The sequence below is a fragment of the Rhea americana genome, unplaced genomic scaffold, assembly GCF_003343005.1.
Source record: "Rhea americana isolate MKP2758 unplaced genomic scaffold, rheAme1 scaffold_132, whole genome shotgun sequence".
Lineage (NCBI taxonomy): Eukaryota > Metazoa > Chordata > Aves > Rheiformes > Rheidae > Rhea > Rhea americana.
The window spans coordinates 326,712-398,800 of record NW_028185395.1 but is presented as its reverse complement, the minus strand read 5'-3'; positions in this window follow the sequence as shown (position 1 = coordinate 398,800).

Genomic DNA, 72,089 nt, shown 5'->3' with positions numbered 1-72,089 from the left:
TACAGCAATGCAAAACCCTCTCTGGGGTTACTTACTTGCTCGTGAGACAGCAAGGTAAAGAAGAACAGGGAAGAGAAATACATATCACGATGAAAATCCACGATGACTTGGATTAGATACAGTCTTCATCAATGAAGAATGTGATGCTTGCACATCAATGCTCTCATTAATGCACAGTCAGGTTCTTGTGCATTCTCTCTTCTGCTCAGCACTTCTGGTTTGTGCCTACACACAAACTATTCTCCACCTGTGCTGTCAGAATTAAACCCTGAGAATCAAGATATGCAGATAGTAAAACCATTGTTTTAATGAAGAATGCCTAATGTTTTGTATGTCATATGCTAATTGCTAATAAATTGCTAAACTAAAAAGGGTTGAAATCTGTGAGTTGGATCAATGTCCACTATTAACTCATCAGCGGACAACGCTGACGATCTGAAGCTTCATTAGGCATTAAATTATCACGCTAACTTTTATTTCACATGTGGCTTGAATTACTAAATAATAATAATACAGAACAAAAAAAAACTTCTGAGGCTTTGCCCAAAGCCAAAGGATTTGTGAGGTAAATGAATACAGGAATCAATAAAATACTCAGTTTCCAATAGTAGCTTTCACGACAGTGCATCTTAATTAAATCTCTCTGACAAAAGTGTCTGCAAGGAGAAGCTAATAGATGCCAAAAAAGAGGCTGAAGAACATCTTGGGTGATAAGTCCACAATGTCCCATTTCAAATACTAGTAAGAAGAAAACTCATGGGCTTTTAGACAGATTTAGAGTTAGTGGAAAAAAAGGTAACGCCTCTCTGAGAAGAGCCACTGGACTAGATCTGGGTGGCATTGCATGAATCTGGCGTTAATGAGGCTACACTGACTGGTACCAGCTGAGAATATGGCCCTGAACCTGTAAGCTCATGACAGTAAGAACGTATGAGCAACTTCAATTACAATTTCTCTACAATCACTCTCAAAGTTAGAAACTAATCCTCTGAAGAAGCGCTCTCAGGATTACATTCTTACAAAGAAGAACCAAGTTTATCACTCAGGCGCTCTCTCTCTCTCTCTCCCCTTCTTTTTTTTAAAAAAAAAAAAAAAAAAACAGACTGATAAATGTGCTGTGTGGGCTTTCTATTGTTTTACATTTTTGTTCTTATTTCCATGAAATGCACTATTTCAGTGAGATATGCCCTATATAAGGACGTCCTATATGTCCAAGCCGAGGCTCAAGATATCAGCACAAGTACTAACAATCAAGATTCCTTGTTTAATGGATTGGATGAAATATAGTGACCAGAAACTCCAACAATTTATATCAGGGGCATTAACGGTGTAGGTGCTTTATGTTGGCCAGGTAAACACTGGTATACTTATAGCAGATGCTCTGCTCCTGTAAGTGCATGGGCTGGAGGTTAGTCAGCCTTGTTTGGTGAAGGATGTGAGAGTGTATAGGCAGCAGCAGCCATCACTCAGAAGAAGACAAGCAGAAGGTTGTGCTATAGCACTCATGGAAGGAGCACTTGATTGTCCTCTGGACTGAGGTGTATGCTAAGTAGCAAGAGACATCTACTCAAACTGAGAGTACCAGAGAGTAATATGGGAAACCAAACACTGCCTCCTGGAGAGTTTACTGTTGATTACAGCCCACACTGGGCTGTTTAGGAGCAAGCAGAGAGAAAGTGGCATAAGAACATTAGAAAACCTGCAGATGATTACACTAAAGAGGAACTGAAATATTTGTGTTTGGACCTCACAGACTGGGACTGTTATGCATTAGGACTTGATTCAAGAACTGCATAAAAGTAGCGAGATGTGGGAGATAGAGTGTACTCCTGGGGACCTTTGATTCTGGTTACCCTAGGATGGCATCAAATCAATTCGCACAGAAGGGCTTGGATCCCTGCTGAGAAAAGTCACTGCAAGAAGCTGGCTTTTCTCATAGAGTGTCACACACATGCAAAAAGGTCTGTGGGCCTTTGAAGCCTGTTTTGACCAGGAAAGTACTTATTTCGTGTTACTTTTTTGTTCTGATATTTTAGCTCCCATGAAACAGTTGCAGAGGCCTGTTGTGTGTTATTACTGCCCCCTACACTGGGGAAGGAAAATGAGAGCTCATGCCTCTCTTAAAGAAGCCAGACAAGGACTGCTGTCATCTAGGACCTTGTTACAGATGTCACACAGGTCCAAGGTAGCACCTGTCCAAAGGTGTTAACAAAATTTTCTCAAGGTAAGCTTTTTATGGAATCTTAGAGATACCTGCTTGCTGGTAATTACCTCCCATTTATCTCTCCAGCTAAATAAAGGAAAAAAATGATAAATTCACTTAAATACATAAGCCTATTTTTAACATGGACCAGACAATATCACAATCCCTCTCGTTCCTGTGTCTTATCCTTGCATCTGAAACCTCTACAGAGCTCTTGTGGTTGGTGTATCTTAGGGTTCTCAAACACTAGATTCAACTGAAACAATAAGCACAGATCAGAGGACCAGACGGTCAGAAAAATCGTAACTATTTCTTCACTAGTGGGACATGTTGAGCCTTTTATGTTGCTACAATGATACCATACAGTAGCCATAGAAACAGCGTAACATTGAACACAAAACCGGATGTCTTTTTAACCCTGAATTTCATTATTTCAGACCATTGTCTAAAAATTTCTGTTTAAAGGTTGTAAGCAATACAAAAATGTAAACCTTCAGCAAACTGAAAAACACATACAAATATGTAAAAAGAGACTTAATGATCAGATTTAAAGAATAACAAAAAAAAAAAAAAAAAAAAAAAGGAAAGGAATCTAGATCTAAGTCATTCATTCTTTTGCCATAACATCTGTTTCATGGTGATCTCTCAGGGCTCCCTTTCTCTCCTAATTTGTGTTTCTCCATGAAGTGCAGGACCTAGTACTGAGTTTACGAAAAGAAAAGTAGGAAAAACAGCCATGTTCTTCACTCTGTGTAGTTGCAAATTACTGCAAAGCACCATTTTCAAGGTGAGAAGATAGTCACAGGCCTCTATTAACTGTAGGTAAATGAACTGTTACAAGTATTCAGAGCAAAATTGGAAGAATTGAATCAGGAAACTGTCACTAGTGGAGATGCCCTTAACTTTGATTTGCCCTCACTGAAATCAACAGAAGCATGCATGAGCTGAAAGCACTTCTCTACATTGATCCTGTTAGCCTACTCTTTAATCCTTACCCCTAAGTTCTCAACTCATTCTTTTTCTACCCCAAGCAGAGCTCAATACGTTCCAGTTGCACTCTCACATAAAGAGCAACTCCACCACCTCTCCTTCCTGGCCTGTCTTTCCTAAAAAGCACCTAGCCATTCCTGATGACAACATTCCAGTCACCTGAGCTATTCCACCAGGCCTCTATAACTGTGACGAGATTAACACCCTGCAACCACACACAGATCCCTAACTCCTCCTGTTTATTCCCCATGCTGCATGCATTGGTGTATAAGCATTTCAGAGAGGTAGCTGTGCATGCAGGTTTCCCAGGAGGGATACAAGGGGATCCCCCATAGCCATGTCTCATATGCACGTCCCTGGCTGCATTTACTCGCTGGAGGCCTCCTGACTTGAGCTGTGTTTTATTGTCTATCCTCCCTTTATAACTCCTCCTTTCCCCCCATCCTACCCAGTTTAAAGTCCTCTTTGTCAGGTTGGCCAACTTGTTGGCAAAGACACACATGCCCTACTCAAGTGAGGTGGATCCCATCTCCTCCATCAGCTGTTTACCTTCAAGCAGAGTCCCATGATCACAGAAACCAAAACCCTGTTGCCAACACCAGCAGCACAGCCAGCTGTTAACTTGGATAATTCATTTACTCCTCCTCTCATCCTCCCCCCTCATTGGCAGGGCTGAACAGAAGATCACCTGGGCTCCCAGACACTTGACCACCATGCCTAGAACTCTAAAATCCTGTTTGATTGTTTCCAATTTACTCTTGATATCATTAGTATCCACGAGAAAGAGCAGTAGAGGATAGTAGTCTGATGTGCGAACAAACCTTGGCAGCCTTTCAATGACATCTCGTATCCAAGCCCCTGGCACATAGCAAACCTCTCTAGAAGAGAGGTCGGGTCAGCAGATAGGTGCCTCCATCCCCCGCAGCATGGAGTCATCCACAACAACAACTCATCGCCTCTTCCAAGTGTTCCCGCAAGGCACAGAGTCTGTCAGTGCAGTTGCTTCCCTTGAAGTCAGGTCCAGGTCCTCCTCATCCTAGAGGGCACTAAATCAGATGTTCAACTGTAAGTCCAATCTACAGGAGGACTAGTGGCCTTTCTCTTTCTATAAGAAACAACTAGTTTCCAGCCTTCTTCTACAGTGCTGTGCTGTACTATTTAACTCTGCACAGAGCCTTCCAGCAACTCCCCTGCTGCAGGGGATTGGGTCCCCTGAAGCAGTACAGTCTCCATGAATGTCCTGTCTGTCTTCTGCTCACTTTCTCAGTTGCTTTGCAGTCTGCTGACTTCATCCACAACTCTTTGACCTGATGAGGCAAATTGTCAACAACAACATACCTCTTGCAGGAGGGCTGACTGTCAGTCCAGGCCTTCTGGAGAGGCCTCAAGCACTCCCTGCAGCCTGAGACCTGCAGAGCCACATCTGCTGTCAGAGGGTCTGTCTGGGTTGAAGCTTCTGACACAGCTGATGCAGCAACTCCAAAAGCTACAGGCAAACCTGCTTTGTGGCATATTATAATCATGTTTGTGAAAGTGGGCACTACTAAGACTGGAAACAAAGATGTCCTCTTACACCTTCCTGCATACTTCCTGCAAAAACTACTGCACCTGTTAGCTGCACTCCAGGCCTGGATCTTATATAGACCTCTCCCTAGTACTGACTCACAGGGTACTTGACCCACCCTAATCAAGGGCCACCTGGATCAAAAGCCCCAACTCCCTCTAATCAGGGACAACCTAGGCAGCTCATTAGCAGCAGCTACACTTAGCTAGAGCTGGGTGATAGGTGCTTGAGCTTCTCCCAGGAGAAGCTAAGGCCTCTTACAGTTGCCCTTGCCTAGCTTCCCTTACCTATTAGCAGAGAATCTATGAATAATCATTGTATTCTGTATGATTTTGCTATCTTTGGTTCCCTAATGATACCAAAAGATCTTGGAGTCTGAGAAGCAATATTTTGAAGCCCAATAAAGTCTTTCAGAGAAACCACACTATGCAAGGAGAAATCTAAATGCATAAGACTGACTGCTTAGTTATTTATGTAAGCATACAATTTATAGCCACACTTGTGATTTGCTGTCTAGCTGTGGCTGATTATACGGTGATTACATAAAACAATCCATTTCAATGAGAGTGTCAGTTTGGGTCATTCATGCCTCTCTTTGGCTATTATATCCAATGGTGAAGACACTGAAATAAATTATTATTGTCTATACTAAGCAATAAACTCTCTGAGAATAGTAAAATGAATGAGTTGATACTTGCGGAGGATTTCTAGCACTGGCAAGTGACAGTTTGGTTGTATTAGAGTTACTTTTGTGATCTCTTCTTACTCTTTATGTCTAGGCTAGATTTACCCCTGGGGAAAATAAAGCAATGTAAAATGCTTACAGGTCTCCCTAGTGTCCGGACCATATCTCTCAGGACTTTTGTACTAACACTATTTTTTTTTTTTGCTATTGTACTTCCACGTCGCACTGTCCAAGGCTAGCAACCCTGTCACATTTCCTTTTAGTGCCCAGACTGCCAACAAGCTCCAAGGTGCAGCCACACAGGTACACTAAGAGTTAGAGCTGGAAGGCAAGGTGCCATTGCTCCAGGAAAATTGTGCATATTATAGGAAATAAATGGAACTTGCTCTTTAGATGAAGCTGAAAGAGTTCCTTCACTCCATTTTCATGGAAAGATTAATTTAATGGAAAAAATGCTGTCTGCTCCCCTAGTTGCCCATGATCCTCAGTCCCATGTATCCAGAGGGGTGGATAGGCTGCACAGGCCTCCCTGCAGCTGGACAGCAGCCTTTCTTGTTGCTATAGCCCTGACGTCTGCTGCCAGCCACAGAACAAATTCCTATGCAGTAGAGTAGCTAAAACTCTCGAGTAGGATCCAGCTGCTACGAGGGAAGAGGATAGCCAATGAAAACATCTGGTATTGAATACACTGATTGGTGATCAACAACAGCCCATTAAGGTTAAGCCTCAACAAATGGTACATGTGAAGCCATTTGGAGAAGTTCTTTGTAAAGATATACTGTAAATCCTCTTACACCAAACCCTAGCAGTGGACCAGCTAAGCTCTGATGTGCAACTTATGAGCAGGGGAGGTCCACAGAGACTCCCATCCCTCTGTCTGCTCCAGAGCCCCTCTGCTGATTTCAGCATCCCTGAACCATAAACAGCAGCGAGTGAGTGAGCAGAGACCAGATTCTCTGTCTTTTCTTGGTTTTCAAGAGTGTATATCCTCTGCCAGTTTAAAATGATGTGTATAGGAGCAGACTGGGCACACTAGGGAAATGCACGTTATAAACTGGTAGTTTCAGGACTGCTGATTCAGCCCAGATACTGTGAATACTTAACTGGCCACTAAGAGAGAGGGAAAGAGTTATGGATTGAATTATTGTGAGCAGAGGTTTTTCATGCTACCCATCCTTCTGTCAGTGTTCATTGCTCAGCTTCTGCTTTGCTGGTGCTCTGACAGACAGATGTAAGATGAGTTGAACCAGTTGAGAAAGAGAATAAAGCAGAAGTATATGCACAAATGGGCAGCGCTGTCAGCTCTTTGAATATGTACATCCAATTCATATACAAATAATAACTAACTGGATTTTACGTTTAGTCTAGACTCTCAGATAATGGGCATGATTCACTTTTTTGCAGGCTACTCAGGAAAATATAAATCCTAGTGCAGACTCATCTGTTGTGGTCTCTGAGAGAGCGATAGGATGTATCTAGGCCTGGACAGGTGGCATGTTTGCTTTTGGAGACACTTTAATCTGCAATATTTAAAGTTCTGTCACAGTAGTTTTCATAGCTCCTGTCTCACACTAGTTGAGCTCCTCTTGCTCTTTTAAATGCAAGCAAGCAGAGCAGGGAAGTAGAATGTTACATACTTTTCAGGTGAGAACTTGAGGCCCCAGCTGAGATTGTCAGTGGTGTCTGGGTACCCATCCAGAGTCCCACAAATGGACATTGCCTAAGGCAACACAAGAAAACCTTGGGCAAGGCAGGGACACAATCTGCCGTTGTTACATTTTCCAAATCAAGACACATGATTTGAGCAAGTGTTTAAAATCTCAAATGTATTACAAATTGCTTTCCCTCCTATAGCTTCACTATCAAAGGCAGAATTTTTTATCATCAGAACTACTAAAGATAGCATGCAGTTTGGGTCTGCAGGGCAACTTTTGTAGGGCTTTTGGTGTCCAAAAGCTGTGTGAATATATTCTCCTGGGAAAGCTCGTATGTATACTGCTTTCTTCTGCAAGCTGCCTGGGACAGCCGGTGCCTGTTGAGTGTTAGATTTGAAGAGAGAGCATATTTGTTTAGGTAGAGCTCTAATTAAATGCTATAGCAGACCTTCAACTGGATCGCCTGCACTGCTTGCATCTAACAGAAGATTTCTATTTCTAGTAGCAATTGTTATGACACCCACATATATCATCAGCAGGAAGCGCATACAAATAGACTAGTAAAAATATAAATGAATGAATAAAAAGAAAAGAAAAGAAAAAAGAAACGAAACTTCTGCTAATTCTGCATGAGCTAGCTGCACATCTTGTGTTTGACAAGGTATTTGCCCAGCGCCTGTGGCATAGCCTGGATTTTTGAGGGGGTTGATATTGTGGTTTCTGTTTTTGTTTTCTTTCTCTACTCAAGTTAACCTTGCCTACAGAGCCGAGGGTGCACTCTGCGAAGCATCGCCTGCGAGCCCTGCAGCGGAGTAGCCGCGAGAGGGCAGCATGGGCTCAGGAAAGCCGCTGGCACCAGCATCGCAGCGCACCGCGCCCGGGGGCTGCCTCGGCGGGTGCCACCTCTGCAGCGTCTTCCAGCCTCCAGCAGCCAGCTCTTTCAGCGTGGGTATTCCCGGCTGGCACGGAGAGCTAGTTATTTACAGAAGCCTTTGCATGCAGCTTATGTTGAAGCGCTGTGACTCTTACTGCATTTACAGAGGACACTGAATACACCTCATCTCCATTCAAAAAAAAGGTGTGGGGGGGAAGTGGAGGAATAATTTCAGGGCTGAAGCGTCCATCCTCCTTGCAGCAAACATGGAGGCTCTAAAAGTCACATGCATTTACAGAGAAGAGGTCTATATAGTCCCAAGAGCATAGTGTTAGAGTACAGATTTTTTAGCACATATTATGTGGAAAGCATTCATGCTCCCACGGCAACCCCAGCTCCTTTTTACAGAGAACCACTGGAGGGTGTTTTATTCCACTGCCATGACGTAGAAGGCCCTGTGACATACACTATTTTACACATACTGATTCTTTAGTTTACAGTACGGTGTGCTTAGAACTGGCCACCCCAGCAGGCATGTTATATTAATTTCATCCAGCTATACTATGAGCAAATTCGAACACATAGAATTAGTCATGAAATGTAAGACAGTCAACTGATGTTTGCTTTGTACCTTTTTTGCTTAGAAATCCCCACTGTTGGGCTTCATTTGTTTAACCCTTTTTTTCTGTGACAAGGAAACAGAGAAGGAACCATCTCCATTTCATCGTTCCTCCAGGAAAGAAAATTGGAACCAGTTGCCTTCACACATCCCTTGATGATTCCGTCTTTACAAGGAAAGAGTCACAATCTTAGCTAACTCCAGTTTAAGATCCTTTTAGGAAAAGACAATTCACTTTTTTTTCTTTTTTAACCTGATTTAGAAGGGCAAGCTAAAGACAAAATCCCACAGATGTTTTTCATCCACTCCTGACTGTCCTGTGTAATAGGAATTTTCCTTGGTCTGACTGACTCAGGCTGGGATCATATTACTTGGGGACTGATTTTTAAAAGACAGGAGAATCCCTCCTGCTCTCTCGTATTAAGCTTCTCTATTGATGCAAGATCTCTTGCAACAGGGTTGTCCAACTATATGCTGTGGGCATGACACAGAGGCCCTTTTTTGTTTTTCCCCTCACCATAACTATGCCAGCTCTACTATTCTCATAAGCTTACAGCATTTCCAGAACACCTCTTGGAAAGGTAGTCCATCTGCATCAATTCAGAGTGCTATAACTTAATTTTTGTTACTTTAAATTCTAAATTTCTAAAATGCATATATTCTAAAATTCATACAATATTTCTTTCATTTTTCTTCTAGCCTCACTCCTACCCAAATCAGGTATAAAAAAGCTTGACCTTCTAGTTTAGATACTGAATTGTGTAGGCCTACTGCAAATAATTACTTGGCATTCTGTACTGCCCCTTTGTATGTGGATACACACACAAACATACACATGCATGCGTACAAGCACACACACTCCAGTTCGTTTTAATCATCTACTTTGAATGTTTTCAGTGGCAAATGGTGTGCTTAAGTACTAAGCTTTATAAGTTTCTGTATCTACTGAAAATCAGTGATATGCTGTCAAAACTCTAAATGGGTCAATGCCAGGGACAACTTTGAGTTAGAAACATCTTCCAAAAGGTAGAAAAATACCCATAGGAATAGGTTTTTACTGCAGTTTCTATTTTTGTTCTGAATTATGTGAGATTTACTATAGGTCGTCCGATATTCTCCTGTGAACCCTGTGTCCACAAGGCTAGAGAAAGTTTTCTTTGGCTGGATGCAACACTTAGGCAAGTGGCTTACAGTATTTGCTACACCCAAGTGCATTACATCAAAGGACTACATGACTCTCATCCCAGGACGAAAGAGGAGTCAGCTGTTGCTTTGACTGATCTTTTTCTATGAGAACTTATAAGTCAAGATTAGTGGGCAGCCCTGTCTAGATGACATTGTGGTGGGAGTCTGCTATAGATTGTCTTATTAGGAAGAAGTAGATGAGGCGTTCTTTAGACATTTAGAAGAAGCTTCATATTCACAGGTCTCATCTCACGAGCAACTTCAACTACCCTGATACCTGTTGGAGGGAGAACATATCAGGGCACAAGCAATCCAGGAAGTTTCTTTTATAATATTTTCATAGACAAGCTAATGGAGAATGAGATAGATATGGTCAGCATGATGGATTGAAAACTGGCTGAACTGCAGCATGAAGTCCTGCTGGAGGCCAGTCACTAGTGGAATCCCCCAGGGCTCAATAACGCTTAACATCTTCATTAATAACCTGGATGATGGGTCTAAACACATCCTCAGCAAGTTCATAGATGATACAAAACTGGAAAGAATGGCTGATATACCAGATGGTTGCACTTCTATTCAGAGGGTCCTCAGCAGGCTGGAAAAATGATTGGAGAGGAATCTCAGGAAGCTCAACAAAAGGAAATGGCAAGTCCTGTGCCTGGGGAGTAATAATCCCTTGCACCAGTACAGGCTAGGGGTTGACTGGCTGGAGAGCAGCACTGCAGAGAAGGACCTGGGGGTCCTGGCGGACAGCAAGTTAAACATGGTCCAGCAATATGCCTTTGTGGCAAAGACCAATGGGCCGCATTAAGCAGAACGTTGCCAGCAGGTTGAGGGAAATGATCCTTCCCCTGTACTCAGTACCAGTGTGGCTGTATCTGGAGTGTTGTGTCCAGTGCTGGAGACATATACAAGAGAGACATGGACATACTGGAGCAAGTTCAGTGAAGGGCAGTTAAGGCTCTCCAACATCTTTCATACAGGAGAGGCTGAGAGAACTGGGACTCTCACAGCTCTCCAGCTTAGCCTGGAAGAGAGAAGACTCCAGGATAATCTTATCAATGTTTAGAAATACCTGATTGGGATGTAGAAAGAAGGGACTAGGCCTTTATCAGTGGTGCCCCATGACAGGACAACAGGCAGTGGGCACAAGCAAGAAACACAGAAAATTCCATTTCAGCATAAGAAAACACTTTACTGTTAGGGTTGTTGAATACTGGACAGGTTGCCCAAAGAGTTTGTGGAGTTTCCATCCTTAGCAATGTTTAAAACCCGACTGGACAATGACATGACAACCTTCTCTAGCTGACCCTGCTTGAGCAGGGGGGTTGAACCAAACGATCTCCAGAGGTCCCTTCCAGTCCCAACCATTTTATGATTCTGTAACTCTTTTGAAAAGGCACAAACAGATGGAGAATGAATAGCAAAATGCTCAATTCCCAGTAATTAGAGAAGAAAAATGCACTGCTTTTCCAAATGTTGTAAATAATTCTTTAAAACACTATATTACTTTCTCTTCCAGTTTACAAGAGAATGTTGTAGTATACGGCTCTGTGATCTCAGGTCAATCAGTTCTTTGACAGAGATTTATGGCTTTGGTATGTTTTAGTTTGAAATGTTAATATCTGCTCTCTTGGAATAAATTTCATTTTTCATGGAAAGACACTGTTGTTAGAGTTTCAGACCATAAAAGACTGTGATCGATTTAAAGGATATGTTGCTATTATTATGCTTTGTTATTCTGGACATTCACTGGAAGTGTGTATTTGGTAGCAGCATCTGCCTACCTCATCATGGGCATTCATGAGACTATCAAGGCATTCATGACAAAGAGAATCCAACAAGCAGAGTGAAGCATGTCAGGACTTAGCATGAAAGAATTTCCCATAGGAATACAAAAAGGAGAATTGTTTTTCCATTATTATTACAAATTCCCCATTCCCAGTCATCTTATATTCATAAAAAAACTGAAAACAAGGTAAAAAAGCTAGACCAGTTCTTGGGTAGATCTGTGGAGCAGAGAATTGGTCACCTTCAGTTTTGATATTACGAGGCTGAGAAAAGTAAGTGATTGACTCAGCTGATAAAAATACATAAGCAATGCAAATTTTCTCACAGTTATACTAACCCACCTAAATTATGCCATGCAATACAGAGCAGGAAAGAGGGAACACTCTGACATCTTACACAAGATATTTAAGCTGGATAAATATCTATATAATGAACTTCCTCTGAAATTTCTCCAAATGGAAATGGAAAAAAACAGGGTTCTGAACTTCAGGCCCTGAACTTCATATAAATCCTATGCATTCTGACTCTCAGCTCCTAGACTGACTCCAATATTAAGGCAAACTCTCATTGTAAAATACGTGGATGAAGAAAGGTTCCAATCAAGTTTTGTTAAACAAATAGTTGCTTTAGATGCAGTCCTGCTGCCTATTAAGGGTCTACAGAAATCAGGAAATTTCCCAGGCCTGCAGAGCATGTAAACACATGGTTAATAGCAAATAACCTAATAGTCCCAGGGACTCCAATCAAATTTAGCTATGTGCTTACAAGCTCTGCTGAACTGGAACCAGATTGCATTAGCTTGCTTTAACCTCTCTACAGATCAAAAACACTACCTTGGAAACACCTGCCTTAGAAAACTAATTGTGATAGAGCAACACAGAGGGAAGTGATGCTTCGAATTGCAGCTGCTGGGGTTGTGCTGGCTGATGCAGAGGCCAGTGTGTTACTACAGATTTCAACACCCCCAAGGGTTGGTTCTTGTGCTGTAAGGTGATGCAGGGAAATGAAGTCAAATTGATCAGCGATTTAAGCCAATATAATTCTGTTGACTAATAAGGATGTTTCTGCATATAGAAAGAGTGGATCCAAGAGCTAGGGCATAAAAGGATTTGTTAGCACATTACAGTCTTCTTGTAAGAGTCACGCTAGGGCAAATACAGTCCTATTTGGAGCCTGCAGTCAACAGAGTAGCACCTGCTTCCGATATGGGTGAATTCAGTCCCGTTTTGTCACTTGGGATTATCTTAAATTAGCAAGGAGAGCTGTTTGTACTGCCTAGCCTAGCTTCCCAGATTAAAGTGCCCTGCCATTGTCACCACAGTTCCCCACAAGGACAATATTCTGCTTTACAAGAATTTTACTCCTAAATCTTTTTTTTTTTTTTTTTTTTTTACAGTAGTATTTTTATCTGAAAAATTAACTGATGATGTTGCTGGAACTCTAGTTCCTCAACTGCATGGTAGGATTCATGTGAAGCATGCTGGTTGCGTCCTTTATCAGTGTTAGCTACAAAATAGCATGAGTTATTTGAATGATATATTTTATGTGAGAAAAATTTAAACATACTTAGTACTGGTAACCTGTCACAAATTGTTGATGGCAAGCATTTTGGAGGCCATTACAGTTGTATCTAAAGGCTTCACTTTCTGGCATACTGCAGGTGTCTACAGACTGTGTTAAATCAGACTCAGTTCTTCATACTTAAAGCCCTTGACTGTGTAAGGACCTGATTACTCTTCAGACCATTTTCATCAGAACATATCCTAATTGGTATGTGTGAACTCAAGGTAAAGGGTGATATCGCTATCCTTTTCTTAAAAATGCCATTAATCATGCATTGCCTTTAAATGGACACCGAATATTTGCTAAGGGAACCCCCGGGATGTGAAACAAAATTCTTGTGTGCCCCTCGTTCAAACCAAAGCTCTCCACTTAAAAATAAATATCTTTGAACATTTACTTTTCCATTTTGAAGCACTGTCAGGCTCAACATAAGTTACTGCAATTTCTGTAGTATTACTCACTATTTTATATTTATGAAGACTTGTAAGAAGGGTTCTGGTATGCGACTGGCACAGTCACAGCCTGCAAAGCCCATCTCCATGACTTACAGAGGGACTTTCTAAGAGCGACTAGAGCCAGCCAACTGCTAATACTGTCTCTTTTGTGGTGTCTGAGTGGCAGGGAGGTCGGGCTGTCAGAGCCATGCACAGCCCAGGGAAACTCTCTGCTTAAGAGCTGTCAGGTAGACAATGTCTGGGAGTGCACCAGGCTGTGGCTCTAGATGTTCCACTCGCTTCTCCAGCTTTTCATGATATTCTGTTCTGTAGCAAGACCTCCTGCAGAGTCTATTCCACAGGCACCATGTCACCATGACAAGTCTCCTCTTTCATGCACAGTAGGAGCCCTTGAAATGTAATCTTAGTGCAGTGTAAAGATTTGTGCTTTTGATAATTGAGTCACAAATACTAGCAGCAGTAGAAAGATGCTTGTTTAGTTTACCTTTAACACATTAGTAGACACATCACCAGAACCTGAATATAATATAATATAAGCCTTAGTGGTAGAATAAAGGAATGATCTGTAAAGACAATGTAGTAACCTGTCTCACTTTGCATAGTTCAGTGAATAGCTTCTCAGTCACAGTAAATTAGCTCATCTCTCCAGAAACTGGCAGAACAGCACCAGCTGACAACAGGGAGCAGCACGTCTTAAACCAGAAGAAACCTCACACTTTACAATTGCTACTCAGTCTACATTAAATCACTAATATTTTCTCGTTACATTTTATATATCTCCTTAAAATGTCACCTGAAAGCCACACTGGCCAGGGAAGTATAAAATTCTCAATGTATTTATTGTTTTTGTTTGGAAAGGGAAAAAAGGAGGGATGAAGTTGGTCAGACCTTTTGTATTTGCATAGTTTTGGAATACTGTTTCACTACTTTGCTACTCAGTCTAAAGATGTCTGCTGTGTAACCAGCACAAACAACTGCTTCTTCAATAAAAATAAATATATTTTGAAAGATTAGTGTTGCTTACTACTTGTTGCCTCCTCCTGCTGCTGCTCAGAGTCTACCATTTTTTTACAGTCCACATCATCCAGGTCTGTCTCAGTGCTGGCCCAATTTTATTTCTTTTAGCATATTAGGAGAATAAAATGTAAAATCAAAATGACTTTAAAACTCTGCTTCATATGAACATTTGTTAAAACAAAAGTACCAGATGCCCTGACATGTCAGCAATAAATTTCACATCAACCTTCTTGGTGCAGGATCAGGCCCACAGAGAATCTTGAACGATTTAGTCTAAAAATTTCACCTAGGAACAGCTTCTCACAAACCTCATCTCACAGGTAATAAGGATGAAGTGCTATTTTATCAAAATGTGAATGCTATGAAGGAAAGCCATTATGCAGTGAAAGTACTCATAATGTAAATATTCTGTTCAAATCCTTGTGGCAAAGCTCATAACTTTCTTTTCCTTTTGTCTTCGAAGGTGTATGTCATTTTTGAAAGAGTAACTGTGCAGTCATCATTAACACACAACTGACCTGAACTGTCATTTATGTCTCTCTTACACTGAGGAGCGTTAGAGTCAACCATCAGAAGACCATGGAATTAGTTGTGATTTGACTTGCCTTCCTAAAAGCAGGATTTAACTAAAAGCAAACATATATAATAAAGACATCTTCCAGTGAAAATGCATTGATAAATACCACCCTCTTGATGGTAACATCCCTTATGTAATAATGTGAAGTACCTTCAGTCACTTCATTTTTACTCTATTTTAAGACTATATATAGTATTTCAACTCCATAAGAAAAAAATCTTTTCTTCTTTTCCCATCCATGTGGATATATTTTACTAAAATTACACAGCTGTTAGTCCTGGCACTGCTAGTAATCTTCGAAAGTTAGGTTTAAGAGCCAATATTTCCTGGGTCTTGCAAGTCTTCTACCATTACAAAACTAATGTGTTTCTGTGAAAAAGTCAGCGATGTCAATTAAAGGGTTTTCTAAAATGAAATAGTTATTATTTTTCTTTCTGTCTAAGAAAAGCTGGCTGTAGAAGTGATGAGATAGAAATGCAGTATACATTTCATTTAATTTCTTTTAGAATTACTTTTAAGGTTGAGGTGTGATTTTTAGGACTCACATGAGACAACCTATACAATCCACCTGAACACATTTACTTTTCCAGCCTGTACAGCCATTTTAAACTTGTACTGATAAAACCTTACCTTCTCTAACTGTCTCTGATATGTTTCTTCACTCTCTAATTTTTATGATTTAATCATAAATGACAAGGAACTGGCATAGAATATTGGATGTTTCATGGAAAAGTATTGTAATGAATCAGCTCATGTGGCAGGTTTTTTTTAAAAAAAAGTGCTTTCAATGGCTTGAATTCAGCTTATTGCTTTACACTCTGATGGCCTACCTGGCAACTCATGGCCAGAAGATAGGATGATTGACTAATCTGGCCCAAGTTCTGGCTTGAAGTAACCTAATTTGTCTGCAATAATCTGGAGAAGCAGTTCAGTGCTATTCTTACTGTGCCCTGCTTTTTACTTACTCATGCTATTTTCTGTGACCTGCGCTCCATCTTGTCTCTCTCTTCTTGGTCACCATTTCTTTTCCAACAGCTCATCCTAATTCTGCTTACTTTATTACCTGACTATCCCTCTTCTAGTCATTTGAGTTTCTCCTCAGCAGCTTCTGCTTCCATGTTTGTTGCCTTACTGGCTCTTCGGGTTTTGATAAAGAGCACTGGATCATGTTCTTCAGAGCCTTGAGCCACCCTCAGGTGTTTCATTGTCATCAGCTGCTCCATTTCTGATTTCTTGTTCTGGGATGCTTTGACACCACTAATGCCTTTACCAGCCACACAGCCACGCCACTGTACAGCCTGTAACTTCTCTAACTAGTGCTTTTTGTTAGATATCTAGGTTTCTGCTAGCTCACTCTCCTGTCTACTCTGCACTCTTTCATTGTTTTTCCTTCTTTGAAAGTGTCCATCTCTCCCTCTGATGAGTTCGTCTTCCTCAATATCTTTCTTTTCCCTGAAACATAGGACAAGGAGATCCAAAATCAAGAACTCTCTCCACTGCAGGCCATTTCTTTGTATTTTCTTCCTTAGCTATAAAGAAGAGTAAAAATTACGCTAGGTATTAAACGATCATTTTATTTTTACAGATAGAAACAAAGGCATATGGCCATTGCAGTCCTAATATGACTTCTTCAGGAAGTCTTACTCTGCCTTTCACTGTGGGATGGAGTGGCTTTGGTGGCCTTATGCATACTAACTATTTCCTTGACACACTGCAAGAAGCAGCTCAACACCAAAGCTTTACTTTCCATAGGGAGACTCGGACAGTCAGCTGGATAGCTCCATACACACAACTGCATTTTTAAAATAGACTAGAGCCAGCTGTAACACTTTCAGCAACGGAAATTTTTTCAAAATTGTATTTCTACAAGTTGTATTAGAGAGCACAATTCTGTACCTTGCCGTAGGATAATACTCTGTCTCTTCTGAGTGCTCAAGTTTTGTTTTGCGTGACTTGAAGCACTCAGCAATGAAATGCTTTCCCTTGAATGTTAAAGAGCTTACACTTAAGTGTACACTATCCTCATCATAAGTAGGCACCTTGACCCTACCCTGCACGATTTTTTGGGGTGCAATTCAACTTATACCACGCTTTATCCATGTGTTTCTGCAGGCCACCTACACATGCATATCCCGCATTCTGGTAGGAATGTTGATCCATTTGGCAGGTGCTTAATAAAGGACAATTTATTCTGCAGATAAATATTCAAGTGCATGGTCTCGGAGTTTATCTGAGTGTCTTCAGATCTGAGAGTTTCAAAGGGTGGGTTATAAAGACAAGTAGAAAAATTTTGCTATAAAAATCAAAGGCAGCCCATGTTATTGCTATATGGATACAAGTACACATACATTCCCCATTTCCCTTATTCTTAAACCAAGCACCCCAATGGTTACAGCATCCTCATAGTTATTTGTAAATCAAGGAATGCTAGACTTAGTCTCTAAATTCAGTTATTACTATGAGGTCTTCCTTATAGTTGGGCTGCCCTTAGAAGCCCAACAAGTGAAGAAGACCTCACTTTCCTGCTTTTCACTTGTTCAGGAAAGAAATTACTTTGTTCACAGAGTGCACTTTATTTTCAGTCTCACAGTTGTTCCAGTGATACTCTGTTAAACAAAATGTAGGAAACTTCTGGTGTTCCAGATTCAGACAGTGAAAATTGAGTAGATCTCAGACAGACCATGTTAAAAGTGAGTAAACACTTTACATCTGTATTTACCATCCAATATACTAGCAGCCTGTGCTGTTGTATAGATCTGTATGCACTATCTCTAGTTGTGGCTCCCTTTTCTCCCAGATAAGGCAGTCATAGGTGCCATATCAGCCTTCTCCCATTGATTTCTGCCAACATCTATTTATCTGTAAAAAAACAGAATGAAAATCTGCTTCCTTTTCAGTCCAGCAAGCAGTGCTCTGACTTGCCAGTGTCTGACCTTCTTAAAATGACAGTAACCACATATAAACTCCACTTGCAACTACAGGCCAGACCTTACCTGGAACTGCCCCAGTTCTCCTTTAATTCAGGACAAACACTGAGAAAAGGCACTGCCTTGCATATATTAGACCCCAATTCATTTTGTTTAGTCAGATCATAGTCAGTACAAACTTCCTCACGCAGCTGCCCAGTAGGCTCGGGGCTTATCCATACAGAGCAGTGTTTTGAAAACAAACATTCTTTGCTGAGGCTGCTTTTGGCGTATCTACTACAACTCTCCCATTATTCACAGGATGGGAACTTGGGTAGGGAGGTAAGGCCATTTGTTAGAATGAAGCGCTTTACCCATGGGATTCGTTTTACTTAAATGTAACTACTGCTGAGGATTGTACACGCATATATGTCTTTCCAGCCTTCTACTATCTTCCAGCCTTCTACTGCAGACTGGAATCCTTCCTGAAGAGTCCCTTTACCTCTGGCGATCCAGTTATGTGACTATGCAGTCAGAGTTATTTCTGCAGTGAAAAGGGCTGGAAAACTGTAATAGCTGCTTCAGCTTTGCTCACTTAGGGCAATTATCTTTCTCCCTGAGAAGACCCATTCCTTTCAGCAAGGAGCCACACAGTGTAAATGAAGGGGAAGAAAATTGTCTGCTAATTCCTTTGCAGAAGCGAGCTTCTCCTTTATGATTTAGTTTCTATCCTAATCGGAAAGATGTATAACTATGGGCTCCATGGTGTTCAAAGCTGAGTTTGGGAGGAAAGCAGTTTGTTGATCCTGCCCGTTCAGTCACATTGTTTTTTCAAAGGCTGTTCCATCTTTAGAAAATTACCTCAGTTAGCATATGAACTATGAAGAATCCTCTCCTTGCCTGCTAGAAGCAGTTTTGCTTCTCTAGTCTTCAAAAATCTTTACCTTCCTAATATATAGACAGAGACATGAAGATATGGATAGAAAGGTCAAATGCCAGCATTAACACTGAATGGCAATGATGTCTACAACAGGTACTGCTTTTATTACTTTGGACTTACAAACCTGAGGAGAAAATGTATGCACGTGTGTGTGGACTCTATAACCCATGACATTTACAAGATAATGAAGGAGTGGTAGCTTGTTATTTTGTAAGTTCTTTCCCAATGTTTAGAAGTCTATCATGTCTTTAAGGCTACCAAAGAAATGCAAACAAAAATATGTCTCCCTTTTACAGTTGTCTCCTTTGGGAAAGAAGAAAGATTGGACACACAATCACTTTTAGATTCACCTTTCCTTAGCTATCACAGATGTGAAACAGATGTTAGCATGAAGATGCTCAGTACATTGAGGTTATATGACTACAAATATAAGAACATAAGCACATAAGAAATGCCCAACAGGGCCAAACCAAAGGTCCATCTAGTCTAGTTTCTTGTATCTGACAGTGGCCAAAGGTGGATGCTGAGGGAAAAAGAAAGCAAGCCCAGGGTGATACTTTACCACAGATACTCTCCCAGAATCCAAACTTTGATGATAATCAAAGAGGTATCATACTTGCTCTGCTGTGCGTGTGAATGTGCACATACTCAAGGCATTGTGGGACAAGAGCTGTAGCAGTTCAGGTACTTATTATGTACAATAAGGTATAGTAGCTCTACAAATTATAGTTCACAAACATGCACAAAGAACAAAGTAAAACTTGGTCCATGAACCTTATACTAGCATCTGCACAGAGGCTCTAGTGTAAAATACTCGATTCTCAGCCAATTCCAACTCTGTTCAGTTCCTGAAACATTGAGGAGGAGACTGCTGAGTGCCATTTCATTGTATAAAATTGAATACAAGAAAACTAACTAAATACATATTAATAAAAATGCCATAAGATCAGACAAATTATATAAAATTATAAAATTTCATTGTATAAAAAGCATAATGCTGGAATGAACAATTTATGTTTTTATTCATCTGTGTCCTTGGAAAGAGGAGTAGAAATGCTAGATTAAGAAATCGGGCAACCTAAATACTGTTTGATGCTCTTTCACATCATTTTTACATCGCCACAGCCAAGGCACCTTCTTCCAGAGGGCAAAATGTCCCACTCCTGAGAGAAGTGCCTTAGAGAGATGAGATTAATCATCTAGAAGGTTCTCTCTTTAGGAGGGCTCTGTAAGTAGCCTAGTTAAAAACAAACTTAGACTAGATGCTTAGCTTTTAGGTGACTGAAGTTAAGTGAGATGAACTCCATTTCTGCATTAGTCTGTGTCCGCTTGGAGAGCTGAAGATAATAACACTACTCCCTCAGAGTACTCAACTGAAGATCACTAGTATGCATGTTACAGTAAAACACTGTTGAGAAGTAGAAAGGTTTCTGGAAGAAATGAGTTTCGAATAAATCAGTCCACAGTTTCACAAGGCTTGGGGAATATATTCCAGTTGAAGGAGAAACTGCAGGAATTATCCAAAAGGGTTTTTTTTTGTGTTGCTGAAGTAGCCCAATATTCATCTCACTTAGCAAACATTTTAATTCTCAGCTCTGTGAAAACAAGAAGAGTTGGCTGTAAATGCAACCAGATGCAGATCGCTCATGCCAAGGTATCCAGTGTAATAAAAATATATCAAATATTCCAGGATGATGGAAAGCATAGACTATCATTGGCTTAATGCTTCTACAGAACTTAGCACAGTGGAGCCTAGAAGCAATTCTCACCTGCTTGAAACAATTGGGCATTACAGCAACATACCTGATTAGTAGTGATAGCAGTTAAGGGAATATATTAAAAAGAATACATTGCTAGCCTCATTCACACAAACTGTTTGTTTTACCCATGGCCTGAACCTTCTTCCTACTTCTGGATCTCAGTTTATATATAATCTAATTTTTCTTCTTTTTTCCCTAGCCAAAAAGATGTTATGTGCTTCATGTGAGGTTTAACTTCCAGCAGCCATTTATTAAGCAATTTACCATGTTTATTTGATAAATCAAATAGAAAGAGAGGCTTTGAATCTTGAGGGTCATTTTGAGCTGTGGTATTCTTGAGGTAGTTCTAGTTAGTAATAGTCTTTGAAGCCATTAGCGATTTTGCACTAAACAGAAATATTGTCCTTGGAACATGATTTAGGGCATTTCAGGCACTTCAACAATTTAACTTTGCTTTGAAGCTGTTTTCTTAAAATATATGCCTACTATGACAAGCCCGATTCTTGATTCCAGTGGATCTGGAGCAACTGATGTGAGTACATCAGTTGTGAAAGCCCCCGATCAACATCCAGCATGTCCATGCTGGTATAATCCTGCAGAAAACAAGGGCTACAGGATCTTGCCAATAGAAATACCTTCTGTCACAAATGCCATTGTGATATGTTACTTCAAATCAAACCTTCGGAAAACGAAGGTTCTGAGCCCTTCTCTGAATTCAGCAAATAGTCCTTCATCCTGAAGAGCAAGTATGTGGGCCCCATAGTGTGGAAGGGATAAGGTTCATTCCATACTTTATTGAATATGGGGCATAAGGGAAGAAAAGTATTCCTGACCAAATACAGGCACATGCATATGTTGTGAAAGCTGGCAGAGTTGTCTTCATTCTGCTCAACCCCTCAAACGTCTCTGTGCAGGTCCTTATCTTTCTCTGCTGAGAAATAACATCCCTCCTGCTTAAACCTCAATAAACAGAGTTTAAGCCACTGCACACTGCCTCTCATCTGGACACACTAAGAGCAAGTACCAACCAGTTACTGAGAGCAAAGTGGGTCAGCCAGCCTATGTTTACTGATGCAATTCCTTAAAAACTTACGAGCTATGTGATTTCCTATTAAGCAATTTTTGCAGGGAGGTTAAATGTAAGCTTGAATATGAGGGGCATTTGGCTGTACTCACACTCTGAAAGCAAAGACAAGTAAGGGTACTTGCCCTGTTTTGGAATATTTGTCCTTTTGTCTGGCTTCATCTTTTGTTTTCCATTTCTATATTAGGCTTTACAAAACAATGAATTCTCCAAACAAGCAGTGGCTGCTGCCAGCCTTGGGTCTGCTTCCTCCATCTGCCCTGAGCAAAGGGATGTTGTAAAGGAGAAACAGGACTGGGGACATATACTGTGGGATCGGGCAGACTTCTGGTTGTTTCTCATCTCAGTTAAGGTCTACCACCAAAAGACACCTGAAATGGTGGGAAATGCCAGGTACTTTTCCTATTACGGCAAAAGGGCTCAGAGCTAATGCTGCTGCTCTCAGAGAGGCAGCCCAAGAATTGAAACACAAGATCACAGCTGTTGTAGCAGAGAACTTGACATTGGGAAGAAGAATGGTGAACGTCTTTGGAGATCTGTTGGGGGGGGAAGGGAAAGTATGCATAGCATCTGTGTGTCCCACTATCTTCTCACACCTCAAGATCTAAAGCTCTTCTGTCACCTCTTAGTTCATTCCACTAACAAAGTGGTTTCAAACTACTCAGTGTGGCCTGCCAAATCATATCAAGCCCACAAGAGAGGCAAGATGGACTGTATCTTTCATATTCACACATGGGTTGTCAAATAAGAAGGTAGTTAGGCCAATCAAGAAATATTTTTGGTCTCCTTTTTTTTTTTTTTTTTTTTTTGGTGTGTGAAAAATGGTCTGTCAAACATGTCAGCCTAATTATAGGGGTCTTATTTCTGCCAAGATAATTAACAGTCTCACAGTGAAATTAAGCACTATGAGAGTTCATTTTGAGATGAAACTTGGCCTGAAAGTCCAGGAGTGTTATTTTTGAAAATATACTTTATAATAGGATAATTATAATAGCCTCAAATGAATAGTTTGAATATATTTTAAATGGCTTGTCTATTCATAGCCTAGAAGAATTAGGCATTCCAAGCATGAGTTTCTGCCACTTATAGCATAGTAATTTGGGGCAGCCACTGTTGTTTAGATCCTTATGTAAGGATTATGGAACAGGATCAAGTGACGACATATAACTGCAGAAAATTCAGCTAAATGCCAGGTGGATTGTAAGCAAGAGGCTGGCTGCTCTCTCTCTCGTTGCCCTCAGCTCAATGTTGGCTATATGCAGTTAATTAAAGGCGTATCTGCACAGCCATGTGAGAGTGCTGGGTGGGGACAGCATGGCCTGTGAGTACAGTGCAATACTGGATCTAATGTATTGCTCCATCACATAGGAGCATCCCTCACAAGCACACTAGCTAAGCTTCAACAGCGAGGTTCTGCTGTGCCCATGGGCAGAAGAGCTGGCACCTGGGAGAATGTGTCAGCTCTGTGCAGGTGTAAGTTAGTGTGCTTGTGTTTGTCAAGCATATGACCCGGTGGCTCTGGATCCTGTATGATGCCTTTACTACTAATGATATTGTTATGATGGCATTGTCCTGCTTGTTCAGTGTCTTGCCATGATATGAAAGCACAAAATGACTTGGTTCACCCACACTCTGCTCTGCACCTTTGCAGTGGTGCCCAAAAGGATGGATATTTTCCCAAATGTGTGCTTGAAAAGGGAACAAAACGAAATGCAGCACCTCTGAGGCAGTTTAACCACAGCTCCTCTTCTGCATTTCTAAGTGAACCTTTGTAATACAAAACCCTAGGAAGACCACGTTAGGTTCTCGCACCTCAGCCTGCATGTAACTGCAAGTTGGGAGCAATTTCAGCCTAAAAGTTAAGAGGAGAGCAAAAAAGTTCCTTTGCTGGCCAGAAGGACATTTATTAGTCAGAATTAGTCCATCAGAGTCATTTACCAAAATATAAACTAAGGCATTTCATTCCCAGTTTGGAGAACTGAATAAGAAAAAGAAGCTGAAATTAATCTGTGTTTAACATCTTCTGGTATTAGGTCTGGCAGGGTAACCTGTTCTTTTGTAATTGGATTAATAGCTGTATTTTATTAACATCATTAAATCAATGTTGTCTAGTAAATTTTCCTTTTATCTCACAATGTTATCTTGTCTGCCCTAAAGAAAGAAATTGTCTCCTGGAAGTGCATTCTTCCACATTATACACAAATCAGGTGATAGGTGCTGACACAGGCCCATTCAGGGCTCAACACTGATGATTTTAATGGTTAGGAAAAAGCTCAGATTATTGTTTTAAGATGAGCAGTGTAGCAGTTACTACTGTGCTGCTCCACTTTGGCTAGAAATGGCTGCAAGTGATCCCTGATAGTGCAGATAGTCAAAATCCATGGTAACGCTTGTTAATCTTGAAAAGAAGACATAGTTGTAACTAAGGAAAGAACAGTTTGATCTGCTTTGTCATCGAGCGTCTCAAAGCAAATGAAGATTTTGTATTTATTGGCTTGTTTGAAGGTAAATGATTACAAGAGAAAAGCACTTCCTTGTGTTGTACCTCTGCCACTGCGATGAGGCTGCAGTTTTCGAGGCTGCAATTTACACAGGCTACGTTATTAAAGGAGATGCTACATAAGGAAAGACTGCTATATGCACTGAGAGGCACTGAAAAACAAGCAAAAGGTAAGCAAATAAATAGCAAAGGGAAGAGAAAAGAAAACACAAACCTGGGAAATGTTGTCCTCTTGGTTTGTTACTTGAGGTATGACAGATCTCTTCCCTAACCATTGGTACTTTTTCTGGAGCAATGATGGGTAAAGAGAAATCTTCAGTTCCTGCTGATGCTACCTCTGCTTTACAGCTGCAACTGTCTCTGCTACCAAGGTATATTTTTGCACAGTCCCCGGTCTAAGTCAAGTTCTTTGTTTTTTAAAAAAGGTTCCAAATACTTACATGTACTTCCTTGACAGGGGATGCCATAAAAAAGGGCATGATGTTACAGGCCAAGGTAAAAAAGTAACAGTATGTCAAACCAAGGCAGTGTGAAAATAGTTAATATAGCTACACAAACTATAAATAAAATACACAGGGAAAATAAAAACCTTTCCTGACTTGAAAGCAGTGTATTTTGAAAGCAGGACCCTCAAAGAGCCTAAACACTGGGGTAGAGGTAGAGGAGGAGAGAGGATCTGCACACTGTTTGCATTTATGAATCCCATACCTCTTGACTCTATCTAAGAAATGTGAAGGGATAGCTCTAGCACAACCAGAGCATCCAAACCTTGCAGAAGAGAAGAAAGATCAGAGTGGGCTACTGCTCTGCCACATTCTCCATATTCCATTTTCAGCTCAAAGGTATGAATGCATGAACAAGCTGGGGAGGGGAAGGGAAGTAATACTGACCCCTTACTGCAGCAATATGGTTATCCTGGTTCCAGTATAGATATATTTAACTGTATCCCAAAACACTTACGGTGCCTGCAAGAGCTTTGTGAGACTGAGCAGCTCCCATTCCCTAAGAAATTCACTGCAGCCTACCTATGGCTATTGTAGGGTGCAAGGTAGGCCATACTCCAGGTTTACAGATGTTATTTTTGTGGAGTTTTTAAATCACTTTCTGTGTGTTCATGGCTATTTATGTATTAAAAAGGCTACCAGTCACTAATGAACACAATTGCAGAAAAAGACTCAGAAACTTTCACATCCTAAATATTTATTCTCATATATCAGCCACTGAAATGAAGTAATTATGGTTCGGCAATATTTCCTTGAATCCCCCTTACAAATAGAGCCAGTAGCTGCATATCAGTTTATTTGTTCTGATGCTTTTCTCCATCCTTAACAATGAACTCCATGCATCAGTCAATGTCTTGTTATGTTGATGTGCGTTAGACCTAAAAAGGACAGTTGCATCAATGACATGACTTGATATAAAAATGTTAGTGCACTATGAAGCATTTTGTTCTGATGACTACAATAATGATAAAGAATGAAATTATGGTCATGCCAAACTTAACGCCATTTATATCAGCCTTGACATTTTTTTTCATGTCACTTGCTTTGATTAAAGATTTTTCAATGAAATTGCGGACAGAATATTTATTCTCTGAAATTAGTTAATATTAATATAACCTAAAAATACCTCTCCTGTAAAGCTGATTTCAGCTCAAAAGTCTTAACTTAGAGCAGCCCAATGAAACAAGCTTTTCTATTTCTTGTACTGTTGATCCACAGAAAATTAGCACATATATCTCACATACTTCCAGAATCAACATCTATCTGTCTATATTTAAGCAGCTTTGTCACTGCCAGGACTCAATTTCAATGACTAAAAGGCCAAAAAAACCCAAATGTCCCGAGGCTGGAGACAAAAAGCCCAGTGAGTCTTGGGATTCCTTGTCTGATATTCAGAATGGCTCATCCTCCCTTTGTATTCACTGTCTGGGGTTTCCTATGGGCCTGTAGCTGTGGCCCTTCGAAGTTGCCTTCATTAAGAAATATTTCTTCTTAGAGTTCATGACTTTCACCTTCAGAAGGTGATAAATTCCATAAAAAATTGTTTTCAGCCCCCAATCTAGACCTATCATCAACTATGTTTTTTTTCCCCCCATTGGTGTAGTGATAGAAGAAACATAAACAAACTTATGTATTTGTTTGCAGACTAGGCAGTGTCAAGTATCTAAATATAATATATGTCAAATTAGAAGTGCCTAACTCCTTTATTATACATTTTATTTCCACTAGAGAAGACATTTTCTCCATATGTACTCTTCATTAATTATAATTTTTAGAGATGTCTTTCCTGTAGCAGGAGATTCCTGCTTTAAACTAGTATCTCCTATTGTTTTTCTTCCTTCCTTCCTTCCTTCATTCCTTTCTTCTCTTTTTTCTCTTTCTTGCGGGCCTGTCTCTCAGCCTTCTTTCCTTCTTTCATGGCAAAGCGTGTTTGTGGGCAGGTCTTTAAAGCTGACTGAGGGCTTCAATAGAACTGTCAGATGTGAAGGCTGTGCTGAATCAGTAATCAATTTAGGAAATTATTATTGCCAGCCCTGTGTGCCCATGTGCACAAATCCATTCCATGAGCTCAGTGCTCTCTGTAGGTTGAAGACACCAGTTCACCTCATGGGACTGCTCACAAGGTACACAGTGCAAAAGTGGAAAGAGCTCATAGTACTGAATAACGGTCTTGGTTTTTTGGGTTTTGGTTTGGGGGTTTTCACCTTGAACGTAAACAAGGCTTAGGAGCTGAAAATGGTCTACAAAATCAGATTCAAAATCAGTTTCCCTTTCCTTCTGCATCATCCTTTATGTGATAAGCTGCAGATTCTTTGTTTTGCAATAGACAAAGGTTCGAATTAATTCTGTTTTCCCTGGGTCACATCTCAGAGCAACAACACCAGTTTCAATGCTGTACCCATTTGCATGACTTTGTCCTTTGCCAGCAAGAAAGGGAAGGAAGACTGCTATTCCTATTGCAAGGCACTAGGCAGGTTGGCCCACAGGATAATTTCCACAGAGTAGAGTTCAGAGTGGAAAAACTGGCTGGTAGTGAATAGTAAGATTGTTCATTAAGAAAAAATTCCGGGAAAGAAAAGTTTGTATCTATATTTGATGAAAAGTTAATGAAACTCGCACCACATTCCTTGATCTGCAGCTCATTTTGAACAGAGGCTGAGCTTAGACAGGGGCATCTGAGATTTATGATAAAAGTTTCATAGGTATTTGTGCACAACACCAGAACTGGAAGGAAGCAGGGGAAGACAGGTTGAGATAGGAAACCAGGACAATGGGGAGGAAGAATGGTCCCAGGATGTTTCTGAATGAGAAACAGGACATCAATGAGAATATGAAAACAATTTTTTTTTTATCTACAGTACCTCAGTTATCAGCTATTACCTCTAAGTAAATGAGCTAGTGATTAATTGAAGGAATGTCTAAGTAGTTAAGGTAAAATAACAAACATTCCTGTTTACAATATTGCTACAACAGGACTAGAACAAAGAGTTTGGTTAACATATATTCTGCAATGCATAATTGAAAAGCTTGCTAAAGTATCTACTTTAAATTTAGCTTGCAAATAAGTCAGTGTAATATAGAAAGGAAACAGATAATATGCATCACAGAGTCCACTCCTCATTTTGACAATAAGTACATTAGAACGTCAATTTGCTATAGTAGTTGCTGTTTAAGAAAGGGGAAAATTTTTCTAATGCTATCAAATACTCAGATAGTACAAAACAAAGGAGCATTACAGCTTATTATTTTTCTAAAGCTTATACCATCACGTAACACAACCAAAGCCAAACTGTAATGCTGAATGCTTAAGAGTTTACAATTACTTTTTCAGCTATGTATGCATTATGAATGAGTATTTCTTTTCCAGATTATGTAGTTAATGAGACTCAGTCTGCCTGTAAATAGGCTTGTCTTTTTGGAAAGACAGGGCATGTATGAATCACAAGTGGAAAACCAAAAGGCTCCCAGTCCTGGAAGTAACACCTCCTGACAGCAAAGTGTCACCTGATAGAGCACTGCTTTAACTAGAGAAAATCAGTCAGAATTGCTTATGCAATATAATATGCCTTGACTGCACTATCATACGAGATACTTTTCATTGTTTTATCAGCCCTCAGTGAAAGAGCTCTCCATTAGACAAGTACTTTCCACAGTCTCATTCCCCCCCATGTCTTATGGTTATGTCATATCTCAAGTGTATCAGGTATGTCTCTTCTCAGATATTCAGGCTGAGTAAAACTCAAACATCTATTGATTTTAATTAGTCTGGAAATAACATGAAGCTCTGAGCTAATGGAAAGTCAAGCTATGAACCAAAAAACTCAAGAAAAGCTTCATTTCCAATTTCTACAGCATACTATATATAGCATATATAGCATGAAAGAGCACTGTGAGTTCATGCAGGTCTCTTTTTTAATGTTACAGAAGCTTCCATTAAAAAAATGACTACTGGCCTGGGAAGAAGAGACTTCTAGATATAGAATAAAGACATTACAGTTGCATATTTTACTAGTCTATGTGAGCAAATATTGGCACCTGTTCTTGCAAGGCTGTCTTTCCAGTGCTGATTTAGCTTTGATAAACACGACACTTGAGATTGATGGGTTTATTTTGGATAATGAAAAGTTAAAAAGTAAAACCCAAAAGTAATCAAAAGATAAGATGAAGTGAGAGATGGAAGGAGAGCAGCTAGTTTGTGAATGAGACTTCACCCATTTGGCTGCACTCAATAACATATCCAAGAGCTTTGCTCTGGAGTGTTGCATGAGATTTCTCACTGAATTCTTCCTCCCTGAAGCTCCAATGTATTGTAGAGCTCTGAGCTACTTCTTGGGCAGAACAGGTAGATACCTGGTTATATGTTTTCTCTCCTTTTTTTCCTTTCTCTTAAAATTCTCTATTGCCTGCTGGCAATTATTTGCTGCTTCCAGACAGCTTTGTAAAGCCATGATACCACTGGGGAGTCATTGGTAGAACAGCCTCAGAAGTGCTGCTGATCTGATTGTAAAGTATCACATTAATAAAACAGGACATTTTTCCCCCCTTCCTTAGCCTAACAGCAGAGTTTCTACTCAATCATTCTTTGTGTGAGGGAGAGAAATCCAGATATTGCTGCTTTACTCGCTGGCCTGAATAGAGAAAATGTTTCCGTATGTTTTTCCTAATGTATGTGTATACATTACAGACTAGATTCTTAAATCAATTGCTTTGAATTTCTAGTAGTGAAGAAGGCATTGGAATTAGGCCATCTCCATCACAGAGAAAAAATAGCTTTTAGCTTACTGACGTCTAATTTTCCCCTTGTTTTTCTTACCAATGTTTTTGATGGACACATCAGCCTAGATGGAGGAGATTATTACAGCCAAGTTAACACAAATCACAAATCTACTGAGGCTTGAAAGCATTATTGTGGTCTTTCTTCTTTTTTTTCCATCCTTCATTCAGATTAAATATTATTGTAGAGTGTATTCATGGCCTGTTTTATTTAACTGAGATCTCAGATGCCGGAGATTCATATACAATCAATCCATTCATATATAGTTGTATTAAATACAAAACAAGCATTGCGTACTCTAAATGGATATAAGTTTAATTACTTTTATCCATTTGAATTAAGCATTGCCACATGATAGGCAATGGATTTCTCAGTGATTATTATACGCTTGGAATGATGCTAAGAAGCCCCTACATAGCGGCCCTGAGATCTTTAACGACTAGAAAAGCTCAGCCATCACCCACAAGTGCACTGAATGTCATAGCTCCACGAGACAATTAAATATATCTCAGGCCAACAATGAAGAAGAATGGGCATTGTAGGCCTTGGAAATAATGTCACACTTGCAGTTCGCACCAGATTAGAACTCAAATGCCTCTTCAAAGCACTTTCTGTTATGGTCTAGCAGAAATAGCAGGTTTAGCTCAGTTGGTTAGAGCATGGTGCTGCTAATGCCAAGGTTGTGGGTTCAATCCCCGTATGGGCTACGCTGAGGGCTAGACTAGATGACCTCCAGAGGTCCCTTCCAACCTTACCATTCTATGATTCTATGAAATCTGTACTGGTAAAGAAAGAAAAATATACATATCAGATCAGGCCAGGTCAAACCTCATCTGCAGTGCAGATAATGATCTGACCAGTACTAGACTGACTAGCTAATGATAATCAAGCAGTTTGGAGCATGAACAGCAGCTGTATGTCTCCTGCCTGTGCGACATATCTGTAGTTGAGGGAGAGGTGGAACCCCACAAAAGAAAGTGCAAAACAGGTTCCCAACTGAATGACTGATGGAGTCTGCAGTTGGAAGCAACTTGGCTTCTACTGTTTTTGATGTTGCCATAGCCAAGTTGCCTAAAAACACTTATAATGAGCTACTCAACACCTCCAGGCTGAAAACTGACAGAAGGAGCCACAGGGTGGACTCACAGGTGACTACCAAAGTGGTAGTCAGCTAATGCCATGTAAAGCAACTGGTATTACTGGGGGTATCTTCTGCATCTACCTCCTCTCTGTGAAGAGCCACTCCGGAGCAGCTGCCACACTGAGCACTCTACCCCAGATGCTTGAAGTGCTACCATGGGACCCACTGAGAGAGGCTGGGAATTGGCCTTGCCTGGAGGAAGCCAGGGAAGGGCAGAAATGGATCAGAGAAGACAAATGGGCCTTGCAGTATGGAGACAGTTTGTGGAGGAGATTGGAAAGAGAAGGACAGAAGAGAAAGTAGCTTCTGCTAGGAAGAGGGGAGAAAAATGCAGGTAGGTGTAGAAAGAAACTTAATTAATAAAGATGCATGAAGATGTGAGTTTGGAGGTGACATCCAGAAAAAACATCAAGGGAAAAATAAAGTCTAGTAAAGCCAGAGTGTTGAAAAGAGATGCTGGTTGTAGGGCATCAAGAAATTATGAGGAAGATAATTGCTCAGATAAGACATAGCCTGAGCCTCAAAGGAGAAATTTTTTTACCTAGGGAAATAGACATTAGGAACCGATATTGCTTGAACAGGAAGAATGTATTTGATTTTATTTGAAAAACAAAGGGAAGGGATAATGATGCTGGATATGCAAGAGGTGTTACTCTAGATGGAGAAATGAAGAAATCTAGTTTTTAAACACATGCAAGGCTGGAAACACATGGTAGTCTGGCACTGATCTTGCCAATGAAATGGCTTTAAAAGAACTGATTTTCACTATGCAAGGTATAAAGGGAATGCCATAGGAAAAAGAGACATTAAAAGAAATCATGGCTTCTGAGAGGTAAAATTATTCAGTGGGGAGGAAAAAGGTTGTGGGATATGACAGGAAGTGATTTAGCCAGGCAAGCAATTAGCAGAGCTGACCATGTTGAGGCTTCATGGACAGCAGTCTGTGAATGACGTTACTTCTAATTGGAGTATCACACACATGAAAAACCTTGTGAAACCCTAATTTTAAAAATAGACTTCAAAAGGCGCTTGGTGGCAGTGGCTGCTTGGCTGTAAGTAAGGCAGGAGCAATACCTGATTGTCAATCTAGAACTGTGTGAATGTTACCATAAACAAATAACAATAAAGAGGAGGCAGGCATAGGCCAAACTACAAGCTCTCCAAGTCTTGGAAGACTTCAGTTTTAGGACTCTCATTGTGGTAGCACAAGGATGTTTTGTCATGGAACTGAATTACAAGGTGATATTCTTTGGTTTTAGCTAATCCTTCATTCGTAAGAGCAGCATGTGGCCATGAAAAGGCTGAGGAAAAAAATGAGGATGGCCTTCAGACTTTGGCTCCTTATTATTTGCTACTTACGCTCTGCCCTAGCTGTGCAGAGAGCAGAAACAGAGAAGACTGAGCTATGAGAAACACAGAGCTGACATCTGTACCAAGACCTGACCCAAAGGATGTTGAGCCGGAAGTTCTGGTTGTTACCTGTTTCCACTTACACACGATATTTAATGCCAACCCTTTTAAAATCATTTAGTGCTCCTTTGTTGATCTCCTGTACCTACTTCAGCTGAGGAAATGGTAAGGAGAATAGAGTGTTAGTTTCGTGTACTCTGGGGCCCCTCATGGAGGAAGCACTGGTCTTTGTAATAGCAAAAAGGTAGGATGGACAAGGAGAGGGATTCAAACCTTGCAAACAGTCATCAGAAAATCCTCTAGAAAGTGAATATAGTCAGGAGACTATCCTAGTTCTTCAGCATGGTTTGTCCTTTGCATAGACAAAATGTACTTGGTATGGCCTCTGTGGGCAGAAATGAGAGAGGTACAGAGATGTACATTGGCAGATTGGCCCATGCCCGCCACCTCCACCTCATTCTAAGCCAGGTGGACACAAGCTATTTTTGTTCCTCAAAGCTGTCTATCTGGGCAAGCATAGCTCTGCCTGGGTGAAATTGCCCTTTCTTTCAGCCAAGCTTCTTATTGTCAAAGAGGTCAAGATGTAGGTAGGAAGTTTTCAGACTTACAATAACAGGAGGGTGGTATATAGGCAATTAGGGCTTCTTTAAAAATTTGTTTAAAAAGCACAATAAAACATGGTAAGCTTCAATCACACAGGATAACTAAGAAAAATGTCAAGGTTCTATTCTTCTGAATTAATCTTAGGCAGCAAAAGGAATCTGATGGAAATAAGCATAGATGATTTCCATGCTCAGCAACGTATAAAATAAATGTCTTCACTAGAAACTTGGGGTTAAAATGAATACTTAAAGTTTTAGTGGTGCAAACAAGCTGGGGAGAGAAGACTTATGACATTTTATATTTTCATTTTGTTCCTTTTATTCTGTGTCAGATATCCCAAACTATGTGATGGATTAGGCTATGGGTAGCCAGAAAGCGAGGTATAGCATAGGTAGAAAGCACAAGGGTAGAAATTAAATCAGAGTACTGAAAAAAACCTTAAAATCTTGATATTTCTTTATCCATTTCTTCTGAGATCTCTCTTTCATAATCATGTAGGAAAGAGCTAATTAATCCTAATAATGTGAAACAAAACCCTTTGGTGCGATTATATTAAATTTGCCATATTTTATGATCATGGGCATTGATTTTATTTTTAATAAATTTAAACAATTTTAATTATTTTTTAAAATATTCTGATTACTGGCCCTCTCAGATCACCAGTGAGTCACAGGAAGCCTGGCAGAGGAAAGGCTACACAAAAACATTTTTAGGGGTCTTCTTGACATGAGCACTTGTGGTATTCTGAGCTTTCTGTTTTCAAGCGGAAGCCTGAGGACATGTGCAGTCTTACTTAAGGGAATGTACAAGAGGTAGAAATGAAATGCACCCTATACCCTAAGCTGGAGGATTGTAGAATTTGCCTTATCTTGCAGCTGTACTTTGGTGCTGGTTCTTCAGAGGCAGATCCAAATAAGGACATCTACAGAGCTAAAACCAAACGTCCAATTCAAAGAATATTATTTACCATAGGCTTTGCAACAAATTGAAATAGGTCTCCTGTTTGTTTCCTCTGATAATTCTCAGGGTTGTTATCATTCTTGCAGAGATCACTTCATTTGATATTCCTTTTAAAGTTTCCGAATGACACTAAAAAAAGAACACTTCTTTTGGTCAGTCAGTTCAGCACATTTCTCAGCAGAGACCTGGATGTGGTCTGATCTCAGTAAATTCAATAAGAGACTAACATTATTGGGATCAATGCTGAATCTACACACATGTTGCCAGAAACTTAGTAGAAAAATATGGAACATTTGTAAGTGTTCAATTATCATCTATCACTACCTGATGATAAAGCAGAAAGAATGAAAGAAACATGATTCTGCAGTAATCCTGTTTTGTTGGTAAAATAAAAATAGATGTGTAAATAGTACTACGTAATGCAGATTTAATAGTCTATATATCTTCTTCTAAAAATAGTAGATAAAATTTTTGTTTCATCACAGACCTGTATTGTTGTGAGCCAGTCATTTACCTGTCTGCACTGTGAAATTAATTTTTCTCAATTAACATTAATGCCAGCTTTTTTTGTTCTAATTTTCCAAAAGAGGAATAAGCAATGTGGGATTAGCATTAATCAAAAACAAAACCCAAAAAACCCAAGCATATTATGCCTACTGCATTTTTATCGTTAGAGTTTCACTTCCACCTCCACTATTAATAAGACTCTGGATGAAACTGCTCTTTTTGATGATGGAAGAAGTGATGTTACTTTTAAAAGAGGAGTTTTTTTCCCCACACATAAACTGTAACAAGAGGAACATCTCTGTGCATGCAATGAAGGATAGAATGTTGGAAAGAGTCTGAACCCATCCCTCTTAAATCATTTAACAATGGCAGTGCCAATACAAATAAACATCCAACAAGAATAGGAGTTGCATAATCTTGCCTACATCATGGTAGCTTGGTGGCCTTAACTTTGTAGTATTTATCAGCTACATGGAGACAAAAGAGTCTAGAGGAGCACAAATTATAAAGTATGGTGGCCACCTCACATTTTAACATCCCTTATCCACAGAAGCTAAACAATCTGAGTGCTTTACATCCAATTTCTAGTTATGACTTTGTCTGTCACACAAAGTGTGAATTTAATCCTTTCCAGTTGTCAGAGGTTTGTTTACTCAATACAACTTTGAAGAACAAAGCACTTCATTGTTTTTTATGTTGATGTTTCATGCTTGGGTGAGGAAGAGATGATAAAACTGCCACAAGGTTGGGTTTAACACAGGATAAAAGCACTAGAGAGTGCATAGTGCAGCCTCACTGGATGTGATGCATTCAAGTTATCCGGACAGAAAAGCTGTGGTATTTAACAAAGAGGATAAAGCTATGAACCAGGAAATGAGTAAAAGTGAGAGACTGCTGAGACATCTCTATTTGAGAGGACTCCAATTTAGCCTCATCCAACAATTGCAAGAGAGGGTTGCATGAGAGGGTGCAGTTCATGTACACAGTAGAGTCCTTAAAACTGCACAAAGAACAGGGTGAAGGTCAGGGCTGTGGATAAGGACAGACTGTCTCCAGCCAGAGAGAGTATTCAGACACTCAGAAAAGATATTGTCTCCCCTTTGCTGATCTGCAGTGTATTTCATGGCCTTCCAAGCCAGATGGCCTTCATTACAATGATCAAAGGAGAGGCCAAACTACTACAGTATCTAACACTCCTCCTTTCTGAATCCCCTACCTTTCACTCCACAGAAAGAAGAAAAAAAGAAAAATTAGATGCCAGAAATCTAAGAACCATGTATATTTTCTACAAAGATGAATCAGTGCTTGCAGACAAAGGATTAAGGCCTGGTGTGGGTCTGTGAACAATGCTGTCTGATGGCCACTACCATTACCAATATCTTCAGTGTGCCATGAGGTCCCTCAGTGCAAAAGGACACCTCTCCCATATACCTTAGGGCTGCAGATGGTTGTGGCAGCAAGCTGCCTTGGAAGCACGGATAGAGCAAGCGGGTAGGGACCTCAAGACCAAAGCAGAAACATATCATCTCCCTGTGAACTGACTACCTCCAATAGATTTTGAAAAACCCTTGCTTCTTCCCACGGTCTTTGCTGTCCCTACCTTAACCTTGGACTACTGTAACCTACATATCACTGAATCTCTTCCTGTAGGGTCTGAAACTTTATCTTTCATCATTACTTAAATATTCTGGAAAAAATTAACTCTTCAATGTAGTTGTTACTAACAGTATGATTCTGGAACTGGAGCGCTATAAACAAGGGTTTTAAAAGGGGCATGGCATTCAGTAATGTTATAAAGAAGAACAAATGAAGCATTTAAATATTTTTTTCTCATCTGCCGCAGCAACTGCCTTGCAGAGATCATCTCTGGTCAGTGCCAAGCATATTTCTAGATGAAGCAATATGGACTGTCCTAAACCACTGTGCCTCCTTTTAAAAGCAGATGTGCTTATTTTTATTCACAAGTTTAGAATGGAGAAGACTTTTGGAAACACTGAAAGAACAAACTGGAGCAAATGTAGAATCATGTTTATGCAAATCAGAGCACAGTCAAAGGCAATTTCAGAAGATCATAGATTTGATCAACCAATTTGAGAGCATCCTCATTTGTATTGAACTCCATGCTTGTACAAAGTTACGGCTTATGGCACAATTACAAAACAGCTACCTGTAGTCCAGAGTGCAGTGGTTTACTGCAAGTGAAACAAAATCAAACATATATCTTGTTGGCTGGTGATTCTTGAGACATTTCCTGCCAAGAATCACAGAATCACAGATGAATTATTATTTGTGTCAAACGCATCTTGCAAATACACACCAGGGGAAGAGGGGTATTCCTCTGCTTTGTCAAAGACCTGAATGCCACAAATGTTTGTGTTGCCAGCTGTCAGCTCTGAAGGAAATGTGATATTTGTAAATCCTCTCTGACCTGTATTGCCAAAGTGTATGGCAAACACCACACAGAGAAGCCCTTTGTATAAAACTTTTCCAAATGTATCATCTTATTACTCCAACATCAGATCTAAATCCTTGTTGGTTTATCTACAGGTTAAATCTTCACCTCCTTGACTATTATCAGCACTTTGTAAAGTGCAATTTACTATTGATCTTGTAGGAAGTGGGCATGCATCCTATTCAAGGTAGATTTTTTTCCTGTTGAAAGACTGAGCATAGCAGGAAAACAAGACCTAGAGGGAGCAAAATTACCTCTTTGAGAAAAGCTAGATGGAACATAGAGACATCCAAATACTAGTCATTCGGGCAGGGTCTGCAGGGTCTCATTTGATCATGCCTGAGGTCTAACCCAGTGAGGTGGCCCCAGATGGGCCACCTACATCCTCATCTGTAGCCCCCTCAGGAGCTTCTGGAATTGTATCATCTACCTTGTTTCACACAGTGAGGCAGGCACATCAGCAGCCCAGGCTCTTCTGGGATTTTTTCCAATTGGTGCTCATGTCAATAGTCCCAGGCATGGAAGCAGAGGTGGCTCCATCAGAGACATAGTGTCTTCTTTCTTCTAGCCTTCTGTTCTGTGGTTGACTACAGACAGCATCACTGTCTGCTCAGAAATGTCCCTCTGATCAGGATGGCCAATTGATATAGAAAAGGCAGGAAGGTGGCTTAAGAGGTTCCCAGCAGTGGTCATGAAGCTGCCAAGAAGTGCAGTGTGACCAGGAACTGTTTTGGACTGTTAAGGCATGCCTTGACCTCAAGCTGTTACACATTTGGTTGCTAAGGAGGTCTGGCGACCCCATGCTCGCTGCTTAGCTAATGATCCTGGAGTGCGGCCCTAAGGAAGGGAGTCTGCTTTGCCTCAGATTCCATGATCCTATCAAGAGCTATTGACAGGGAGGTGTTGCTTTTATGGTGCCCACCAAGAGCAAAGCAGGCTTCAGCTCTATCTGTAGCCACCTAAGCAGCCCTTTTGTAACAAGGGTCTGGAAGGGACTCTCTGTGGTGTGGGGAGGAAGAGAGTAGGTGGCCCAAATCTCACCTGGGCAACCTCCTTGGTCCCTGGCATAGCATGAGCTTGGAAAAGTGTGCACTGTGTGTGTGTGGGGGGGGGGGCTGAATAGGGCAAAGATACAGTGTGATGGTGTGATAGCACGAGCTGCACTTCTTTAGTCAATGCTAAGTGTGGATGCTGTGAGGACAGCTATGCCAAAGAATGCACCTGCAGGCCACTCCTAGGGATGAGGACCATATCCTGAGATTCAGCCTCGAGGGTATGATCGATGATGGGAAAGAGGCAGGAGTCTGACATTGGTTTTTCCTGCTTGGCTTTTTTTCAGGGATTCTTCTAATAGTATCCCTATGGCATGTCTCAATTATATCTTGCTGTTACAGTAAGTCTATCATTTTGGACCTAAGATCATCTTATTTCTTGCCGACATAGTGCTGTTACACTCTGAATTCTACAAAAGAATCAACACTTCAAGCATCAAATAATGAAATCATTGTAACAAGCAAATATTATTTGTATTCAAATCACATCACTAAAGATCTAACATTGATTTTTAACTCTTGCAGCTTGATTCTCCCATTTGAGCCTTGACTGGCTGAGAGATGCCAAAACTGCTGCCAGCCCCAGTCAGAGATGCCCTTGGCTACAGCAGGTGCCAACTGCAAAGGGACAGGAGCCTTGTGAATGCTCAGAGAAGACCAGCAAAGGAACAGAAGAGACAGTCCCAGATCTAATCAAATGATTTAATTGTCCAGAAGAAAAGTGCCTTTACTGCACTGACACACTATTTGAATGTGTTTTTTTGACTGTAGCTAAAGACTTCCATAAAATGATCACAGAAACTTTTCTAGCACAACAGTTGTTTGGTAGGTTTATCCATAATACCTCCACTAGTGGAAAGTTGCTTACCTGAATGCTTGCTAGTTTTTTTTTTTTTTTTTTTTTTTTTTTCCAGAATACTTGCAAATAGTAATTTTTTTATTATTATTATTCCTGAGGGAGAAAATGTTTGTGAAATAACAAGCATTATTCACTAACCAGTAACCAGCAGAGTTAAAGCTGTTAACGTTATGTTTCTGGAGACTGACCACTAAAAAGACATTTGGCTGTATCACAAATGATTTGAGTTCTCTTGTTTGAAGAGCAAATCATGGATATTTTTGTAGACACAGCAAATATCTTAAAGAAGAATTTTGGATCAAGGAGACAAAATAGAGGATCCCTGCAGGTAAGATGTTCTTTAGGTTTTTAACACCATTGTACTTAGAAGTCAACTTTTTTCCCCATATATCTTTCTATGTTTTATTTTTCACTGTTTTTCCACTGATTTTAATTCACCAAGCTATTATCAAGAGAGGTGTCACAAACAAGTGTGGAGGAATATAAAGGGATGCACTCCAGGGTCAGGGGGAGGAGGAGGAAGAGAGAAAAGCACTCCACTTGTAAGACGGAAGCACCAATAAGTGATCAGTCCTGCAAAGAGCAGATTTTTCACTAAATTATCATTTTTTCTCTTCTGTCTCTCCTCTCTCTCTTATTGCTGTCCTATATACTACAAGCACAGCGCAGATCACAGCAGAGCACATTTAGCAAGTCCTACTGTAGAGCTGCATTGAGTCCACACCAGGTCCCCTGCAGCTGTCACCGCCAGAGCTCCTCCAGCCCAAAAGCCCCTGTGCAGCTGCACTGGCTGCACACCCAGTAGCCAAGCCATGGCAATGAAGCAGGAAGATTTGCATGCATTTTATTTGTTCCAACGGTGGGTACTACTCTGCTGTTTATCATCTGGGGGCAAAGTGGAGGCAACTCAGATATTCTAGGCTGCACTGATATTCTTGTACTTTGCACATTGTTGCTTCATACGTTCTTTCCAGGAAACTCCACAGTGCAGATGGAGCAGGTCCGCCAGGTGAGTGACAAGGCAGGCTCCTGCAGGCCAAGCAAAATGCAGAGTTTCAGTTAACAGTGGCTTTTATGGGATATGTAGAATGTGACAACTGTTTGCATTGGAAGTTCCTTTGAACACTCAGGACCAAGTTCACCCAGGGGTGTGTGTGCTTCTAAGCACTCCTGGAGAGGAGATAGGAATGTTTTTCACATCTTTGGGAACACATTTGATCACTATATAGCTTACAAAATCTATCTATGGTGCCATGGGCATGCACTTGTTTCCATCTCTTTCTCCTGCCCCTTCTTATTAACATTTCTAAATCTTTAGGTTTTTCCCCTAGGAAATCTTGCAAAAAAATGAGTAAATGCTTGGGTTGCCACTTCTCATCTATTTATTTTGGTTGTTTGCATTTGCTCTTCTTCAGAGAGACTGTAATGAATAAATAAGCTAGGCCTGCCATCCCAGAGGGAGGAAATGGGAGAAACTACATGGAAAATGTTCTCTGCTTTTCCTTCTGTAATTTTGGTAATGACACCATACTAAATGATTGGGCTTTTCCTGGAAAGGAGTTTGGTGTATTTTCTTTTAATTATTTAAAGTGTATGTGCTCAGATCCTTACAGTAAACTTGAAAACAATTCTAAATTTTGAAGTCCTTCAAGATCTGTATCTGTAAAAAGGACTAACACACCAAGTAGTGATTTAAAGCTAGAGAAAGAAGGTGAAAGTAAAAGATTTCCCCCTCTGAAACTAAGCAATTATAACCCTACACTAGCCATTTTTTGCTGTGACAACTGCTGTTAAAAGGGGGCATTTTTGTTGTGTTGTTTTTTTGTTTTTTATTTTTTTATTTATTATTTATTTATTTATTTATTTTTGCTTACTGAGGTTAAGGGAAGAAAAGCAACAGCAAGGGCAACAGATATAAAAGCAGTAGAAGCTTTCCCCCATGCTGCCCTGCTGATTATTTTATCACTGACCTGTGAGCACTCTTTGCTGTAGAGGCGGATGCATTCAAGAAGCCGCATAAAGTCATCGTTGAGCATCTCTGCAGCAGTGGCTCAGCTATCAGGCTTCCAGAACTTATAGTTAAGCAAAGTGTCTGGAGTGTGATGATTTCATGACACAGATCACTATCATTGAGAAGCTAAGCTGAAAATTACTTATTTCATTTCAAACAAGATGACAAATATAGAGAGAGGACTAGCAGTGAAATAAAGCACTACGTAAATTTGGCAAATTCGTGTGGGAGCAATTTCACTGACTTCACCAGAGAGTGGCTTCTAATTACAGAGTTTGAACTACACTTCCCTAACTCCATACTATGACCACTCTCGAGAGTCCTAAGTCAGAATTTTACTAACTAAGTCTAGACAGCTAAGTATGCACCACTGGAATGATGCGATGTACACACCAACATAGTCAAAAGTCGAGTTTGTTCTATTAGATCAACTTTCCCTATTTATACAAAAAAAAAAAAAATAGAAGAGAGGTAGAAGAAAAGGCCACACGTTAGCTGGATAACATGGGATGAACATCTGCAGATAGTCTCATGAAAACTAAAAAATCCAAAGATGAGAAGGTTTGATGGCATAACTGCAAAGGAATGATCACAACTTCAACATTAGCTGGTTTTAGTGCATTAAAAGTTAGTGCAACTGTGTTTCCACAAAAATATCTCAGAAACATGTAAATCTTTAAAAAGATGTAATATTATGCATATCTTTTCTTTCGTGGGAATTGGTTGCAAGGTTATAGCAAAAAGAACAGAAAGTGACTGGCAAACTCACTAGATAGGGGAAGCAATGAAATTGCTTATACAGAATGGGAATAATCTAATAGTCATCCAGTTAGGCCTCCATCTACTTCCACTGACACCATCTGGAGTCAATGGAGTCTGGTCAATATACTCAATAGAGTCCAAAGCGTAATTCATCTCATTCTAAAGTAGATGCTAAAATAGAGCAGATGAACTGCCCCTAAAGGTGCCTATTTCTCTCTGTCTTTTGACTACAGACAGTCTGTAGTGACTACTAGCTCAGCTGTAGACATCTTAAGTGATTTGAGACAAACCCTGCTCGAGGTGTCTGTCAAATGCTTACTGAAAAATAGAGATATATTTTCCATCTTCTTACCCCATTCATTTCTAGTAGACTGTAGGTGTTGTTTGTGACAATAGATAATCAAACATTTTCAGGCATATATGTGACTTAAATTGACAGTGTGTTTTTAATATATGGCCTGAAATAGACTTATTCACAGTCTGTTTTGTTTCATGCAGTGAGTGAAAGGCAGAAGATGGAAAACCCACCATTATTTATGCTATGGCAGATATTTTCTCTGTGGTCTAAGTTAAAAAGATTGTGGAAAGAAAAGAAAAGATAAAACACAATAGCAAAATGACTCAAAGAATCCTGAGGCAAATCTTAGTTATGGAAGCGAAATTCTGCCACTTCACTTCTTTGGCCAGAACACTCATAATGAGACAATTCAAACGAACTTACCTTATTGCTACCTTTTACTTATTTTGAGGACTTGCTTTGGAAGAGAGTGGCTGCATTCAGACAATGGTGGGACTTGCCAGACAAAAGGCAACACCGCCTTACAAAAAATCAAATGCCTGGCTGCCCTCCAGCAGATTCTGCTGAGCAGGTCAGCATAAATCAGCTATGAAAACCAGCTGACTTTAAGCAACATGTCCCTGCTAAGTTCTCTGCTCTGATTTTTCCCCATCACTGCGAGGCCAGCTTGGTCTTTGATCCATGTAGACTCAGAAACATCCTTACCTTTACACAGCACAAGGTGCTTTAAAGCAAAATCTGATGTCAGTTAAGCTTGTGTAAGCCCTTGAAGGGCTTATCTTATTCCAAGAGTGATCGCTGTTTATTTCGTTGAAACTACTCATTCAGGAAGCATTGCTCTGCTTGAGGAGGAGGATAGGTCCCAGGCCAAGGTGAATAAACAATGATGATGGCTTTTGTGCTGGAGCTTGGCTTGTAAAGGAAACAAAGGTAATATGATGAAAGAACTCTAATATCAACAAGCATCAGCTGAACTAGGAAGTCTTTTCCAGAATTTCCTATAATTGGAAAGAGAACCAGGGCCACTAGTGATGCCTGGAACTGCAAAGGTAAGTCACCAGGGTTGCTCCATGAACCCCCCCCACACACACACACACACTCCATCTCACTATGCCGCTGAAGGGCCAGAGCATCTCATGGACATTAATTAGTTTTTGTTAATTCCCCAGCAGACACTGAAGTAAGAACAGGAAATGATCCCCCATTTTGGGGAAGAGAGAGAGTAGGCGCTTAAACTGTCAGCTTGAGATTGTATAAAATGTCTAGAGCAGAATGAAACTGTGTACAGGTCCAAATGGATACCATCAGTATTTTCCTCAGGCTAGGGCCCCCCGCCACTCTGTGTATAGGTATGCGTGCGTGTGTGCGTGCGTGTGTGTGTGTGTTCAGCTTAAATCACAAAATGAAGACACTTTGAACTTCAGAAGTTAGAGTTCTAGTTACACGAACATTAAAAAAATGTACTTTCACGATTTCAAAGCTTCTGTATCGCTGTTCTGAGCAAATGTGATTATTGAAACCTACAATTTAGATTTAAGTGAACAGGATTTTTTTGACAGGAAGTATTTAATCAGATATTTGTAATTAGCTTTAATGTAAATCTTAGCTTTAACTCATTTTTCTCGTATCCATGTATTGGAGATCAGTGTTTGACTAAAAAAATCTGACCTTTGAACTCTGAACCTCAGTAAATAATACCTTCAATCATGCAGTAAAAGAGGTGAATAAGTTTGAGACACTACACTCCATGCCCTCTTCTCCAATTTAAAATTTAACTTGTTTTCTTTTTAAATTATTTTTTTAGACTAAAAGCTAAAGAGTGCATTAAGCCATAAGTGCCTATTAAGATTAATTCAAAGCCAACATGTCATTTAAAAAGTCTAACTTCTCTGTTATGAAAAAAATCTAGGCAACCACTCTGTAAATAAATACAAATTTGCCTAAGTATTATTGACAGAGCCCCTCCCTCCAGCCCAGTTTCTCATCACTGGCAAATGCTTAATAGGTTGTGGCTGGAAAATCCCAGAAAAGCTGGAGATTTTTATGAGATGAGCACTGATTGTGCAGAAGCCTGCAGCTATTGCTGACCTGCCTCTTCCACAGAAAGGGGATTATTACATAAAAGAGTCTAAAATATTGTATGAAAAATACATTTTAATTTCTTTCTCAGCAAGAGAATAAGATAGAAACAAAGGACATAGGAACAGGCAGAGGAACTCCTGCAATTCATTTGAGTAGGATTCCTTTATTTTATTATTAGTATAATTATTACTCAGAAAGTTCTTTAGGTCTCACAAGAATGCACCTGAACATGTATACACAGACTCACAGTGTCCCTTGATCTTTTCCATACACATAGAGACAGGATCTTTTGCATATATAAAAGCAAATATAGTCCTTTGGGTATAGATATTTTGTTCTGGTTTTCCCCATTATTTCCCTTCTACTACTCCCTCCTTACCTATTAGATAGACTAAACTGAAAGAAAGATACTATTTGTCTTTCTAATTACTGTGTACACAGAGGTATGTCAGCCTAGGCTTTTATCTTAATTATTAGTTGTCTAGAGGGCATTTTTTGTTGTTGTTTTTGATGTCAGGGAGTTGCCTGCTTTCCTAGTTTATGCTAAGGATTGTGACTGTAATAACAAAACCTCTTGATGTCATTGTTTGCCTGATGCTCTGTATTTCTTCTCCCCCTCCCACATGCATGCTCACCTGGTGATGGCAGTTATTTCTGCTCACTCATTTGCTGTCTCAGATTTCTCCAAAGGTTCCCCCTTCTGTCTTCCCATCCCCCTCGAGTCTGGCATTGATGTTGCACTTCAAGCAGCTTGTTCACCTGTATCCATGACAACTCAGATGACATCAGCATGAAGATTCAACATCACAGTGAGAACTCCAAATCAATTATATGTTAATAATGCCTTTTTAATTGCAGTTAAGATATGCCTGGCACCAAAAAAGGGGATAGATGAGTGAGTAGATGCAGAAGTCGGAGGGAAAATTCTCTTTTTTTGCTGGCTGCCTATGCTGTGACAATACCACATTTCCCCCAGGCACAGCATCAGTGTTGGCTGCTGTCAGAAACCATTCTTTCATATCATCAAAGCAGTCATCTGCACCCTCAGTTCTGCTACAACCAGCTGCAAATGCAAGGGTGGCCACTAATGTCCAATTTTCAGCTGAAATGACTGGAGGGATGACACCACTACTGGCTTAATTCCCATTTAGTTAGACAAGTAAGCATATGTAGCCTTCCTCAAGCCTCTGCCCTGGCCTCTCATGCATAGGTTGAGCATGGGCCCACAAGGTCCTTGGTAGGTAGCATTGTGTGTATCTTTCCACTGCCACCGTGACATTACATGGCCAAAGAGAAAGGGTATAAATGTGCTGCAGGAATATTGCTTCAGTCTTGCTGCAGAAGAGGTACTCAGCAGCCTTTGTTGACTGTGGTAGAAGAACAAGAAGTCTGTAAGGACCAGGTGGGCAGGACAGTTACTCTGCCTGTCCTAAATTACTAGCTTCACTTTTCTCCTACTTTTCTGCTATCATTTTACAGGGAACTGTGGCCTGTTTCCCAGTATCACCAGTCCCATACACACAGCCACAAACTGACTTGCACTAGCCTCGCTCCCTGCTTCCCCTGCCACGGCAGGGCACAACACCAGGATAGCTGCATGGAGTAGCCCCTGCTCCTGCCAGAGCCCGTACAGACCACGCAATCCTAGGTTTGGGAGCTCAGCCACAGACCTTATGGGACGGCAGCACGAGCATGGCTGAGCAAAGCAGAACCAATGCCTTTTTGGCCACTAATGAACAGTTCTAATATCTTGTTCTCCCCCAAGAAGACAAATTTGATCTAATCAGATTTCTGTATGAGCAGCCTTCTTACTCACATGCTGGCAGTTGGTATTAACAATGTAGGTCAGGTCAAAGCCTCAAAGCCAGATATTGTAGGCGGCAATCTCCCAGCAGCTGACGAATAATCACGTTCTTCCAGCTCTCATCTCCCGCTCCAAAATCTGCTCCCTCCATCAGACAAAGCCAGAGAGCTTCCCCCAGGCTGGCTGCCCCAATGAGCCACCATCACTGTCACCGGGCTGCATTGGTCCCTCAGGTACCCCCGGGTGAATGCATGTGATGCAGCAAGGCCAACATGCTGGTGGGGGGCTGGGGCTGCAGGCATCCAGGATAGCTGCTAAGTGTCTGTACCACAGAGAGATCTACAGGACTGATCTTCACCTAGAAGCACTTCACCTGTCAATACTAAGCAGCAGAAGAGGCTACCTCCTTTATTTAAACCTCACTTCTCCAAAGTCCTTGGGGCTTTTCATAGTTTTTTTGAAAAGAGAAAGGTATCTCACCTCCACTCTTCTGAGATGTTTTAGACCACAGAGAGTGCTTTTGTCAGTTTTTCATCATGTTGAACATGATTTACCTTCAGTACATTGCCTAGCAATTCAGGCAACATTTCTCTTCCTCATAAAGGGGGAAAAAAAAACAAAACCAGTCACTCATGCTCCACGATGACCTGCTATATCATATCAAGTTGAGTTTGAAGTATTTGCCCCAGTTCATGGTTTTCTCAGGAAACAGGTCTTGGATACAACTCTCCCCATACTCCCTGTGAAGCTGTCAGACTCAAGGCTGAGGTGAGGCTGAATGCAGGTAGCAAGTTAGGGCAGACTCATTGCTGAGAAGCTCAAATAGCGTAAATCTTATGGTGCTCTGTTTGAAGGTGAAATCCACTTTTTTGACAGAGCTGCCCTCATGCTGCACTTAACAAGCATCAAATAAGAGAGGGAAGGGAAAGGAAGGGAAGGGAAGGGAGAGAAAGTGGAGCCTAGGAAGAGAAGTAGGAAAGTAGATATAGAGAAGAGGAAAAAATACATTGTCACAAACAAAAAATGTACCTAGTTATCCCTGGTAAGGAAGCAAACAGGGAGGAAAACTGAGCTTTAAATCTGGTCTTTAGAGAAGTGCTCTGACAATGCAGTGTAAATAACGCCAATGTAACACTTCAGATTATATGGGAGGCCTAAACAATTCCATCAATTGGATGAGGTCAACCCCTACTCATCTTTAAGAAATGTACTTGTTTCAGCCACTACTAGAGATGCCACTGGAATGCTATTTCAGGGTTTGACATAATTATCATTTATCTCTCTGAAAGGCTTGGTCATTTATCACTAAGGTCTGTAGTTGCAGCTGAAAGTTAGAATACTGACAACAACTAAGATATTGAATCAGTTACTTATATAACAATGGATACATTTGAGCTAAGAATCATAGAATCACAGAATCATGGAATCAGTAAGGTTGGAAGGGACCTCTGGAGATCATCTAGTCCAACCTCCCTGCTCAGCAGGGTCACCTAGAGCAGGTTAGACAGGGTTGCATCCAGGCAGGCCTTGAAGATCTCCAGAGAAGGAGACTCCACAACCTCTCTGGGCAACCTGGTCCAGTGCTCTGTCACTCTCACAGTGAAGAAACTCTCCCTTACATTCAGACACAACTTCCTGTGCTTCAATTTCTGCCCATTGCCTCTTGTCCTGTCACACAGGACAACTGAAAAGAGTTTGTCCCCGTCCCCTTGACACCCTCCCTTCAGGTACTTGTACACTTGATAAGATCCCCCCTCAGTCTTCTCTTCCCCAGGCTGAAGAGGCCCAGCTCTCACAGCTGTTCCTCCTAGGCCAGGTGCTCCAGCCCTCGGATCATCCTTGTAGGCCTACGCTGGACTCTCTCCAGTAGCTCCATTTCTCTCTTGTCCTGGGGAGCCCAGAACTGGACATAGCACTTGAGATGAGGCCTCCCCAGGGCTGAGTAGAGGGGCAGGATCACCTCCCTCCACCTGCTGGCAACACTCTTCCTAACGCACTCTTCCTTACTAGGAATGTAGCTAATTCATGTAACAATCTTTGATGTTAATCCATGGGGATTTGTGTGCTCTCTCCTAATTTACTTGTAAGAACCTCTTTTCCTTATTACAAGAGTAATACTCTCCACTGCTTGGCTTACAATGGCCTTTTAGCTGAACCATGAGCTCATTTAAATGGACTTTTGGACAAATTCCTTTTTTTTTGCTCTGTAGCCCTATATATAGGGGAAGGTGTAAAGGGAAGGCTACTGTGGACAAATACATGTTTAAAGCTGTAAGTGGTTTGACTCTTTCTCTGTAAATGTTATTCTGACACCCTATTTCCAAATTTCTGTATGTCACTAAAATATAATAGAACAGTATCCACCCATTGTTGTAGATGTCCTTGGCAATCTTAAAGTGTGCTAAGAGAGATGTGACAGTTAAACTGTGTAAGAGAATATATGTTCAGTATGAGGCAAGAAAGTAAATGAGCAGTGAAAAGTTAGAGGAAAATAGAAAAAGGAGGTTTGAGTACTGCTTTTCTTTTTTGAATGTTTTCATATTTCAGGGGAAGAAAGAAAGAAAGAAAAGAAAACAGTGAGCTTTGAATCCTCAGACATGTTTTTCTGGCAGAAGGAGCTGGAAAAAAATGATCCCCAACCCACTTTTTCCATCAGTTGCCCAGGGCCTAACAAAAATGAACTACCCACAGATGACAGACCATAGCAGAGCACAGATTGCTCAGCACCCCCATGCTGTCCCCCAACAGCCTTTATCCCACCACTGTTGCCTTTTCTCCCCATGGCCCAAGGAAGCAGGCAGACAGTGCAAGGCACTCTCATGTTTAATCAAGGTGAGCTTCAGCCTGTGCAGGACTGCATGTTCAGGGAGGCTGAGCTGTATTTCCCCTGAGGGAAAACCCCCTTTCTGGCATACCCAGGCATAATGTCACCTATCTTGGATGTTAACTAAATGAGGGAGTGGAGAGTGGAGAGTGGAGAAAATCTGTCTTGGGAATTTGAGCTCTTCTGGCCCCTTGTCTCCTGGCTTCAGGGCAAGGACAGTGGCTCCTTTCCCTCTCTCAGGCTAAACAAGCACAGGATATCCTCAGATAAGAGGGAAGCCATTTTTCTTGAGGGAAACTCCATTTTGTTAGGGAAATAGTTTTGTTAGGAGGAAGAAGCCTGGTTTGGGAAGAGCTGGGGCCTTCACACTCCTCACCAGAGCAAAGTGGAGGACAGAAAGACAGCCAGCTCCTATAGAGAGAAGCTCCTCCTCACATACAAGAGCAAAGCTACTTGTTCAGTGGTTTTCCCTGCTTTTTCCTGAGGAAATATTCACCCTGGGTACACACAGAAAAGGCTCTTAAAGAGCTTCAGCTGCTTCCAGAGATAGCAAACTGAATGCTGAACCTGACATTCAGCTTTCAGGTCTGATGCTGTCCTTGAATATTGTATTTTTCCAGCTGACTTGGGTTCCAGGAGAATCAGAATGAGCAAGTCTATCCTTGGGTAACTGCACTGCTTGAATAAGAATGTCATTCTTGCAGTGTCAGCTTGCATAATCTCACTGTTTTCCATCTATTGCTGAAGTTCATGGCAAAACTACCACCAACTTCAACAGGGAAAGGAGCAGATCCTATTAGCATTCACCATATCTACTCATGGACAGCACTGTATGTCACATTATCTCATCACTGTAGTCATTTAGCGTGTCATCCTGTAGAATACATTCAGTGCATTTTGAACAGCTGGATCTTGTGTGCTAAGGCACTAGTCTGCCAACTGCCTTTCTCTGGCAGTCTGTCTAACTGCATCTGTTCTGCATTTGCAAGGGGCCTTACCTCTGTAAAAACTGTGAATTTGAATCAGTTCACCAGCAGAAGGGCTAACTGAAGCTTACGATTTGTTCTGTGCAGGCTATAACTAGAAGTGTGAGCTTGAAAAACCACCAGAGCCTTTATGTGGATCCTACATGGCTATGCCAGGATTTGGGGGAAAAAGAAATAAATGTCTAGAATCAGGTCCTAAATACAAAAGTAAGCAACTGAATTAATAACCTGAATATGGGAACTTTTGATTTCTCACACTGTCTGTAATGAAGATCATTTGTTAAGGTGATTCAAGACGGTTTCTCTGGCTTAGCTTTAGGTACCCAGATCTGAAAGTCTTGCTTTAAAGTCTATATAGGTGTCTTTGTACATGTACCAGTCAATTTGAGATGCCTACTAGAACCATTACAAAACAGTGCTGAGGATTAAATCAAAACAGTAAACGACTTTCCTATATTGCCACCACAGCACAGGTTATTCTCAGACCATCAACAAAACAAAGTTGGTAAAATTAAGAGAAGGCAGCTAGAAAGTTTTGAGTTTCTATACATATCCTCTGCAGCAGGTACAGTACTCCAGGGCCATTCTCACTCCTAGAAACTCAGGAGAGCTCCAAATGGCTAATTTAAACCCCTCACCTTCTCCACAGACGCTCTGGGTTGCCTGTCCGGCTGCTTGATTCCAGCTTGGTGCAGGAATGGGAGTGTGCTTCAAGCTTCAAAAGCCACCTTGGATTTGACTGGAAGATTCCCATAGTGGCATCATGTGACCAAAACTCATGATGATTCCTGATGAGTCCTCCCTGCTAAGGGTCAGGTCCCCCTTGTCAGGGGCTTCTGGGCAGCCAGGCAGTCTCCAGGCTCCCTGCTGCTTGCCAAGTGCTCTGGCACCCTGCCAGCCACAGAGCCAGGGAAGCATAGGCAACTGAAAGGCTTTGGGTTTTGTTTTCTCAACATTTTCTGCAAATAGAGACATAGATTGAAGGATTAACTAGCCTCAGTAATGACCATGCCTGTAGCACTCAACTGCTGGGAATTAGCTTGTCATTCTGAGCTTGGTTTACAAATGGAGGAAAAATGGTTCAGCTGTAGCACTTTTCACCTCAGAACTGCATCTACAGATCATGTTTGAGTTACAAGAATATGTTCTCCTCTTTCATCATCACACTTTCAGCTCTCTCAAATATTAAATAGCAGGTGCTTAGAATAAAGCCTATTATTCTGACAAATATTTTCATCATGAGGTAAATTGGCACATACTAACTGCTTTAAAATACTTTCTGAGTAAGTGAATATAGCAGTACAGGTTACCATGCAGATGTCTGTCTCTAGTAGTTTACAGTTACACACATTTCCCTGCTAAAAGGAAATGCTATTCTGCAAGTAGAGCTTGTTGTTTCAAGCAAGACAAAACAAAACAAAAGAGGGGAAAAAAGGTTGGCCTGTGCTATCCCCAGAGGATATTCTTAAAAAGCAGATGGTTGTATTTTATAGAAGCTTTTGAAGAAAACTTTAAAAATCTAAGTAGATTTTACTGTTGATTTTTTTTCCGTCCTAGTCTCTTGCTCTATCTCACATGATTGCAAATCTGTTTCAACCTAAAAACAGATTTCTTCTGGCAAGCAGAGAGCTTTGTAATAGTAAGATATATGTTTCAGAGACAGCAGGTGGGAGTATTTTTCTTATTCTTTTTCTTTTAGGAAGTATTGGGAGGTAAAGTTCAATGTTTTACATTTGGTCAATATGTCAAACTAGAAACAGAATCCCTGCCCTAAGGGGTTTACACACTTAAAGAGACACTATCAAATTGTAAGTTATATTTCTGTCTGAAATGGCTTTACCTGCTGTTTTGACGGGTGGTATTTATTACCAAGAGAAAGAGCATAGGGAAATCATGTTTCTCCCTGTTTGTACCTTTCTTTTTGGCTTTGCCAGCACTCAGTAAATAGTCAGTTTTACCGTTTTGCTCCTGGTTCATTGCCCTTCTTGTTCTATGCATTAAACGTGAAGGCATTACACCTTCATGTACTGCCCTTGCCTGTGCTCATGGACTTGCCCTTCCTTATTAAGGCACTGCGGGCTCTTTGCCCTAACAGGAGCCACACTGCTGAAGCAGCAGGAGCTGATGGCAGGTAGGCTGAGGTGTCTCCTCTGTGCGTACAGAAATCGGAGCCAAGGGAGGGGAAGAGGCATACTCCCGTCAGTCCCTGGGGATGCTACAGTCTCGTGCAACTCTTTGTATAGCACAAGTGCTCCCAACAGGGATTTGCTAACAGCAATGTTCTCTCTCACTTTCCCTCCCAGTTAAGCCTAGTGATGATTTAAATAAATAAATGCAACACACAGTTTCAGATGCATACTGTGAGAGAACTGAATAAAACTTACTGCTGAGTTTTAGTAGTTCCTGTGCTGTGATGTGGACTGGCTGGTGTTTATTGGCTGTGTTAATGCTCGTGGTAGGTGGATGTTACAGGATGCCCTGGATTCCTCATCATCTAGACTGGGCACCTGATGCAGTGTACCGCAGCTTTTTTTCTAGTCTACATACCATTCTCGTAAGGACAAAGCCATGGAGAGGGGTGACACGTCTAGCCTCATCCAAGTATAGAGAAGAGAAATGTCCAATGCCATACCCAGACACAGGGGCTTGAAAGCACTCCTCAGGCCTGCACACTAAACATACCAGCACCAACATTTACAAGCAGTAGGGGACTGGGAATGAGCTGACTCAGCATATAGCAATCCTTGGCAGATAGTTTTGATATTCTGACCTTGGCAGATAGCTTTGATATTCTGAACCCTTTACTTCTTTCCCTCCTGGAGTCCGGAAACATTCTGCTTTTCCCTTCACAATTAATCTGTCTGGGACAACAGCCCACCACTGTGGATCTACCTCCTTCAGTATCTCTGCTGTTTGTGACTATACTTCCCTGAAATGAAAATGGCCACCATAATTTTACTGGAATGATGGGTGCAATAAATACCTCAGCTCTTACTAAGCTTTTGTTTTGCTTTATCTGTTGGATTTGGGTTAGATAAAGCAAATCAGATCTATTAAATCTCTGTTGTAACTTTCTGTACGGACATATGCTATTGACTCTGACATTAGTTTCTAACATACAAACATTTTTACTTTTGGTTTTCTATTTAACAAGATATCAGCCAGAAACAACACATGCTCTAGTGGTGGTGTTCTGTAACTTAGTAGTGCTAAATAGGAATCAGAATTTGATTCTGCAGCCTTTTGCAATAGGTGATTTAGCATTTTAATGCTTTTTTTCCACCAGCTTTTTAGGATAAGGAGTAACAGGAACTGACGCTGACACAGCCAAACCCATATTTCACTGAAAACTGCTTAAATTAAGGCCCAGTGAACTGTGACTAATTGCCAGATATTACTATGCCAGGTCTGTCATGTTGAGATAAAATAAATTAGATATCCATCATTACAGGTTGAGCTATAATCTCTTTAGAAAGTACTGTCTCAGTGCAATGGACAAAATAGTGTAGGACAAGTTTGGCTTGTCTTGTTTTTTTGTTTTTTTTTTTCTCCCAGTAAACAATCTGTATCTCCTTTCTTGCAGAAAGACAGTTATTCTTGTACTAGTAAGGTGGGTTTGGCCCATATTTGTGGCATAAGTAATCAACATTAACAAATGCTTTCCTTGTTGCTACTCAAACCTTGTTAGAGTGTCTTCTGCATTTCAAAATAGTTTCACTTTGGGCTAGGCTGTTCAATCCTGTGCCTCAAGGTTTTTGCAGGGGGTTCTTTCAGTCTTCATTGATCCTGATGCGATATACTGGAGTGTTATCACTCAGACTCAAAATACTGACAGTGTTTGAAATCTAACTGATCAGCAGCTTCTAACCCCTCTGTAAGGCAGCAACTCATTCAAACTTATTCCTACAAGGCTCCTTAGAAGGAGCCATTCCCTCACCTCTTTCTTCACATCTCAGAGCTCTCCAATGTGATGATAAATGAAAAGTGAAGGTGCGTACATTGCAACAGTGCAGTAGTCAAACTCCATTTGAAAGATGGTTGTAACAGAAGATTTGACTCATGGTTCATTGGTTATTCTACAGTTCTGTAGCTCAAGTGGCTGCTCAAGACTGCATCTTACAGTCATATGGTCCGCCTTTTACTGAAGACATTAATCAGACCATTACATCTAACTCTAGATATGAAATTGGACTGATTTTTTGCAGAATAGTCCTAAAAATAACAGAAAGGGGAAGAGATTAGCACTTGGGGAAACCAGGTAGATACCATGCTCAGGTATCTACAGCTGTAGAACAATGCTTGACAAAATAGTGAGACTTCTGGGATCTTCTGACGAGCCTGAGTGCTACACTCAGGTCTGTGAGAGAAAATTCAGATTGCCCCTTGATCTCAATTTTGAAGTATGCAGTTTTCAGAGGCAGTGTTCTGCTCCACCCATAAGGACTTACAGAAATAGTCACAATCAGAACAGAAGACTCTGTTGATCTGTCCTGCCCTGCCACATGCTGAGAAAGAACCTAGAGAGGAAACTAATTTTCATTCAGTGAGGTATGAATTGGCATAGCTCCAAAAAGCCTGAGATGTTTTTTTTCATCCACTGAACAAAACCCTGTGGCAGTTGTTCAGTGATGCCGAATACTCATTCAGTCGAACATAATCAGTAATGCTCACAGGAATGAATGTTTGAGATTCTGTGATTTGATTGTAGACCCTCCTAGAAACCTAGCACACAAAAAGATAACCTTTTGTAGATTTTTGAAGGTGTAAGTTAAATAGGAAGCCTCGTGACATAAGTTTATTCAAAATAGCCTGTTACAATTCAATTGGTATTTGGCACAGAGTATGAAATTGATACTGTGCAAACAGAACAGACCTGTAGGACAGTAGGGCTTCCTGACATCTTTCAGAATAGGCTCAGGTACAGGGCACAAGGACATGACTGAATCTTCACGTTCAGACCTTTATGCTTTTTCTAACGTCCACAGAGGCCATCAACTGGGTTTTACCCATTGACATCAAGTTCATGTTCGGTGTGATGTGTTAAATCTGTCTAAGGAAAGGGTAAGAGGAATGAGTGCTAACATCAAAGAGAGGAAATTCAAATAGGCTTGGAGTGGATCAAGCATCCTTACCAGATCAGATGAGTTAATATCAGTGCAGTTAAAGATACATTGCTAGAATTATATCTGTATCAGAAAAGGAAGGAATTGTCTTGTACCAGGTCTTTTGGAGGACAAGCAGGTTGTCTTAAGCCACTTGAGGAGAATGCTTGTTTCAGATTTAAACTCAGAAGTTTTTCCTCTAAGTTAGTCATTTAGGGTATTAGAATCTGCCTTTCCTGCCAATAGATGAGCCAATAATTAAGAATATTACTGTAATTGTAATATTTAAGGACTAAAATATCAGAAAATTAGCTAACATTTTAAGTGCAAATATAAGTAAATCCATTCTCACCAGCATAACTTGTCACCAACTTAAAGTAAATGACTCTACACTGATTTTGACTTCCAGCAGTTCTCTGGAGTTGATTTATACTACCATTCTCTACTAACAGAGCTTACTAGTTCCAAAGTTCATCCACTTTTTTGAATAAAAGACTCAAGTCTTGATTCAAGAAGCCAACATCTAGTACTATTTGGTGTCTCTTAGGCTATCCACCTGGCTTCCATTCCTTATCTGGAAGTCACAAATTTCCTTCCTGTAGGCGTTGTATGGGGCCTACATATCCACCAGTTCTATGTAGATGTTCTAGATACATGTATTTGGACAACAGAAATGAGTCCTCCGTGTTTTTGTCCTCAAGGCTTTTGACACTGACTCCCATAATATCCTCCTAGGTAAGCTCAGGAAGTGTGGGTTAGACGAGCGGACAGTGAGGTCTCAGAGGGCTGTCATTACTGACACATAGTCTAGTTCGAGTCCCATGAGTTCCCCAGGGCTCAGTACTGGGTCCCATGCTGTTCAACTTCATCAGTGACCTGGATAAAGGGACAGAGTGCGTCCTCAGCAAGTTTGCTGAGGATACCAAGATGGGAGGAGTGACTGATACACCTGAGGGCAATGCTGCTGTTCAGAGAGACCTGGACAGGCTGGAGATCTGGGCAGAGAGAAGCCTCATGAGGTTCAACAAGGCAAATGCAGGGTCCTGCACCTAGGGAGGAATAACTCCATGCACCTCTACAGGCTGGGAGCTACCTGCTAGGGGGCAGCTCTGCAGAGAAGGACCCTGGAGTGCTGGTGGACAACAAGTTGATCATGAGCCAGCAATGTGCCCTTGTGGCCAAAAAGGCCAATGGTCTCCTGGGGTGCATTGGGAAGAGTGTTGCCAGCAGGTCGAGGGAGGTGACCCTGCCCCTCTACTCAGCCCTGGGGAGGCCTCATCTCGAGTACTGCATCCAGTTCTGGGCTCCCCAGGACGAGACATGGAGCTACTGGAGGTAGTCCAGCGTAGGGCTACAAATATGATTAGGGGGCTAAAGCCTCTCTCTTATGTGGAAAGACTATGAGAGCTGGGCTTGTTTAGCCTGGGGAAGAGAAGACTGAGGGGGGATCTTATCAATGTGTATAAGTACCTGAAAGGAGGATATCAAGGCGATGGGGGCGCCGAACTCTTTTCAGTAGTGCCATGTGACAGGACAAGAGGCAGCAGGCACAAAGTAAAACACAGGATGCCTGAATATAAGGAAGAACTTCATTATTGTGAGAGTGACAGAACACTGGACCAGGTTGCCCAGAGAGGTTGTGGAGTCTTCTTCTCTGGAGATCTTCAAGGCCCACCTGGATGCAACCATGTCTAACATGCTCTAGGTGACCCTGCTTGAGCAGGGGGGTTGGGCAAGATGATCTCAGAGGTCCCTTTCCAACCTCAACCATTCCGTGATTCTGTGATTCTGTATTTTATTTGGATATAGCCCATAACCAAGTCCTCTGCTCCAGCCCACAGTTCTTATCTTTGTGTTAACTACTTTTTGCTGTGCCTAGAATTCTTCTGGGCCACATATCTTGTCAACTTGTAGTACTTTTTATTGCCTAATTATCTCTCCCAGTATAATCATGAAGCCTTTTAATATTTTTCTTTCTCCCCTAGGAAAATATATTCCAATTGCTAGAGAATGACCTTCAGCTTCTGTTGAGAACAATAAAACAAAAAGCATTTGGAACGATATCAGCTTCATCTGTAATTTCCCATTGTCATGCCTTGAAGACTCATTACCTCCTTATGACTTCTCCTGTATTTAAAGGATTTCTTTTTGTTTATTCTGATTCTCTTGGCCATACTCATACTGTTTATAAATTTAGCTGCCTTTATCAACCTCACCTTTGCCTTCCTCCTATGACATTTTCAGAATAATCACAGAATTTCTTGTCATAAATTATTTAAAGATCCTTTGTTCATTTACATCAGTCTCTTGATGTCTCAGCAGTACATGCAAGCTCAGCGTGTTTGCATTCTTGGAAGGATTGCTTTATTTTTCTTCCTATGGCAAAGAATAGAGGAGCTTCTTACATGTCAACATAGAAAAGGCTTACAGAGAGTAGCTGAGTTTCCTGCCTATCAAACAGATGTCACAGAGTAAGGTTGTAGGAATACACAGGAAGCTGCACAGTGGGAAGTGCCTGAGGGAAAGGAAGGCCTTCTCCTGTCTTCTACCTGATCACTCCTAGGTGCAGCCAATTTTTTGAGCTGCTCATCACTTACATTTTGGTCTTTTCACATGAAATAAAGGGAAAAAGAAACCCTAAATCTGACCTAAAGAAAGGGCCTAGAACTGCAGACTGAGACATTATTTTATATTCATCTTCTGTAACATCTTTGTTACCAGTCTGAACTTTTTTTCTCCCAGCATCTATCCCCAATGATTTTCAGGAGAATAACAGCTTTCCCAATCTTACCTCTTCTGACCAAGATAAATTTTAACCCCTGTAAGTCTTTATCTCACCAGTCTGAAGAAGAGGTTTGTATACTTTTGATCTCCTTGGCTTTAGCCTGTCCTTTGACTTCCTCCCTTACAAAAATATTGTTCCCTGGAGAGAGTCAGAGTCCAAAGTGAAATATTCCACCATATTATTCCCATTAGTAGAGCTAAAAATGCAATGCAGGCTCCCTCAGTTTTATAGCAGCCTGTGTCTTTGTTGATGAGGACAAAGAGTCTGGAGGTTGTTTGTAAGTCTGGGTGTCTCTTGGGATTGCATATTGTATTATCCCTTGAGCCACTTCCATCTCAGTTAATCTAATCAAAGTGGTCCTTCAAATTCAATTGTTCTGACTTTTCTTTTAGGTTTTCGTTTTATTTAACTCCCAAGCTTAATAAAATTACAATGATGGTTCCCCAGCCATATTCCCCTTTATTCTGTATATCCTTTACTTTAATAGCTTCCTAATTTTCTGCAGTTAAAAGTTTTCCTCATTTATGTTCCTGATCTTTATGTCTACCATTTTTCTAGGTTTTACCATCACTATAATACACTGGATTGTTAGGTTAATGGCTCTTTCACTTTGCTATTAGGAAAATAAATAATGGAGTTTTTAAGTCATCAAAGTATGGTGGTGATTCTAGACAGATGCCTGAACTATGGGTCTAAAAGAATCATATTAAAGGAATTTCACACCAAACAAAACCTATGTTCTCTTTTGTTACAGTTTTATTCTGTCTTTCTTTCAGAACACTTGGGTATTGTTTTTAAAAGAATAACCTGGAAAATGCCTCTGTTCTAGGCATAGACCCTTTCAAGAAAGCAGGTGAATTAATGCTTGAGCATCCTCTGAAACAGAACTGCAGAGCGGAAGATGTGCTGCAGTGAAACAGACTATACAGTCTTTCCAGTAAACCACACCCTGTCAATGTCAACTATTTCCACACTCATTAGACTTGGTGAAAAAAATAATCACATACTACCTTAGTTGTAAAAATTCCCGAAGAAAAAAAAAACATATTTTTCACTTAAGTATATTATGTCCTTCTACTCCATCATATGAAAAGTGTTTTAAAAATGTTATTTTTTAAAATACTTAGACACAGGCTTATATATATGGATTTTCATATGAAATCAATGAAATTCCCATCATGCTAGGCCATTACCCCAGCATAGTGATAGGTTATATACACATTGTACTCATGGATAAGCATGATTCAATCTAATTGAAGGTTTCGTGGGTTTTCAGTTTATGGTATTGATACAGACTTATTTATCAGAGGTTTTTAGGATAGATTCAGCATTCAAAAATTAAATGATATTTTTCATATAACATACAGGAGGAGGAAATTAACAATAACTATAATGATATTTATTAGGCATGAAATTTTAGAATTTATATTTATAAGAAAATGGTATATAAAATTTACAGCTTTGGTGAAAACTTGAGAAATAATCTTCAAAATTACCTCACTATGGTAGTGTTTACTGGTGTCTTCTGCAGCCACTAAACACACAGCTATAGAGCTTCACACAGCCTAGCTAGCAGTCCTTGCATTGCAAACTATTTTAAAAACTTACATGGCTCAAGAGTCTTCATCAGACAGTCTGTATGTGAGTGAGTTTGTCCATTATGCCAACTACCTCTCAACTCTGAACTTGAGATTTTGTATACATGAAATTCAAAACCTATTGCTTTGTCATTAATCTCTGTTTCTGAATTTCTTTCTAGATAATTCACAGTGAACACCATACCAGATATATCCCCAAATTTAAATAAAAAAACTAAAGCCTGGAATTTCTGCTTTCTCCTGTTGAGACAAAAGTCTGAGAACAAAGAAAAGAAAGACCTGAAGAAGGGAGATCTGAGAAAGGGAGACCTAACAACGAAGTTTCACAAAATAATTTGATTGCAGAACATTGGCATTTATGCAAAGCTATGTCACTACTGATGCTTTTTCTTTCTCTTTTCTTTTTAAATCAAACTAGTAGAAGAAAGTAAAGGGAGGATACGGTATCTCAAAAAATATATTTTCTTGAAATAGTTCAAAATAATTGTGCATTGATTCTTTGTAGATAAACAAATGCTATTTATCAATTGATTTTAAAGGCTAGAAAGCAGTAGTTCGAAATCACTTGCTGGCTAAAGAAGTTGAGGGTGGAAAACAACACAATAATAAATGGTTGTCATTTGGTCACACTGAAGTGGGATAGACAGTCGATATCCTCCAGCAGTGCAGCTTATTTGCTGATCCAGCTATAACTGGGAATAAAACAGACTCAGCCATTAAACCAGCTCTGTGCCTTCAGAGGAATATTACAGACTCTTTAGGAGATGTCAGAACAGAGGAGAAATCAAGCAATTTCAGACCATTTTTAAAAAGCAGCTGAAAACTGAATTTGACTTCAGATGTTTCCTATGCCCTAGACTTTCTTTGAGAAATTGCTATGATTTTCATAGTTAGCTACAGCACTGTTATAATGAACAGAAGCTGTACTTGCTACCTAAAGTATATGAGGGAACTCAGGGAAAATAGCATGCACAGAATTAACCTTGAAATAAAAACAACCTTGAAAAAGAATATTCAGATTCTCTGTCCATAGGTTGTACACTATCATGGTCTTAGGCAGTAGTCCCTGTGAAGGACAGGTGGGTATCACCATCCGCATGCTCCAAAAATTTCTTGCCACACCGGGGGGGACGTGCTGAACTCCCTACTAACCTTGGGTGGAGAAAGAAGACCCTGAAAGGCCACTCCACAGCCAAAGGAGCAAGGGGTCTCTCCAGTCCCTGCACTGGAATGCAATGCCTGACTGTAGGAAGTGGAGAAGCCCATCCTGAGCGCTTTGTGGGGAACAACCAGCCTGCAGCACCCGCTTCAGACTGCGACATGGGGCGTGCAAGTTGGAGAGGGTCCTTATGAGAGAAAGGGGCTTCTGCCTGCAGATTTGCCTAAGTGCCTCTGTGTTTTTTTTTCCTTTGCTTTGAACAGCACAATTTTCATATGAGCAGAGATATCACAGAATCACAGAACCATTTGCAGCAAAATAGCTCATCCATAAACCTGAGACCAAATGGGCTAGTATTTTGAGTTATTGTAGAGTTTGTCAGTCATACCAAGAAGTCCTTCTCCTATTTGTGCACATGAGTGATTATACTGTACGTAACCACTGTTCATGGTGCAAGAGTTATGCTACAGTCAAGATAGTAACAGCTTATCCACCCCTTTCTCTTAAGAGCCCAATTGTTACAGCTCTCCTTGGTTAAACTCTCTGGGCAACATTTTTGAAAACCTTGTTACGTGATTAATTTGCAAAGGTCATTCAGAGTGAGGTGATGCTGATCGCTAGCCCTTTGCTTCCCAGGCTACAGCTAGTAAATACTAGGTGGTGTTTACTAGCTGCACAAGGTGGTCACAGACAGCTCTGTCAAATGTATATTGTCACATAAAGCTACTTAAACAATACTATTCTTTTAGTGTCATCATGAGGTTTTTGTATGAAAAGCAAAAAATCTCTCCCTTGTGGCTACAGCATTTTCTTACAAATTCTTGAGTTTTTGGATGAATGAGCTATAAAGTTGATAGGAAATAACATCCAAGGGACCTATTAAACTACACAGTAGTAATAATCAGGCAGCAATGTTTTCTCTGTGCACTCAAAAAGTCCATTCCTGCTTTGTCTTTTCCTCACTTTAAGAGATGAGTGACTAAAAGAAATAGCGTTATGCAAGAGGTTTTCAATTTTTTTGAAAAATAAATCTCTGAAACAATGCCTCCTTATCTTCATCAGAGTTCAGGGAGATAAAGTGACAGTTTTAAAATTAAGGTGAATCATTTTTGTTTACAAAATAATTGCTAGTTGTTAAATACCTTATCAAGTACTATTTGTAATACCACCCCAACTTGCCACATATGGTCTCCATAGCAATAAAAAATTCCAAGAAATTATTCAGATTATTACTTTATATACATATATATAGTTCTTCATACTAAAACTCCTCTGCTTGGATCAACACATACACATTTATTTTAAATGTAATTTTATTAAATATTGCAGCTGTTCAAAAAAACACACGTATTATTTCTCCTATGGAGTATATCAAATTCTCACTAAAAATCTGAAAAAAAATGGTGGCCCTGGATTTATTCTTGTGTGTATTCCTCACATGCACTTTCATTATTACCCCAAGTGGTTGGTTGAGAGAAGCACAGGAGACAAGTAACAGGAGTGGGAAAAATCAGTACCGTGATTTGGGCAAAAGAAATCGGTACAACAGTGCAGCAAAAGTACTGAATATACCAGTATGTACAGAGATAATCAGTAAGAATATATGTGCTTTTGCGATGAGTGGTGAGTGAACAGCTCCAAGTAGGATAGCAAACTAACCTGGACTTTTATCTGAATCCAATACAAATGGAATCTTTCGGGAGGTTCAACTGAGCTAGTTTTGTGTATATAGACACTTTTTTTCCCCTTCCCCCTTTCCTTTCCTCTCTCCCCCCACCCCAATCCTTCTCATCTCAGGCTCTAGGATACTACCTCTGGATGTAGAAATGAAAAAATATTTAACATCTTGAGAGAAGAACTGGTTTCTCAGTTTTTCTGATAGACTCTGTTGGTCTGGATAGTTTGTATGCTGTTTCTTCTGCCGGATGCTGCCCTTTGCTGCCTGTCTGTCTTCAGGTGTACTCTTTTCTGTTTGGTAATGAAGTAAAAATCTTCCTCTATCTACTTTCCTTCCCAGAAATGGATTTCTAAGTCTGGTCATATTTTGTGCCCATCTACCATTCTTCCTCCTGTCCTGGAACTCAGTAAAAATGCAGCCCTTGTATTACCTATGAAGGGGAATTTTGCCTTAACCAGGCTGTGAGTCAAATCCTATTTGACAGGCTGCTTTTGATATGCTATATATATTTTCTGGGAACAGTCTGCCCAGCCTTACCTTCTGGCTTGATCTGTCTATAATGCCTCATTTTATTTGTTTGTTTGTTTGTTTTTGCCCCTTGGGTACCACTAAACGCAAAATTGATTTCTCCGTGAAGGAACAATCTCTCTTCTTTTGCCATACTAGGGCATAATTTTTATCTCTTTCACAAAATTTCATATTTTGTCCTATACTAGTTGAAAACACTACTTTCTACTTCAGTAGTGCATGCAGGATATTTATGTTTCAACTCCAATGTATGGGTTTCTGAACTGGTAAGATGCCCATAAGCTACATATCTGACCCCAATTCTATTATACCGTTTGTTACACTTATCTTCTTGCTGCTGTGTGGAGTACTGCAGTTTCACTTGTTGTACACTTTATACTATCAAAGCAGTATTTTACTTAACTGTTACAATGCTAACACTCAGCTATATAAAATCTGAGGCTCTTATCTTCAAAATCCACTGGTACTGCCCATCATTGGGTACAGCTTCCCCCAAGTCGGTTTTTCAGTGAGCTCTGAGCACTCCTCCAGCCCCCAGGAGGAGCTTCTCCACAAGACCAAGGAGAGAGATTCGTCACTACTCACTGTCCTTGCCATGCTGTTTGCCCTTAACATCTGCTGGATCTTCTATGGGAACTCAGGCCAGACCGTCTCTTCTGCACGATGCTAGGACAGTAGAAGCTTTCCAGAGATCTTCATATCACATAGGAGTAGGCTCAATAAAATGATGCTGAGAGACACTGTGTCAATTGTATTGCCTGCCAAGAATGTTACACTTTGGTACAGATAGCTACTAAATCATGGAAGATCTGATGACCGATGGCATTTTTCCCCTGCAGCATGACAGTCCTGCCAGGAGGGTTTAAATGCTCGTTTGCAGAGAAAAACGGGAATGAGATGCTACCACTGACATGGCTGGCACTAACAATCACCTCTGAATAGGTTGGTTCAGCAGACACTGTAAAAGCCAGGGAAAGAGTTTGTATTAGTGCTCAGGAGGAGGCCTAGGACAGAAGGCTTCACAGAATCTAGTTTTTTAGTATGGCAAATTTTTGCAATCCTCAAATTTCTTTTCAAAGCCTTTTTTAATATTACTTTTATTAATAGCTTTTCTGATTCAGAAAACACTTTGTTAGGCTGGTATTTGCATCCCCAGGAAACAGTCACTCTCTGCTGCACTGATACTGACACTACCTCCTAATTTAACTATGTATTTTCTGCACTTAACTAGTGCATTTTCTGATCATATGTATGTGGTTCTAAATCAGATTTGATGACTTAGGTCTGGGACAGATGGGAGGGAATAGCGTATAGCAATAGCAACTAGACCTGCACATGGGAAACCTCATCCCCATCTCCAGGAGTTTGAACTTGTGAAACCTGCATTTCCTCTGTAGGGAAATGCAGGCATTAGAGGGGAGTGTGTCAGTAGGTCTTGCCTTGCCCCAGAGCTGTCACGGGTCCTGGGCTGCAGATTTAGACTGTAAATTTGACATTTGGAGAATGGAAAATGTTCTGCATCCCCAGAACAGGGTGTCCTCTCAGATCAGAGCAACCCGAAATGTCCGGTCCCCAGGGCAGCAGCATGGGCATGGAAGAAGCTCCTTCTGCTCTTCCTATCCTACTTGGACTGCCTTAGAAGGTCTGGGGAAATCAGGTTCCCAGGTTACATACTTTGCAGTCTAATTGTCAGACTTTTTTAAAGCTCCCCAGAGGTTTGTTTACAATTTCTTTCATTGAGGTCCCAGTGTGACAATGTTATAAATGGTAGCACTTTTCCAGTAGGTTGAATGTTTGCACTGGGAGAACCAGGGAAAAAATAAAAGAGTGAATTATAATTAAAAATAATCTTTTCATTTTCAAATACATGTCACAGATTATGGAGGAAAACTCAGCAGTGTTTTTTGCTGATTTGAGTTCCCAGATTTCCAAATTGAGTCGAATGCATTTGTGGGGAGGATTCTTCACAGATGAGCAAAATTCTCTATGAAAAGTGTACAATTATAAATGTGAAAATGAAGTGCTGTGATTCAGTAAGGGGTAATGCTAATACTTCAAAGGGCCATAGGACAAGAGCCAGACCTCATCTACTCCACAATCAGCCTAGCAAAGCTCTCCTGAAATTAGTTTGATGACTTCCCTGAAATTAAAGATTTACATCCCTGTAACTAGGAGGAGAATTGTACTCTCTAACTTTAAATCATAGCTTTGGCATTAATGCTGGAGGCCCAATTCCAAGGCTGTCAGAAGAGGATTTCAAAAATCTGTTTATTGGTTAGGAAAGAAGGTTGCCCTTTCAAAGAGTATCAGCTTGACTTTTCATTTATTTTCATCTTTCTTGGACTTCTATGAGAACAAAGACAATTTAGAAACAGGAAACTGCAATCTTCTACATATTGGGAACTGCTCTAAAGTGATAATCTGCTGCAAAAAACTACTGGAAAGAAATAGCTAGAAATACTTACAGACAGGATCTAAAATAACCTCTTAGTCTTTTCTGGGGCTCTTAATCTTATGTATACTCAGGTAGTACAAAGTTCTGAAAGAATAACATACCAGAAGCATGAATAGATCTTGAATTTTAGGTTAGACATATGGGTTGTGGGTGTTGCTGCTACTTTAATATTTGTGTGGTTGGTGGGGAGAGTGAGTGGCAAACGGCGAGAGAGTTTCTGTTTATTTTCTTCCATTAATCAGAAGAATTAAATTCTTCCTCATTCAGGTGTTCTGTGCAAATCAGGACTGGGCAAATAATTGTAGCTAATTCAAGTGAGTTCCCTGAAGTTCCACATACGGAGGCAATACACACTCTCTACTGTGTGTACTATGTGAGTCGCATTCAATTAAAGTAAATAGAGTTGTATAATGTTGAATTTGACCCTACATTTGAGTACGTTCTTCCCACTGTATGTTTGTGAAAATCACCTAGGAATTTCTTTATTCTAGCTGGGGTGCTGACAAGGAAGGCAAGTGTAATGAAAGCAAAGCAGCCAACATTCTCTAATATGATATATGTGCTCAAATCAGGAATTTTTTTCTCACTCTGTATTTAAAACACTATGTGTAACAAACGTCACTCAGTTTAACTGAAATTCATATCTCAAGGGGTGATAAAAGTCTCTTTTTAGACAAATGATTTTAAACTTGGACTGGATAAGAGTTTTTTCTGCTGCTTTTCTTATCACAAAATGGCATTTGCATGGAAAACTTTCTGTTAAGCTTCACTCAACAATATTAAGAATATGTTTATGTTGAGGTAAACACTGACTTTGATCAGGGCTTATTGTAATTATTGATCTTTGACTATTTTTGAAATATTTATTGTTTACAAAGATGATCTGAACTCATGTCTATTTCCTGGATGTTCTCACTTCTCTCACTTTCCTCTCAAGTAAGTTTTGATCTCAAAGAACTTCTGGGGAAATTTGTACTAAGAAATCCAGGGAAATCCTGGAGGGGAAACTCGGTGCTTCTTTATCCATTCCTCTTGAAAATACCACCCTCTAAACAGATGTGAGCATGCCTTCCAGACAGCTAATATTCTGAGGATGTTAAACAAGTTAGTCCCAAAGTTACATCAGCTCTGTGTAGATTATTTCCCTCCCATATGCTGTTCAAATACACTGGTGCTATTGATAAAAAAGCAAAAGCTGCTAAAAGAGTTACGAAGAGTAACAGGGTTGAATTCTGTAGTTTTTAAGCTGCTTCTCTGAATAACTCTGTTGCTTGTTTTGCCTTTTAAACACACAGTTGCCTTTCACATTCATTAAAGGTGTATAGAGATTTCAGGGGGCTCATGGCAAAAGCTGAGACCATGGCCTTTCTCTGTATAAGGATGCAGTGTCATGAAATACATGAGTACTATTTAGGAGAGCCCATCAAGAGAGATAGGGTAAACTATCCATGTCTTATTCCATCTTTTCACTCTTCCCTTGTCAACAGCCCTGATTTCTGGGCTTGGTCAATTTGATGGGTACCTCTGACAGGAGAAGGGTGAAAACACCCTTCCATTGCTTGAGTTCAAAAGAATTGTCACAGCCACTCACTGCCCAGTGCCCTAGAGACATGTGCAGATGAAACGGACTGCAGGCGCACGGTGCTGTCACTGAGGAGAAAGAGAATAGCAGAGTGGGGGAGTGAGTTAATATGCTTTCACCTCCAGAGGCCTGACTTGCTTCGACCTTGGAGTACAGATCACAAGTGAAATGAACAGTACGGTCTTGACTTAGGCCTCAGCTGACACATCTCCATCAAAAACTGACACATAATTTATTTCTAATAGAAGAGCTTCTCAGGGAAAATTGTCACTGTTAAGGAAGGGAAAAAAAAAGAAAGCAGAAAGTGTTTTGAAACAAAGGTCGAAAGGAATTAAGAATGAAAGGAATTGGCTTGGTGGTCCCTGGACAGAAAAAGGAACCCACTGATCCACACTTGGGCTGGCCTGAAGGACAAGATCAGCTATAGTGACCATTCATTTTGGATCAAAAGCAGCAGCATCTGGTCAGCCCTGTCCAGATTCCTGGGGCAGAATCACTATCACTGCCTTTAGTAATAAAGAGCACAGAAGTGAGAAATTGAGGAACAAACTGCAAGCCTATACTTACAAGCTATCAAAGGGTACATCTGTGCTGCAGCTTTTGGAGGTATATAGCATCCAGGTTCAGAGTAACTAGCTCATTGTGTCCCTGCAGCTCACTGTGAGCACCAAAACTGGCTGGAGAAATCAATTAAACCCTTTGCAGACTATTTTCACAGTCAGCCTTAGAATACTGCAACTTCCTTGCTAGCAATGCTCAAGGCCTGCAGCCTCCAAGCTCCTGGAGTAAATGTACCCTACGATGTTTTCATTTCATTCTGTGAGGAACACAACTTGCCAGCAGCAGCTGTGGCATTGGGGGGGCTTGGCTTCACTGGCTATGTGTGGAGGAGACAGGTGCTGGGTGACCACTCTGGGCAACATGCAACATTGCGGTGCCATGGAAGACAGCCCTCACCTGCAACAGCACAGCCAAACCACTGGAATTAGGACGTTGAGAGAAAAAAATCAATTCAAGAAAGACATTCAAACACTTCACTTGAACCTCAGCCTTCGTTGTTAATCATTGCTATCTAGATAACCATGCTGCTGTCCCTTCTTCTTAGATAGCAGTAAGTAAATAAGCCCTCTGTAACATTTCATTTCTGAAAAAAAGTAGATCTAGATTACTGCTGTGTTAGTTGGAAATACTTGTGTCCTCTAGGAGGGCTGCCATCTTCAGGATAAGAATAGAAAGCAAGCTTTGTTGAAATGGTACCATCTGGAAACAACTGTGTTTCTATTATTGTTCAATGAATCTCACAGGTGTCAACGCATACATTTGCAACTGAATCATCACAGGATCATCTGCAGCATGCAGCATGTTCCTTATCACAGAAAATTATGTCAATATATTTGAGCATTGTGAAGTATAACTGAATTTAATAAGATCAGATAGAGAGTAAATATCAAATTAGCAAGCCTGAGTAAACAACTAGTGAGTTCAATAGCCCAGGACTAGCTGAGGGACATGAACTCAAATGCATGGTCAAAAATAAAACAAAGTAACCCCCCCACACACCCTAACCCAGTCCAACTCTTTACATTCAGATTTTACCAGTGGTGTATGATGACACCGGCCTCCTGAGTGAGAGAGAAAAGCATCCATCAGACACCAAGGAAAGCTGGGGAACTGCAGAGAATTTACCATTGGTTTATCATGAACCCACTGGACTGAGACAAACTAAACTGAGCACCAGCTTCCAGTGATGGCTCGAATCATTCCAAGGAAACCTTCTTGGATGTAATAACACTCACAAGTCATCAGAAGTTGGGAGGACAAATGTCAGAATCAGTCTCAGGAAGCATGATGGTTCTTTTCTCAGCTATGAGCTGAGAATAATGCCGGGTTCTGTCAGTGGAGTCAAGCAAGGATAAAGACAGCACAAATGAGAGCTGAAGCATGCTCCATGAGGAGAATTTACTGTATACTTTGGCTGAGAAGTTTCAGTGATGCAAATTGCTGTTATTGATTAATTACATTGCTAAACCAGATTTATAGATACTATATATTCCTATAGTAACATAAAGCAACCACAGCCTTCCAGTAACATTTTATCTTTATGATCTAGTACACACACAAGTTTTTCTTGTTTTCAACAACTGTAAATGTGCCAGGTAGGAAAAATTTCCTACTAGCTGATTCATACAAGGAAAACTGTGTGGGCATGGTTATATTGGCACAACAGTTCCTTATAGCTACCTAGCTTATTCATTTCCCAGACTAGTATAAAGCCTCTACTGGTGCACCTCCATTCAAATTAAAAAAATCATACCACTTGAACTGTACTGATACAGTACAGCATTTATATACAATCATTTAGTTAAACTAATATAGCTTTCCATATGAAGAAAAGGTTTGAGCTGTGGTAAGGCATATTGTTTAACAAGAGAAATGTAATGTATAAGAATAAAAAGCAGAAGCGGGAAAAATTAATTCCTCTTGAATCTGTTCTCACTAGGTCAAAAAAATCCACAGCTTCCTTTTAGTTCTCTGATTACCAGCTTTCTCTTTGGCTACAGCTTTTGAAAACATTTTTCTTTCCCATCTTTACTCCCTAAAAAATACATTGTCTTCAAACAAATCTCTCAAAGGGTTTTTAGAACTGATTACAGACTGATGCTGGAAGGAAAGAAAGATGATTGTGCACGAGCTGATAAATGTTACAGGGACAGCTCTAAACAATCATGCATGAATTATATCTTCAACAAATGTAATTACTGAACAATTCAGAAAATGCGTATAAGCTGGTATTTTCTGTAGTTAATTTCCTTTCCTGGACTATGTATTGGATTGATTTCAAGCATCCTTGATTATATCTGCCGGAAATCTTCTGATAGAACCCATTCCCAGTGAGAAATGCCGATTCATCAAAATGAAACACTGTCAAGTGTAGGAATCCGTAGTTTGGTTCATCACACATGGTCTTCAGAACTTGCCTGCTGTTCACGCTTCTGGCAGAAAGCTACCAGATTTACTCCTGTCCCATCTGCACCTTCCTTGGCAACCTACTGGGCAGACTGCACAGAGGGGCCCTTAATGTTCAAGCAGACTTCTTTGCAGTCTCTCCAGCATAAAAGGGGCCAGGAGGTAAGAGCCCCGCAGCTACCTGTAAGATGAAAATCTTTATTCTAAAATACTTGGAGATGAAGTAGGCAGCACCTAATTCAGTTTCTAGCTCCTGGACTTGTGCTCCCAAAGTAGGTTGCAAGATCAGCATAACATAAGTGACTGAAATTGCTTACAGGTGACCCCACTAAAGGTTAAAGTTTGGTTGCAGCAATGTATCAGGAAATGTGTTATAAGCTCTTTAAAGCAGGGTATTTGAAAGCTTTTTGACCTAGTGCATCCTGTACTAATACTGTATTAGACATCAGTCTCCACTGCTAGTGCTCTGTCTATGAAAAGAGAGTGACAACTGAGAACTGCATGTAATTATAACTACTTTCTTGCATTGTTTTCTTACACCCTGTGGCTAGCTTGGAGTGCTGGCCACCCCTTGCATGCCTAGGAGCCCATCCCTTACATGCCTAGGAGCCACCAAGAGTTAATCTGCAGGACCTTGACTATAGGATGCAACTTTGTTCCATGCCATGTTGCCCTCAGTGAATATTAGCTGGAGCCTAAGGTTTGCAGCCATTTTTCCGGGTGTTTGCTCAGGACATTGTAACACTTGCCAAGAAAAGATGATGGAGAGGTGTCATGTGGGACTTGTGCAAGATTGTACATTGGCAGAGTACCTAGGGCTGTCAAAGGAGAGGAGAGTCCTGAAGAACTTACCAATACAGACACCTGCCGAGCGACATCTCCTACCTGGACAGTTTGCAGGTACAGTGGATGCAATGATCATGGGATAGGAGGGAAAATAGAATCAGGGGAAAGTGAAAGATTTCACTGTTCATTATGGCAGTATGTTGGTATTGCCAGGAATGACCCTTCCTGCAGGTAGTACCTGAGCAAGGTACTACTGTGCCGTGCCTGATGTACTTCAACCTATGTCATGTTGAGGGCCTCCCATTTATGATTCTTTAGCCTGCCTTCCCCTCACAGCTCTGTAGCCTTTCACCTCAGCTGTTGTGACAGAACTTTTCCCTTATCATTCTCATGCTGTTGTTCTTGTGTTGTTGTTCTCATGGCCTTGCACCTAGAAACCCCATCAGTGTGAGAATCACTCCCTATTTCCTCCGTCCCTTTTTCTGTCTCTTGTTTTGCAGCTTTGGTTGTAATGGAGGAAACACAAGACATCATAGTTAATAACACAGTCGATATTAACTGATAATTATTACCCAATAATATGTATGTACAAAACTTAGCAACATATCAGTGTGCAATAGTTGCATCTGATCAAAGCATGGTCCAGTCAGCAGTGGTAGCATTAGAAGTGGAGAAAACCATAGGGAGTCCGAGCAACTCCCGTCCCAGTAAAAAAACATACAGTTCAAGGGGGAAACACAGGACAAAAAGATATCTTCATTGTCATGTTATCAAGTTGCTCTGGAAAAAACAGCCACAGGAGAATGTTTGTCTGGATATCTGGGAATAACCCTGGTACAGTTTTACCCTTGCCCATTTTATTCTCCTTTATTCTCTCTTTCTTCTTCCCTCAAAGATAACTTGAGAGTCATTATATGCCACCAGCTATAGACCCTGCAAATAAAACTTTGTACATTTAAGCCTATTCAATATTATTTACGCGATAGCATTTCTGAGGAGCCATCTGAGCTCATGGCCTAGCAATAAACCCTCCTAATCGGTGGTCCATTATGGATTTTTAGCTATACTGGGAAACATAGTCCATTCAAAAAATTTTATTTTGAAATAATGTTCCTGGCTTAAATTACAGGGCATATGTGTAGGTGATTCATCTATGAGATAAAAAGATTTAGACAGAACTATTTTCAGTTCAGTTTCAGTGGAGATGTGATCTGCAGGATGCATTTAAAAAGCTTCTGGGAAGCATAGTAGATCAAAACACCAAACTGACTTGCTCATAGATTTTTAATCAACCCCACCTGATCAGGTGAGACCTTTTGAAACATGTAAACTCATACTTGTCCCTCCTCCATTCTCTCTCTGCAACTCAATAATCTACTTTGAAATCTCCGAATACTTCCACAGAGCTCATTTGGGCTCTGATCATGTACAGCTCAGATCAAAAGGAGTTAACAATTGATTTAATTGCAAATGAATCTTAGGCCTTCTTTAAGAAAGCAGAAGCAAGAAGATCATCTTTACTGATTTAATTAATTTGTTAAGAAATAAAAACAGTAGAACTTGAATCATCATTACTGCTATAGTGATTCAGCTGGAAATTCTTATTTCTACAGCTATTAGAAATTCATTTGCCCCTGAGTCCTGTTTTCAGCTGCTGATCTCAGATTTAGATCCACTGGAGCTAAATGAATCCCTGCCTTTTTGGGTCTGAGAGAATACTGCAAACATAAGTCAGCAAATACTCACTATATATTCAAGAGAGTAAGATTGGACTGTTTTTCCAATATCTCTTGTATTTAATTACATCTCTAATCCTAAGTGAAGTTCCACTGAGACAAGTGGCTGACTGTGGATTTCTTGTATAATTCTGTATTCCTGTGTTTGGATTTGGCTGTGTTCAACCAATGGGGATAAAACTTGCTCAGATGCTTAAACTGATGAACAAACTATTATAGGTGAAAAAAAATTGCTTAAACTGTGAATGCTAACAAGTGGCAGATAATTGAGTGCATGTGTCTGAAACTGAACTTTTGAACTCTCAAGTAGGATTGCT